Genomic DNA, 72089 nt, shown 5'->3' on the forward strand with positions numbered 1-72089 from the left:
CACGCTGTCAGTATAAAACCCCCACTATTGAAGGATCATTGGTCAGGCTGTGGGTCTGAAGGAAAAAAAGACAAAAGAGCATTCTACAGAAGTGAGAGATGAGGTAATACAAACACATAGATTAGGGAAAGGGTATGTGATGTTTCTGCTTATATTGTAAATATGGTAAGTGCTGTTTAAATAGAAGATATATGGTAAATAGAGTGAAAGAGGAGGGGGGAGTACATGAGCAGTAGAATGTTGGATGATTGGCTGAGAGTTTGAATGGCTGGGAGTATAAATGGATGACAGCTGAATCTGGGAGGTTGTGGTTGAGGTGGTGTCTTTGAGAGGTTGATAGAGAGGTTGGAGGTGGTGGTGTTGAGAGCGAGTCGGAGTTCTGAGGCAATTAGTAAGAAGTCAAGTACCTAATTATTTATTTATTTATTTTTAAAACTTATATACAGCCCGACTAGCAATAGCTCTCTGGGCGGTTAACATAAAATAAATAAAATTACAGAATCTGATTCAACAAGCATATAAAAACTACACAATCTAAAACCAAGTTACAAACATTTAACTAAGATTAAAATGCCTCAGAGAAGAGAAAGGTTTTAACTTGGCACCGAAAAGATGATAGTGTCGGCGCCAAGCGTACCTCCTCGGGGAGACTGTTCCACAATTCGGGGGCCGCCCCTGAGAATATAGATGAAACCATATGCTTGTGAAACATTCCTTCAGTAATCTTGTTATTTCTAATATTAAATAAATACTTATTTGGTTTACCAAAGGTCTGATCCTTGGCTGGGGGAATATACAGACTAGAAGGGAGGGCAAGGTAATTACCAAGGCTGAACAGAAACTGTATCTAATGGTGGCAGCGGTGAAGGGAGAGATTGTAACAAGGCAAGTATCCAGAGCAACCCAGAGTTGTATGCTTTAAATATAAAGATACAAGGGGGTTGGGAACAGCATAGGCACACAGTCACAAAGTAACAAGCTATAGAGAGACTTAGGCAAAGTGACTGGTGGTGCTGCCTAGCAGTGGGATCTAGTGAGATCTGTGCTAGAGCTGTAAAGGGTAAGAATAAACCTGACGTTCCTGTCTGCTGGTAGCCCCAAGTGAGAGCTTCACAGGTGGTGCTGGGGAAGGACGTCACATGGTACAAAATAATATCCAAGTGTTTGGATATCCCAGTGCACAGTTGGATCAATAAACATGAAGTAGAAGCTGCATCACATCACCCGGGCACTGCCAAGAAAAGTCTGCCCCTCAAAACTCAGCACTCGAACAAGACTTGTGAGAGAACCCACAGAGGAGCTACAGAGTTCAGTGGCTGGGAGTGGAGTAATGGTGCACCAGTCAACCATACCAAGAGTTCTGCATGACATGTATGGGAGGGTGGCAAGAAAGAAGTCATTACTCAAAAAGTACCATCTGAGGCATACTTCTGGAGTTTGCCAGAAAGCATGAGAGTGCCCTGTCAGGCCCCTTCCTGTCAGGATTACACCTCAGGTGCCACCTGCTAGGATCCCTCCTGTGGTCACCGCCTTGTCACGGTCCCACCTCAGAGTCCTGATCTTTAAACGGTTCTCACCGGCTCTAGCAAAGATCTCTCAAGACCCCACTGCTAGGCAGCACCACCAGTCACTCCCTGTAATTCAATATTGCCTTGAGACTGTGCCTTAGTCTCCTCCAGACCTATTTGTATCTGGGTGCACTTGCAGGCCACAACCCCCCTGTATCTTTCTGCCTATAAAGCTTACAGCCCTGGGTTGCTCTGGATACCTGATGATGTTACACTATCTTTTCACCGCTGCCACCATTGATACTGTTTCCCAACCTTGGTATATGCCCGGCTCACCCTTCTGGTCTGTGTAAACCCAGCCAAGGATTAGGCATTAGGTAAACCAAGAAATATTTATTTATATACACAGAAATAACAAGATTACTTAAAGGTATAGTTTTATAAGCATATGGTTTCATCAGATGCATTACTCTTTATGTTACTAGTCGTCAATAACCTGCCTCACTACCAGCCTAATCCAATCCAACCCACAAAACCAACCAACAGCCTCCCTCAGAACTCCCACCAACAGAACTCTCCTAATCACCCCCGTTCTCAACTGTCATCCTCACATTTATACCTTCAGACACTCAAACGCTCAGCCAATCATAATACAACATTCTCCAGCATTCCAGCCCATGTACTCCCCCCTCTCACTCAGTCACCATATATACTCTAATAAACCCACACTTACCATATTTACAGTATTATAAATACAGGGGCATCACATGCCCCAGCTGGGGAAAAAGGTTTTGTGGTTAGATGAGACCAAGATAGAGCTTTTTGGCCAAAACTCAAAATGCTGTGTTGCGCAAACCTAACACTACCCATGCCTCAAGACACACCATCCCTACAGTAAAGTATGGTGATGATTCTCATCAGCAGGGACTGAGCATCTTGTTAAAATTGAAGGAAGAATGGATGGGACAAATTACCGGGAAATACTGCAAAAGAACCTGCTTCAGTCCACTAAAAAATTTAAGCTTGGGAGGAAATTCACTTTTCAGCAGGACAATGATCCCAAGCACAAGAGTAAAGCAACACTGGAAAGGCTCAAGAACAAAAAGGTGAATGTCCTACAGTTAAAGTCCTGATCTGAATCCCTTTGAGAATCTGTGGTGCTCTTTGAAAATTGTGGCCCACAAGTGACATCCAATCAACCTGAATCACCTGGGGCAAATCTGCCAAGAATGGGCCTAAATCCCTCTGACACTGTTTGCAAAGCTGGTACATACCTATCCCGAAAGACCTAAATCTGTTATTGCAGTGTAAGGTGGCTCTACCAAATATTAATGTGTGGTTGAATACTTATGCAAACAACATGTTTCAGTTTTTTATGTTTCTTACAAACATTTCCAAACATAAAACCAATGTCACCTTACAATAATTGATTTTGAATTTCATTGTTTCAAACTAAAATATACAGAATGAAATTACAATGTACCATTTGTAATTCACTAATATGAGAGCCTTGGTCAGGGGTCGGATTTCTTTTGCAAGGCACTGTATAATCACTACTTCCTCATGAAAATGGCCGACACAACTAAAACTTTTGTCTTAAAAATATAAGAAATCTGGTAAATTGTGCAAGTGAATAGAAGAGTTATTCACCTTCCAAACACACAAAAACAGAATACTCCACTGATCGACCCCAACAAAGACAAACAAAGGTTCTTCACAGAGTTTATGCTACTCATTGACAGTTAATATGGTGAAAAGCCATTTGCCTAACATTTCTTTGAAAAGTTTAGATATAGAATTATACTACCAGTGATGGGGCAATATTAATCCAATAGAGAGTAGATAACTGAGTTAGAAAAATTATTATCCTGGTATAACTTGACAATTGTTATACTAGAAAATTTGGTAAGTTTCTGTAATGGAATGGAAATCTGTTGCCTGTTTTGAGACCCTTTCCTTAAGAAAATATTACGCATTTTTTTATTCCTATCCCAAGTTAATTCAGTATAGGTTGCATATGTTTTGGAAAAAAAACTTTTCCATGAAAAAATAAGGTTATGAAATATCATGTTTTACAACAAAAAGGCAAAAGCTGTGGTCTCATCTGCAAACCACACCATTAAAAACCTTTGATGTCAAATGCTGTTGTAATGTCACTGCAAGATCTTATCACATGAACTGGTGGAATTAAGGTTAATACTTTCTGATTAAATAGTTCCCCTATGCAACACAGATAAATATGCAGCAATTTAGGAATCTAAGTATCTCAAGTTCCTTCCCCATCTTCTGCTTTTTACCCGAGAATATATTTATGTCTGCTTTACATAAACTTTCCTCTTCAAAGATACATTTTTTATGGCTTCAAATCATAAATCAGTATCTTATACTGACTGGATAGCCTCCAGCTGTGCTGCTAGTCTTAAAACGTGTCAGGTAATATAGTACTAAAGCGCTCAGCACATTTCCCAGTCAAAGTCTGTAGACCTACTTACATATTTTAAGTGTTTTGGATAAAAATGGCCTTCACTCTGGAAGTCTTAATGGAAGCTACAACTTATTGCTGCTTTTTCACCAAGCATGAAAATGTGTATCATTTGAAAAAAACCTTTAAAAGTACACATTTACAACATGGCGTACTTGAAGTTTTCATTAAGGCTTGTACAGCTTTACAGATGGCAGGATAGTATGTATGCAATTCTCCCGGGTGCAATATGCAAGTCTCAGCTGGAACATTTCCAACAGGATGTAAACCATGGTCTTTTAGCCTGCCCTTTAAAAAACATATTACTTAGGCCAGTGCCAGCAAATGTCAATACAAAAACAGCGTGCAAGTCCAGGAACAACTTCAGCATATACACGGAGGTTATTTGCACAGAACATAATTCTGTAGTTATGTGAAAATTACATCAATGTCAAAGATATTACAAAATATTTATTTTCATAAATATGGATAGCTTTATATAATTTCAGTCATAAAAGAATCACAAAAAGATTAAAATAGCTCTAAAAATTTAAAGGTATACATAATTGCTTCCAGATATCTGGCTGTGCAGGACAGAATGCTCTTAAGAGGTGTTACTTGATGTCTTCAGCAACTCGGAAGTTTCTTCAATCCTAGATATTGTACAAAAAGGTTAAACAGGCCAAATTATTTTCTTACAAAATAGTAACATTAAATAAGCACCATTACATTTTTCTATCCATATTAAGAAAAAAATCAGACTGAAAAGACAAAATGGAAAACGTAGATTATGGAAAATACACATACCAATATATCAAACACATATTCTTAATTGTTCAGTTTAATCTAACATTTAATTTCTCAGTAGGAAATTTTTTGATCAAAACAAGTTGTGTAGTTTAAAAATAAAGCCTGAAAAGGGATTGCTGCTGAACTAGAATTATCCTAAAAAATGACAATGTAAAGTTTCAAAACCAGGCATTACTACTTCAAAATATAGTGCATTGGAAAGTGAAAACTATCATAAATTTGTAATCCAAAACTGGAAAAATTTGAACAAAAAAAAGTATCTCCTTCAGTAGAATGTTACAAAAAAAATAGTCTCAAAAATATATTTAGCTTTAATCTCTACCAACTAACACTAAATTCACTTAATGCTGGATTTTGGAAGCATAAGTAGTGACTCATCCCACAAACACAGAACTGTAGCTGGATTTATTCTCCAGTACAGTCTTAAGGAAATGCCACACCTGATGCAAAGGCCTTTGAGGTTTTGGAAAGTACATGTACTTGCTATATATGATTTAAGCCCAAACAATTCTCTGCTGAGAAATAAATTTGTTTTTTCCCCTATTACTTACATTTTACTTATTCTTTCCATTCTTTGTATTGTCGTCTCCTGCAATGTAAAAATAGGTTAAATGCATTCTTCAAAGTTTAAATATTCACAAGAGTAGCTTCATACAAACAGTTTATCAAAAGTGTTTTGAAGGAAAGTTTTGCTGTTACCACCAGCCCCTAAAATAATAAACATTAACAAACACACTATTCTACAAACTCTTTCAAAGCAAATCAGATAGCATTTGCCAGTTTTAACATACCTTTGAAACCTCTGACAGACCATGATTATTAACGACCATGGCTTTGGGAGATGGGTCTGCAGATAACAGTGAACTGTATCCAGACGACTGATGAAGACTCTCTGGCAGCTCAACCTTCTCTCTATCTGTGAATAAATATTCATTTTAAACATCACCTTTGCCTTTTTGCTCTCTCACATCAGGTCAGCCATCACAGTTTGATTTACAGAATATATTGACAAAGGAAATTGAGAGGGGGGGGAGGGAGGAACTAGCAAAACTCCAAGATATTTCTCTCACACTGTTTCAGTCATACATTATAATATAGAAACTACCTGCCAAGATTTTCCAGGAATGTCATGATTACTATCAATGCAAGCTGATGAAATGCCATTACTTGAAAAGATCATTGCTTCAGCAATAATGTTTTCCTGCTTATCCGGCACAAAACAGATTAATAACAACTTTCAAGGCAACAAAAATGGCATCAGGCTTACGCCCAGCTCTTTTAAAAAATCCACTCTGTTCATGTTAGGAAGACATTATCCGAAAGAGTTTTTACACGCTAGCAAAAAAATCCCTCTATTCAAAATGGCTGAAATTCCCACCTAGAACAGAGCAGCTAATTTTTGTTTTACAGAGAGAAAACATCATGTTATAGAAAGGATCTCGGAGCCAAAAGACAGCAGCTGTACAATAATATACGATAAATCAGTTCCAACTTGCAAAGAGTAGAATGAGTTTATTGACAAGCATTCATACAGCAAACCATATACATTTTAGATGAGAGAAGATGTAGGACATTTTCTGTTTCTTCTACAGTTTTAAGTGGTCTGACAAAATGTTTAAATGTGTCTTGTGCAATTACAGATTGGAAAACTGAATTTGTTGTATTTTTTATTTCATCTATTTGAAAAGTGGTCCATAATTTTTTAAAAACAAGTTGTTTACCAAAGAGGCTTACAAAAATATACACATACAGATAAACCATAATACAGTTTTAAAACCAAGTTAAAAATTGTCATTCCAAACAGGACAAAATATTATCAAAGCCAGCCTGAACATGACCATACAAAACAAAAAATGCAGAAATGGCCAAACACTAGCCTTTAAAAAGCAACACTAAAAAGACAGGTCCTTAAGGCTCATTTCAAGATGCTGAGGGATGCATCATGCCTGAAAAGGAAATGGACTGCCTTCAAGTCGATCCCGATTATGGCGACCCTATGAATAGGGATTTCATGGTAAGCAGTATTCAGAGGGGGTTTACTATTACCTCCCTCTGAGGCTAGTCCTCCCCAACTGGCTAGGATCTGCTCAGCTTGCCATAGCTGCACAAGCCAGCCCCTTCCTTGTCTGCAACTGCCAGCTGGGGGGCAACTGGGCTCCTTGGGACTATGCAGCTTGCCCACGGCTGCACAGGTGGCAGGGCACATAACCCTGAGCCACTCACTGTGGGGGTGATCTTTAGCTGCCCTTGACACCCAGGAGACACGAGCAGGGATTTGAACTCACAGACTCTGGACTCCCAGCCAGGCTCTCCTCCCCACTGTGCTATACTAGTTGTATAGCTGTAGAGCATGCCTAGTTTCAAGCAAAACTGAATTCTGTAACTAGAGGGCCACTGCTGAGAAGGCTCTGTTCTGTGTGCCCATTGGACTGATAAGCAACACAGGTCAGAGAAGAAGGGGCAAAGGGAATGGACTGTTTATTACTGATCCAGAGCCTTCAGCTAGGATTGGGCACATGTTAACTTTGAAATCCCACTCTTGAAAACAAAATTAACAAAACTAAAATAACTAAAAGCAATATTATAATAGACACAAGCCTGTAAAGGTTGTAGGTAGATGGAAATGTCCAGATAATTTTATCATGCAAAACAGAGCACATGTAAAGAGAGGACAAAGCAATACTCACAAAAGTGACTATCATTTACAGCAGGGGTGAGGAACCATTTTGATATGGATCTAAAAGTGTCCACCTCTCTGTGGTGAAGGTTCATTTACCTGTCTATCACCTACCATCATATGACATTAGGTGGATCCATGCCCACTGGAAAGCAATGGGGCTTGCATTTGGTGCTATTTAAATTTGGGGCAGAATGCAATCCCCACTGGGATTGGTTCCACTTGAAAGCTTCCAATCAGGTTAGGATTTGCAATTGGGCCCACATTTAAATAGTACAGAATGCAAGCCCTGATGCAATGGAATAATCAGGATTTGTTCTTTGGCAACTACAGCTTTACTTGTCCTATGCCTCATATCATAGGACATCAGGTGGGTGACTGGTGAGCACGGCTTGCCGGCTGCATGGGCCAAATTGGCTGACCTAGTGGGCCTAATTTGATTTGGTTCCCAGAGGTCCCCACCCTGCTGTACAAAAAATAAAATTTAAATCCACTAGATTTCAATTAGAAACAACACAATTAAACTGACCATTTTACTGCAGTTTTAAAATTAGACTGGAGAAAGCTACATCAAACACTCACCAGGAGAAACTGGAGTCATATTTCTGCTAGAGGTATTTTCTTCTCTCATGTTATTAAAATCTACAGGTAAGTCAGCCTGAAATCATAAGACATTTCCTCCTTTATAGCAGTGAGCAATAAAATAAAATAGTTAGGTGTCAAGAATACCTGGTTTGAAAGGTTAAAAACTAAAATGGTTCTCAGGCAAGGAATTGTGGGGGGAAACATCTTGCCTGAAATGGGGCCTCTGAGAGATTGCAGTTCTCACAGCTGAAGCTAGTTAAGCTACAAGCAAGGACACCTGCTTATCAGTTGAGACTGGTACTTCAAGGCCAATTGGCCTGGGAAAGTTGGTGGGTGTGTGACCGTTAGGCACAAAAGCTCCAGAAAATTTCATCATCAGAAAGCCCCCCTGACTGGCTAGTTAATTCCTGGTTGTTGCTGGGCATTTTCTCGTAAGAATAGGATTCAGACTGTAGCCTTTGTTCCCCAATGGTTTCTGGAGCTACCTGGTTGGGGTTCCATCTTCCATTGGCTATCCAAGCTTTCCATCTCTGGGGAGATATGGAACCATGATGTGGTTTGCTGTTTGCCTCTATTGTAAGTACAGATTAGGCTAGACAGTTTTGTTATTTTTTATTTGTGACTGTAACTCTCTCTGTATTTTACCTGACCCTCAGGGGTATGGGTTTTAAGGAATTATTTTATTGCCATATCTTTGTGCACGTGTTTTTATTCTAATAAAGCTACTTCTTATGTACCAGTGTGTGTTCATTGCAGGGGAGATTTGGCTCTGAGTCCAGCACCTTGGCCATTTAGCCACGAACTACTGTATATTTGGGTATTTTGTCTGAAGGCTCCTGTCTTTTGGAATCCTTGGCAGGTCTTTTTCTGGAACTTTGGGTTTCCCCTTGGCCCAAAGTGGGTGACCAGGATTAAGGGGTGGTGGCAGTCTACCTACCTTGCAGGGTTGTTGTTGGTTTACTCAGTTCTGGTAAGGGAGGCACAGGCTGTGCCTGGCCAGGATCAACTGAGTCCTGGGACTGAACTAGCAGCAGTTCATGACAGTTAGCATTTCTGAAATTTGGTTAGCAAATCCCTTTAGTACCTGTCAATGAATGGACTGTAATACACTCCTACAAAACTGTAACCATACAACAGCCCTTTTCAGATGTTACCTTTTAATCAGGAAGATACCAAGGGCTCATGTAGGCCAATTTCATCCTTCTGTTTCCTCCAATCAAAGCCTACCACAGCATGCAAATTTGGCAAACTATGTTTAGCATGAAGGATAATCTAAACTGTTTGTTGCAGATTACATTGGACCATATCCAATGCTGCAGTTCTGCCGGCATGACAGACTTCTATATGTGCAACAGAGCTTCCTCTTCCTGTCCTGTCCCCTCCACCACCACCACCCACGTGCCCTCAAAATCAGCTCGAGTGCTGGGAGAACCAATGGAGATTTTGGGTGGGTGCAGGGGAAGGAGAGGAAACTGAAGTTCTGTTGCACCAGCGGAACTACTACACACACGTAACATTGGCTACAACCCATTCTAGTTCTTTTCAATTACTCCAAGTAGTAACCACTAATTATTCTCTATTTATATCTCATGATTGGAAGTGTATGTCCTGTACAGTCTACATTAGATGGAATAAAATTCAAGTAGCTGTATCCAAAGATAAGGATAAATTAAATAAAAGGAAAAGGTAGCTGTGTCGGTCTATAAGTAAAAAGTCCAGAGTTGGATAATAATGTTATTAGAACCAAGCAAATAGATACACGAAGGATGAGAAAAACAATTAATGGAGATGACTTAGGTCAATTTCAATCGGTCTACTCTGAGTAGGACTAGCATTGAACACAACCCATAAAAAGTAGAAAAATAAGCTAGCTACAAAGTCTAGTCTACAAAGTCTATTTTTTGTGTGGGTTATTTACTTCATCACACTACCCCTTTGCTTTGTTTAAAATCTTGCCTGATGAAGAGTTCTGGAGAACTCAAAACCTTGCCACAATTTTGTGACTTTTTTGGTTGGTCCTAATAAAGATATTAAGAATAAATATCAGTTTGTTCAGTTTTGGTATGAGGGCAGATGTTACATATCCTCTTAAAATCAGAAAGTAATATTGAAGACTTTATACTCTGTAGTTTACTGGAGATGGATGGGGATAGTAAAAGCTTACCTTTTTGGACAGCAATAACAGTTGTGTTTCAAGGAGCAATACCCGGCTCAGTAAATTATTCCAGTCCTTTTCATCTATAACAACCTTTCCCTGTAGTTTATCTTCTAAAGCCTGTATTTTGTCTTCCACCCAGTTCAGTTTATTAAACTTCTCCTGCAGTTCAGCAAGTTGGCACTTTAATTCTTGCATTTCATTGTTACTATCCTCCAAGACCTGTAAATAAGATTTCATTCATCCAAGACATAATACAGTTTTAATTAACCTTTACTCATTACCAATCAACTGAAAAGGTGCCACACAATACCAGAAAGTGGGACTACCCCCTGGAAATCTATGTGTTGGAACCAAAAACTGCACTAAGGAGTACTACACCCAGGGGATGTACTTCACTCAGACTGTAGTTAAACTCTAGAATTTGCTCCCACGAGAGGTAGTGTTGGCCACCAACTTGGATAGCTTTAAAAGAGGATCTGATGAATTCATGGAGAAGGATATCAATGGCTACTAGCCATAGCGATGTTATACCTCCATTGCAGAAGGCAGTATGCCTCTGAATAGCAGTTGCTGGAAAGCACAGGAGGGGACAGTGCTATTGCTCAGGTTCTGCATGCAGGCTTCCCATAGGCATCTGGATGGCCACTAGGAGACAGAATGTTGGACTAGATGGGCCTTAGCCTGACTGAGCAGGGCTCTTCTTATGTTCTTATAGAATGGGGTGCATCTGCCATTATAATCATGTGGGGCCCCATTCTCATGATTAATGTATCAGGGGCTACTAACAGCATTACACAGAACTGTTTTCCAACTAGCTGCTTTTGCTATTTAATAATGTGTTACATTTATTAATGTTTCCTTTTCTATGAGTTACAAGTGAGTTTTGAACTTAACTTTGAGGAAGCCAGGTTAGTTCAATTGACAGGTCATTATATTTTAACCTAGATTCAAATCCACATTCAGCCATGGATCGAAATCATTACATGCTTTGTCTCTCAAAGTAGTCCTATACATGTCTATTTAGTTATGAGTACTACCAAGTTCAGTACAGCTTACTCCAGTTAAATTGACACAGAATTGCAATATCAGCCTCATTTTCTGACTGAACAAAATAAATTATGAGTAATCAGTTTTGTTTAGAAGTTTATTTATTTATTGCGAGTTGGATCCAAAGTGTCCTGTTCACAGAAGGAACAGCACTCCAGCAGAGGTTCCCAATGGAACTGTGGAGAGGAATCCATTTTTGCCAATTCCTCTCCTCCATTCCATTCCCCACACCAGACCCAGAGGGCCCTTCAACCCCATCAGGACTAGCCTTTTAGGGTGAAAATGAAAGGAGGAATTACAGAAGATTGCTCACAGGATGTCCCTGCTGGAGGGAGGCAGAGTTCTGTTCACAGCAATTCTGAACTGAACCCACTATTTTACAGTATACACTCTGTGCATTGGAATATAGTAATGCACATGAAATGTTACTTAAAAAGTTATGTTCATTTCAACAGGCAGAAAACAGGTAAAGAATCAATTGTCTTACCTGCTCACATACACTGTCTGAAGCATCGGCAGTACAGACGACTTCATCCTCCTCCTCCTCCAATGCTTCACTGATGTCTTCAGAGATATTCATGCTCAACATACTTTTATGACGATCTATCTGAGGTTTCTTTGCCATATAAAAGACCCCACACAAAGTGACACAGAGAGCATTAACAAGATCATGTAAGCCAAAGGCAAAACACTATTTAATTGAAACTAGCTATGGAACACACCTACTTGATAAGTAACTTGATGCATAAAATACTGACATTTAGCATAGTCTGAAAAGATAAAACAAAAACAAACAAAACAATATTCATTGCTAATATTGCCTGGATAAGGAATCTCAAGCCTAAAGGTCTTATCCTCCTATTGATTCAGCATTTCTATGGACTGTGATAACCAGGAAGTGAATTTACAAGATATGGATAGTGGCAGAAGCAAAAAAAATAAGTATCTTTATGGTAATTTTGTATTAATAACATTAAAATTTACTAATTATGCTTAGTAACAAGAGACATGCTACATTACTAGTTCAGGAATCCTCCCTAGCCAAGCTGCTTCAGCAGCAAGGACTCAGGATTCATAGCTCCATATTCAGAGCCTGGCAGGTACCAACAGGTGTGCCAGTCAAAAATCACTGATGCCAACTGCCAGTTCTTAAACAGCAATCCTTGCACTAAAATTTGGGTTCAGCGAGAGGGGATCCATGTATAGACTGCATGCATTGAATGTAAATTTAAACTTGGCTTACTTTTAATGCACCTAATCCAGGAATGAAGAACCCACAGCCCTCCAGATTGTTGCTGGACTCCAGCTCTGAGCAGCCCCAGCTCAATCAAGTCAGGAATGATGGGAGTTGTGGTCTAGCAACATCTGGAGCCACAGATTCCCAATTCTTAGTTTAATCAGTCCTAATTAGCTTGCCTTAGGTTCAGAATGATTATAAAGCAATATGAAATTCATCAACTCCTGATTTTAAGTCAATATATCCATGGGACATATCCAACACTGATGTCTTGCTAGCGCTGCAGACTTTTCAGTTGTGCAATGGAACTTTCCCTCCTCTTTCCTGCAACCCACCATGCACCCTCAAAATCTGCTCCAGAGCATTGGAGGATGCTCTGGAGCACATCTGAGTGCACATGGGGACAGGAGAGGAAGAGGTCCTCTTGTGTGAGGAGAACTCCACATGTGTAGTGCTGGATTCAACCACTTGTATTTATTCCCAGGCTATTATTCACAAAATAAATTTTTGTTTCCTATTTTTCCATCTCCACTTCCTGTGTTTCCTGTTTCACATTTTAGATTGCCAGCTCCAAGGGGCAAGGACCTGTCCTTTTGTACTTTATACAGTTAAAGAACCCTTTTCCAAAATTACTTTCATGCAATTTAAAACATATTGGCCCTAAAACCCAAGTATGTCTACCATCTTTCAGTTTGTCTAAAATAATTTTATAGTTTAGTTCCTCTTCCAAAATAATTTTGAGTGTTCTTGCCTGCTGAAAATCCATAGTAGAGATAGTTGCAGAATCAGGAACATTAGAGTAGTTTGCTTGTGACTGAGGTTTAACAGAATGGGTTCTCTTTCTTGTCTGGGATTTCACCTATAAAAACATAGAGGTCCCATTCATGTTGTTGCCAATGCAAATTTTCTCTTGTTTCTACACCATGAAATACATTTTAACAAGGCATCCTGGTGAAATAATAATGCAACTATATGAGCTCAAAATGAAAGATAAAAGCATATACAAGATATCATTTAAAGAGCAAATTTCAAGAATTGCAGCAAATTTACACCAATCCAAACATAATCTTGCATAACTTTTCAGGAAGTTCTAACTGAAACTAAGTCAAAGTATAACACTATGTAATTTTAACTACCAATAAATTAATGTGCAGGTGGGGAGCATTAGAAAAAAAATGAGTATTGTAATTCTGCCCCTATATTTAGCAACAGAATGGGTGGGGGACCCACAACCAACAATCATCGCCATTTCAGTAAGCCACCCCAAGAGATAAGCTGATAGAATTGGAATAAATTTTCTTAATAAAAAATGGAGCAAAGACACAGCTTCACACATAAGAAACTGTAATAATAAATACTGTTGGTCATTTTAGTTGGACCTTAAAAGACTTGAGCATTAATTATTCTTATTTTTATTTCTCAAAAGTACCAATTAAATTAATAATTTTATTAACACCTTATTCACATTACTTAATTCTTTATGCCTTTTATAGATGGAACTAATAATGTCGCAAACAATCTGTATTTTTCTCTCTGCAAAGCCATATTGAAGGAACTGCTGCTTTGACAGGACTGGCTTATACTGAAATTGATCTCGGAGAACCTGCAAGGTAGAGGGGAAAAAAATTAGCTTTCAGAGTCACTATAATTGTATATTACAACTAGAGTACAGTTTGTATTTCTGTAATCTTTAGCCCTGCCCAGAATCTGGGAGGAAAGGTGAGAACATTGCATAATCCTTTCATTTATAAGTTTAGTTCATTCTCTCTCTGAATAAACATGCCTAAGCTTTCAGGATTTTGTTTTATTTTAAGAAGGGAATGCAAAAACGATTTTATTTGGAAAAGAATTGAAAGACACAATTTATCATAATTTCTCCATGGCAGTTGGGTTTGTAATACAGAGGATGGATTTTCCCATTAGTAGCTTGCTACCATAAAACACAAAACTTTTATTTAGGAAATTTGTGATAGACATGAATTTTTAAAAAAATCTACTATGCCTCAGCCTATGCAGAGATCACTCACTAAGTGAAGTATGCCACCACCCTCTGGCAAGTGTGATGAACTCCAGTCTTCTTCCCACTCTTGGACATGCAGAGGAAGGCAAGGATTTCTACCTCCTTCCAAGCTCAAAGGTTGAGAATAAAGCTAAGGAGTTTTTTGCTACTACATTGTTGAGATTGAGTGCTGTAGTGGCCCCCTCCAAACTGTGGAGAATACGATGCTTCTGTGGTAGATCCAAACCTGGAGCAGGAGATTGCTGCTGCAGAGGGTGAGATCAGGGAAACCAGTACAGATGGAATCCTGGAAATATGTTGTAGCTTGGTTAGCAAGGCCAGCCCCCAAATTATGGATCCTTGAACCCATGTGTGAACATTCATTAAATGAGAGAGAAGGTGGGGGCATCTTATAAGTTAGAGTATTGCCTATAAAAGGTCACAATATAATTGATACTGAGCTGGTTCAGTCTTGTGAGAACAGTGTACCCATCTTTTTCAGGAGGCTTGTTCACCCAGAGTATTGCTCTGATTTTCTACTCTTTGATATTTTAATTTATGTTTTAACTTTTGTATATTGCATGTTTTTATTTTTGTAAACTGCTTTGAAACGTGGTGAAAGGCAGGGTATAATTATTTAAAAAACAAATGTATTGACTTTTCCATTACTCTACACAAGTAGTAGCATCATATCAGCACACTTGAACTATATACATATATATACACACCTTATAAATGGCATCAATAAAGCGTAAGTCACTCTTTGCTGTAAGTTCCACATCGGATTCCGCTAGAAGCTCTGCAATATATGTTGAAAAAGATGTGAAGCAATAGCTGATGATGGGCAAGAACACAGATGGATCCCCCTTTGCCAATCTGTAATAGTGGGGAAAAGTTACATAGTAAATTATAGAAGATTCAAGAAACTTGGATTCCACTGCACCAGTGGAAGTGCAGCTGTTCTATTTCTGTTCCTCTGGAAACACTATTCTAGTGACAGATTATCCCTAAATTCGGACACTACTTTACATTGACATTTAAGGGGTGCTTTTAAAAATGTACAAAGCGTGTCCCAGCTGTTATCTTGTTACCTGCAATAATCTTTGTGTGAGAAAATTGCTATCTATAAACATCCCTGTTTCCCATTTAAAGACACAGGAAGGGGAGGCAGGGTGCTTTTTTGCAGGTGTATTCTGCAACATGTCATTGAATAGTGCATTAGTGATGGTTTTATACAGGACTATCTGCACATCATTCCACTTTATCCGTTTTTCAGCAATGCTTCCCCAGTGTTACATTATTGCTGTCTGTAAGGGCACTTCAACTATAGCACAACAAAAGCAGGACACACACACACACACACCCTGGAACAATTGTGATAAAAGCAGTTACAGGATTTCAGCAGGAAGCTACAGGACATGCACCAATTGGAAATGAAGCAGTATGCCCACTCCAAACCTTCTGCAGGTATAAGCAGTTCAGAAAACAAGCTCAGGTATAAGCACCTTGATACACTCATGAGCTATTCACATTAGACTATTAATGATTGTTTGAGTTTCCAAACCAACTGTGTGTTATTTGGTTTTTTGTAATTTTTTAAAAAGTTTTACTTCACTTATTTATATATATTCCATTTATATTTTTTAAGATGAGGTAATATCTGTTTTTATCTGATGATTCAATAGTCTGTTGACTGAAATAAAATTTTATGATGATGATATAATCATGAGCACAAATTATCATGAATGCGCAACAAAAAGGAGGTCTGGAGGGGCTCTAAGACCTTTCCCCATGAAGCATTCAACATCAGTCCATATAAATTAGTATGGTGCAGATAGCTGTGTTTTTTTTCTAGCCAGATGGTGTAAACGCTATGATTTATGCTATTTTAATATTGATACTCCACCTTCCCATTTAAAAATGGCCAAAGTGGCTTACAGCTAATTTTTAAACAGTCACCATCACATACACACACTGAAAGAACTGAGATGCCTTTTTTAAAAAAACAATGTTTTAAACCTTTTTTTAAAGATGTCTTGAAAGCTTTTTAAAAAAATGTTTTTAAAGTTGTTTTGTTTTAATGTATTTTAAGGTCTGTTTGTATGATGTTTTACTGTGTTTTTAGTGCTTTTGTTTGCAGCCCTGGGCTCCTGCTGGGAGGAAGGGGGGATCTAAATCAAATAAATAAATAAATAAATAAATTGACTTATTTGATCAGTCAAATATTCTATAGACCAGAAATATTATGTACTGGTGGCAGCTTACCTCTTTTATTTCCATTTATTAACAAGAAATTATCCCCTTGCCCTGCAGTAGGCAAGGCAACCGTAGCAGCAGAATAAAGCATTCTTCTATTCATCTCCAAAACAGGAGCACAAGAAGTAATCAGTGGCAAAAGCCCCTGCCTGTGCTGCCTATGTAGCACAACTGCCTTTAAAACGTTATTCCTGTTTTTCAGTGATTTTTACTTTACTATCTTTGTTTTAATTTACTGAGTGCAGGAAGCTGATCCTGGTGTTCTAGGATAAAAACCAAGTAGGAGAATTGTCCTCTGGATCATTCACACTTATACAAACATCACCTATTGTTGTAAAGAGTTATACGAATTTTTCACAATTTTTAAAAAGTTAATTTATTTCACAACAGCTTAATTTGTTTTTATAATCAGCACAAATAATCAAACATGTTTGTGATTAATCCTAATCATGTTTACACAGATTTAAGTCCTACTGAATTCAATGAAGCTTACTCCCAGGTAGTGCTTTTTCGGTAAAAAATGAGGTTCCAGCACCCATATCTTGATAAAAATACCAGAACAAAATGGTTGCCATGGGCAGCAAAAAAAGAGGTGACAGAGTACTGGTGAGTACTGTGTACCCAGGTAAAGCAGGGTTAGGATTCAGCATAAATTATTTTTATTGTTCAAACAAAATTAATGCTCTAAAAAGACTTGCCTATTGTTTCACAAGTCAGTTTACTATATTCTTTTTTGATAGATCAAAGGCCCAAGCAGAAGCAACATTACAAGAGCACTGTTCTAAGAACCGTAGATACCATTCTCAACAAGTCACATGCTATGATTTTTCAGAAGTAAAGACACATCTCCACTTACCCAGCATAATCCACATCTCTGGGATAATTTAAAAGCCGAAGTCCTTGCTCTATTTTACGCAAGTTTCCTTTTAAATCTCCTGTAGCCATTTTATCATGTTATATTTCTTCTTTCAAATTCTAGGAAGTGCTTAATATAGACTAAAACATAGAAATGTTAAATTAGATTATGTTTTGTTTAGCTCTGTAATGTGAATACAAACACAACCAGTTTAAAGCCAAAACTGATTTAAGTTTCATTCTGTGAAAACACCTATTGTCTTTTAATGTTGCATTTAGAAAAATACATTTTAGTTTAATTTTATTTTTAGGGTTGTGAAAACAAAACAAAAAGGAATGGCTCTGCAAATGCTATGCTTTTGAGACATCTACCCAGCAAACTTATACACGCTTACCTGCCAGTAAGTCTCATTAAGCTCAGTAGTACTAGCTTCAGGAACTGACATACACAGAATTGTTCTGTGTAGGCTGTTAGCAAGTTCCATTAAACTCAGTGAGGCTTGTTTCTGGAGTAGACATATTATTATTGTTTGTGAGCAACATCTATGCAAATAGTGCTTTATAATGAACAGGTATGATAGACAGATCCGTATGATCTAAAGCAGACACAGAAAAACAGAGGAAGTTGGAAATGGAAACCTAGGTAGGCAGAAGAATATGCGATTATTTCAATTACACATACATAGGATTAGGCTGTCAGTTACGGTGTCCAGCATCTCAAGTCAGGCACAGACATTCTAATCGGAGACAGGAGGTCCCTTTCCCACCAAAGAGACCCCGCCACCTAACACACCTGAAACTGCAATCCTTCCTCTGAATTGTATTGCCTAGTACTTCTGTTCACCGCCGGGGCACTTTACCCTGAAATTTCAAGAAATTCAGAAGTGAAACTCAGTAAGGGTCACTGTTTGAGGTCGCTTCAAGCGGGACTTCCCTTGCCACTGAGGCCAGCCTAGTCTGTGAGATTACAGCCCTGCCCTCTCTCAGCGCTAGCCCTCTCTCAGCGCTAGCGCTCTCTCAGCGCTCTCTCGTTTTCGCTCTCCTCCCGCTCCTTGTGTCCGTTTCCCGCCCTCTTTGTAGCGGCTCTTTGAGCACTCCCGCGGGAACTCGCAACGGTCTTTTGTTTCTCTCCAACAAATTCCTCACTTTCAGCCCGCTTCGAGCACTGGTCCTTTAGCCCAAAGGTTCTCGAAGACGATGGTCCACTACGCAGAAGTCTCTTTTCTCTTCCCCACCCCCGAAAACTATTTCCCCCCGAGATCATTAAACCAGTTATGGTCGCGACCGAATCTGCCACTGGGCATCCGTCAGTAAGTATATGATCTAGGAGAACCGAAACGTCACTTCCGGTAACAACATAGGCAGCGACAGTGGTGGCGGCGGTAGCAGCTGCAAGTAACAGCAGCAAACTAGCGTCAATGTTCAGGGACATGTGGAAGAGGTGACGACTCATCGTCAATATTCAGAGGTGTGTGGAAGAGGTGACGACTCATGTTTTTGCGTAGGAACCCGGAAGCCCGTTGGAAAGCGTGTTTCTTCCACCGGCTGCACGAGGCTGCTTGATACCGTCCTACCCCGCTTATAAGGCTCGCGCACCCGATTTGAACTCGACTCGTCGCGGCGGCGGTTGGGACTGGAGCTCGCACAGGTAATGGGGGTTGGGACACTCCGAATTTAGGGGCGGGGGCTTGGACCAATTGTTGGCCTCGACTGGGGCGCAGTTCGTATTGGAGGCTAACCGCGAAGCGAGGGTGTTTCTTATTACACTCGCGCGCTCGCAAACCCAAAGGGCTGGGATTATAGTGCAATTGGGAACATCTCTTTTAAGAAGGCTTTCCTAATTGGGAAGCCTCCGACTGCTTATACCCCTTTGATTTAAGTTTCTGTAATGCCTCTCTATTGCACAGTCTCTTGAATTCTCCCTTGGAGTAGTTCAAATGTGGTAGATGCCACATATTCCTCCAATACTGTTTTATAATTTGCAGATCATGGAACTGGGGAAAGGGATATTGGATCACTTGTGGTTAAATTAACTTAAGCCACAGTCCTACCTGAGAGTACATCTCATTGGGTTTAGTTAGACTTTCTTCTGAATAGACATTAGTATAATTGCACCATCAGGTACATGCCTCCAGCTGTAAATATCTTCCTTATTGCAGTTTCACTTGTTTTATTTTTTTTTGCAAGCTGTCTTGAAATCATTGATAAAAGGTGGTTTATAGATGTTTAAGCAAAACAAATAATCAACTTTCTGGCTTCTAATAATCATGCATTATCATTAGATTTGTACTCTTCCATAATCATGCCCTTCACGTGGGGTGGTGATGCTGTGCACAAGTCTCTCATACTCTGCTTTTGACCTGACTTGCTCTTTACCTGAGTGGTATCTCTCCTCATGTGAACTTGGCAGGACTGCCAAACAGCAACAGCAACTCCCCTCATTGGAAGGATGTTTGCTGTTTGTCATCCAGTTCTGCTTGTAATGGCTAACAGTTCAGGTCTTCAGATCGCTAGTTCAGTCATTGTAGTTTCTAGTCAGCCTGGCCTATGACATGACACCTTTCTTGGTCTTCACCTCATTGGCTTCATACATCCTGGGACCCTGTGGCCCAGGATTGACTCTGTCATTAGGCAGAATGAGTCACTTGCCTCAGGCAGTACATACAGGTGTTTGTGCCTGTGTGCCTGTCATGCATCCCCTAAACTAATCTGCCTTCAAGTGCAGTGGAGGATGCTGTCCCATTGTCATTGTTGAAGTAAGACTCAACTGCCAGTCAGGTCAGCTTCTCAGCATAGAATGGAGAGCACCATTGTATTCTTGGTGTCAGGCAGCAAAATATCTTGGGCTGGTCTTGCCATGACCATGTACCCCATTATGGTGAGGGTTTAGGGAGAGGACACAACTCAGTGGGAGAGCACATGCTTTATGTGCCTAAAGTCATAAATTTAATCCTTGGCATTACTATTTTTTTAACTTTCTAGGTGCCAAGGATGGAAGAGACAACTTGTGAGATCCTGGATAGTTGCTGCCAGTCAGAGTAGTCTGAGATACCAGTACCGTGGAGCAAGGCTTTGTTTCTTTGCAAAGGCTTATTCATCATTCTGTTGTTCCCTCTAGTACTTATTGATGGAAACCTACCATTCACACATTGCTGCTTCTTCAATAACGTTGTTTGTTTTCTTTCTCTTTACACATCTGTGGAAGGTGGTTGTGGCATGGTTGCTGTTTGTCACTGGTGCTTGTTTGGTGTGGATTGTGTAGGCCGTTTGTCCCGTCAGGATGTGCATTGATTATAATCCTGCGTTAACATGCATCGTTTCGGTATTCAACGTTGTTGTACAATATGAGGTTATAGTCCTACTGTTTCATGAATAGGAGTGTGACTACCATCGCTGTTCTTTCAGCCCTCCTTTTGCAGCCTTTCTCTGCTCACATGTGAGACATCTGCGGTGCAGTTGAACTGATGTCCCATCTATGTCTCCTGTGTAGGTATGATGCTGGAACTGTGCAGTTGCATTTGTGCAGGTTGGCAGCAAGTGAGTTGCAATTGACAAGGGCACTTATTTATTTAATAATCTGTCCTTCTCAAAGGAATGGTAGATAGGAAGTGACACTGCAAATGGTTTGTTGTATTGTAGATCTGCAGCTTGCTAGTTATGCCTAGCTCTACATGGGATCAGGATGTTCATAAATTATACTTTGTAAATTCAGCTTCTGTGGTAGCTGTTGCTGGTTCAAAGTGTGGTGTTTTGGCACACTCCTGAACTGATTTAGGCACATGTCCATGTTTGCACTTCAAGAAATGTCATTTAGGCTTAAGTCATATTGTTCAGTTACTATTTAGTTTTAGCATTTATTTAGTTGCTTCTTAATTTTACTCAGAGTTAGACATCGAAATTAAGCATTAAAAATGAGCAACAAAGCTAAACAATAAAATCAGAATCAGCTATATGAATTAGAAATAGCTATATTTTAAATATATATATATAAAGAGAATAGCAGCATAAAAATTACATGTTACAAATGAGTACTATAGTGTTCTTTAATAAGACAGTCTAACTATCCTATAATTCGTGTGTGTAAATAGTGTGTCATTCCTTCAGATGAGCTGAATTTATTGTGGTATATATTCTTATATTTCAGGCTGCCTATACACACTGACCTAGGAGTGATTTTATTATTATTATTTATTATTATTTAGTTGCATTTCTAAACCGCCCTATAGCTAGCAGCTCCCAGGGCGGTGTACAACATGATAAAACCACAATATTTAAAATACAGCAAGTGTGTATTGCGCAGACAATATAAACATTATATAAACAAAGTGAAAGAAAACTAAAAAAAATAAGATTAAAAGCTTAAATACTTTAAAATGCCTGGGTGAAGAGGTGGGTTTTTACCTGGCGCCGAAAAGATGACAGAGAAGGCGCCAGGCGTATCTCATCTGGGAGGGCATTCCATAATTCGGGGGCCACCACCGAAAAGGCCCTAGATCTTGTTACTGTTCTCCGGGCCTCTGTATGGGTTGGGACCTGGAGAAGGGCCTTAGACGTCGAGCGGAGTGAACGGGTAGGAACATAGCGGGAGAGGCGTTCCATCAGATATTGCGGTCCAGTGCCGTTAAGGGCTTTATAGGTAAGGACCAAGGAGAACCAACAGAGTTACACTCCCTCTGTCTTTCTCCCGACAGAGGTCATCATACAGGGCGACCAAGGCTGTTTCTGTACCAAACCCCGGCCGAAAGCCGGATTGAAATGGATCCAGATAATCAGTTTCATCCAAGAGGGCCTGGAGTTGGCGAGCGACCACGCGCTCTAGAACCTTGCCCAGAAATGGAACATTTGCTACCGGCCTATAGTTGTTAAAGTTATCAGGGTCCAAGGAGGACTTTTTTAGGAGCGGTCGCACTACCGCCTGTTTCAGGCAAGGTGGGACCACTCCCTCTCGTAACGAGGCATTAATTACCTCCTTGGCCCAGCCGGCCGTTCCATTTCTGCTGGCTTTTATTAGCCACGAGGGGCAAGGGTCCAGAGCGGAAGTAGTCACCTGTATCTGTCCAAGCACCTTGTCCACATCCTCGAGCTGTACCAACTGAAACTCATCCAATAAAACAGGACAAGACTGTGTTCTGGACACCTCATTAGATTCAACTGTTACAATATTGGAGTCAATTGACTGTGCTCAGAGTAAACATGCATAGGACTGCAGTGTCAGTAAAGCAAATAAATATATTTAGGGATATTAACTACACATGCCTTTGCATGTGTGAAGTGGTTGTCTATTGTTTACAACAGAGGCGGGGAACCTTTTTGGTTCCATGGGCGAAACCATTATCAGAAATAGCCTCGTGGGCCAAATTTGATAGGTGGACAGTGCCTAATTGAAGGGCCGAAGGGTCCCCACCCCCTGGTGTACAGTGTCTGGAAGGTGTTCCTGCTTTCCCCATACAAACGTTAGATCAACCCATAATGTTGTAATAAGAGAGATGGGCAGAGCAATCCTGTGGAGGTGGCGCTTCCTAAGCTCTGTGGCTAGGGTGAATATTTGGGGGGGGGAAGGGAGATGTTTGTTCTATTTTTCTTGCCATAGTTAAGGGTTTTCTTTATTTCCTTGCATTTCCCTCACATTGACTGCATTGAGAGAAGGAAATAACTGCCAGTTCCAGGACTAGCTTAGTTTATAGCTAGCTTGGGGGTGGGCATGTTAGGAGAACAGAAAGGCTTTAAATCCTGTGGAGCCAAGGTCTGCTCCCCCCAGCCATCCTAACAATTCCCCTTTTCATCCCTTACTGATAGATGTGATGGTGAAGAGGCCTCTGGCAGTAGACCTCCTTCGCCACCTGCAGACCTCTCTTTTTCTCTATCTCCAGCCATGGAGGGGAGGATTATGGCACTCTACAGCCCCTCAGCAACTCTCCTAGGGAGCTTAGGGATTGCTTAGGGGGGAATGTTATATTGCGTTTGCTGATGCATCTATCTGAGAGAGAAGTGTTGAAAGCCACCTTGCACAAAAGCCTGTGCTTTTTTGTTACTTACATTATACTTTTTTTTCTATTTATTCATTCTGATGGGTAGTGTTTATAACAGGATATGGTGTCTTAGTGGTGAGTTTCTGGAATGTCTATCTCAGGATTATTGCAAAGCTAAAAATTGCTTGGTAGGAAAAAAGCAGAGATAAATCCTTGGAAAAGCTACAGACAGTCTTAAGCTTATAGTTTCACAGCAGTCATTGGTTGGCTAGCAGTTATATATGTCACTCTGTTTTATTTCTGCAGCCTGTTCAGTTGGTACTTAATATAAAGAAGAACACAGCCCTTTTTTTTAGAAATAATTCATATGTTTCAGTACTTAAAACTACTTGTTTATTAGGACTTCTTTTCATAGACAACATAGAAGTATTTTAGAGATCTTCATTTTAAAAAAATGTTTATTACCATTTTAGAGTCTGATCCTATGCATTATCATTAAGGATTGCTCTTAAGTAGCTATGCATAGGCTTTCAGTCTTGTATTGTTACTTTCCTTGCAAAAGATATATATGATAGTGTTGTGACTGTCAGATGTAGACTCCCTTCAGTTTTGATAGCTGCTTCCCAGTTTGGATTTCATTGAAGCCTAACCCTAAGTGCTTCACCAAGGCAATCCACCATCTTTTATTTAAGCAGGCTTGTGGGGGAGATGTATGTGGCATTAATCTTTGGTATGTTTTTTTCTTATGCGCTTATCACCTATATTGAACCTAAGAGCAGGTTAATTTATAAATAAAAATATTTTTTCTTCAAAGGGGGAAAGGAGATTATAAAATTGTACTGAATGCTACTGATTGTTTGAGTGCAAATAACTATTTGTTCTGGAAAAGGAAAGTTTTTGTTCCACTGGTAGTCATTACAAATATATCTGTTGTTCCAAGACTATACATAGCATGTGATCTGGTTCTGCAGAGGATCAGAATGCTATGTCACAAAAATAAGTCAAAACACTGATTCGATTTATTTTCAGTTGATTTAAGTACTATAAATACTAAATAGCGTTACCTCCTGCTGAAGTACAGTTTAGTTCTACTGTACTATCCAGTGCTTATTTAATGCCAGCAGTGTGCTGTACATTCTACTGAAGTGATAGACAACTGTTCTGGATGTAATGATGTTTTATTTGATTTATGTATTATTTGATTTATATCCCACCCTTTTCCCCAGGAGGAACCCAGGGCTGCAAACAAAAGCACCAAAAACACTTTAAAAAATCATAAAAACAGACTTTAAAACACATTAAAATGAAACGTATGTAAAAACCTTTTTTTAAAAAAGCTTTAAAAAACTTTTTTTAGAAAAGGGTTAAAAACATATTAAAAAGCAATTCCAACACATGTTGCAGAGGGACCAAGTGATCCAAGTGTTTCATGTAGTCTATTCCTCTACATCTGCGCCTGAAACAGACATTTTTCCTGTGAGGTATACAGCTGTCTCTGTATTCAGTTTTGCATCAAGTTTGATTTTTTTAAATATATATTCAGGGTTAAATTATGTATGCTGTGTTAATAGCAATTAGTATTTAATCTATAAAGCCCAATATAGTTTAGGATTTGTTTATCTACATGTGTGTTTGCTGCTGTGTTGATGCAAATTGCACATGTTGATGCAAATTGCTAGAACAGTGTTGAGATGCTGGATCATTGTGTCCTAGCTCATGAGAACTTTGATTTGTTGGCCTTCTAAAAACTCTGCAAGACTCTTTTTTTTAAAAAATCTGACTTTGCTTGTTCCTATGTTTGATCAGGTATGGGCAAGATAAGGCTGTTGGCCTTATCAAGGCCTCAAGCCTTCACTCTCTCCTGTCCTGACACATGTAGCCTACGCTAGTGCTGTAGATTGTTTGCTGGTGGACTATTCATTCAGGATACATGGTCCATGTATGTAGCTTGTGAACCCTCTTCTGATTACTCCTGTGCTAGATTGTTGGGGTCCTTACTTTTTCTTTGTGGATCACTTTTTAAATATTATTTATTTATTTATTATTTTATTTATATCCCGCCCTTCCTTCCAGCGAGGAGCCCAGAGTGGCATATATCTAAATAAAGTTGACAGAGGTGGTTTACAGCAAGTGATTTGACAAGTTGTATTTTGTCGTCATAACATCAATACATTTTTAAAAGCTTTTATCTATTTGTCCTGATGTTGCAAGTTAGAGTGGGTCACTGCTTTGGAGTTTTGGGACTGAACTCAGAAAACCTGCTCTGCCTGCACAAGCCTCACTAAAATGAGGGAGGTTTATGAGGAGGAACTCTGAGCTTACATAGCTTTCCTTCACCTTTTTAGTAAATACAGGCCAATATTAAAAATAAACTCTAGGTGCTTAATTTACAAGGTGACTGAACTAGACTTCTGGGAGGACTTTTTAATTGCCATCTACAACAGAAGTCACCAGTGAGAGTTAGCAAAATAAGTCATGCGTTTTTTATCTGGACTCTTGGTTTTAAAATCATTTTATAAAAAACAAAAAGTTGAGTTTGGAAGTTTTATGAAGTGTTTGTTCTGCAAAAATGACTTCTAGTTTCTGATTTCTCTTCTAATTGATAACCAGCAGTGCAAAAAATAAAATAAAATTGGTTTTCATCCAACAATTCTGGAAATAGATATTTAGGATGCTATTCTTTGCACAGCTCAGCTAATATTATGTTCTATTGAAATCAACAGGATTTAAGCAACCTAATTGTACAGAATGCAGCTTAGCATGTTTTACCATGACTTCTTTCCCAGTGTGGTTTGTTTATAAAGGCAGTGTCATTGCTCCCTTACTTACATCTTAATGCTGGAGAGAAGCAAAAGAAATTCAAAGTTCTAAACCAGCTGTTCTGAAGTAGCCTTCAAAGCTGGAACTCATAAAATAATTTATATTTACTTTGGCAAATAGTTGTGGAGAACATTTGCCATGATTCATTCCCCCAGCCCCAGGAGAAACCACTTCCAAGCATGCATAGAGAAGGCGCTGATGTTTCTTTCAGTCAGCAGTCTCTTCCAGCTTAAGAGGTGCTGTTCCACCTGATCTGAGTGGAAGGCTGCTGCTTGAAGGGAGAACTGAAAAACACCCATAAATGTGGCATTTTAAAGCTGGCCCATAGTAGAGGATGGGGCAGAGGGATTGAACTGAAGTAAATATGAGGATATAGATATGCCTGCATGAAATCCAATTTGTTATGATCAAGAGCAAAAGAATAGCTCTTGGTGTGTAAGATATTCCACTAAGTAATTTCAAGAAATCTTTTCCAGTTTTCTCAAACACCTGATATACTGGTTAGAAGTATGTGTGCTTTCTTTTAACACACAAAATAACAAAAAGGCTTGTGATTTTATATATGTATTAGGAGTTCAAAAACATAAAATACCATGATCTCATAATAAACTTGGAAAAGAGAAACCTATTTGATGAAAGATACAGAGGTGTTCTTCGGGTCTGTTGGTTCTCTCCCTCTAGGCTCACAAGCATGCAAGCCTGAATGCTTTGTTGAAGAATTATAAGACTTGTGGTGGTTTGCATTGACACTTTAATGGCTTTCAGATGTGTCAAGTAAAAATACCAGATCCATTTTTTTAACCATGATCCCTATGAAGAGAGAAGGGGAAACTATTTCAAATTTATTTCAGTTTATTCATTCATTTGCAGTGCCTTGCCAAAATAATCAGATCCCTGATTATTGATCCCTGATCAATGCTCTCATATTACTGAATTACAAATGGTACATTGTAATTTCATTCTGTATGATGTTTTATTTTGAAACACTGAAACTCAAAATCAATTATTGCAAGGTGCCATTGGTTTTATGTTGGGAAATGTTTGTAAGAAACAAAAAATTGAAACATGTTGCTTGCATAAGTATTCAATCCCTGTGCTGTGGAAACTCCCCGTTTACACAGATGAAAGAAATTGCCCTATTGAGAACACAATTACCTTACCATTGGCTTCCACCTGTGAACCATTAAAGTTGCTGTCACTTTGTCAGGATAAAACCCCCACTGTTGAAGGCCCATTGGTCAGGCTTTGGATCTGAAGTATAATGAAGACCAAAGAGCATTTTCCAGAAGTGGGAGATAATGTAATACAAATGCATAGATTAGGAAAAGGGTACAGAATAATATCCAAGTGTTTGGATATCCTAGTGAGCACAGTTGGATCAATAATCAGGAAGTGGAAGCTGCATCACATCACCCAGGCATTGCCAATAAAAGGCAGTCCCGCAAAACTCCATGCTCGAACAAGGAGAAGACTTGTGAGAGAAGCCACAGAGAGGCCAACAATCACTTTGAAGGAGTTACAGAGTTCAGTGGCTGGGAGTGGAGTAATGGTGCACCTGTCAACCATATCAAGAGTTCTGCGTAACACTGGCCTGTATGGGAGGGTGGTAAGAAAGAAGCTGTTACCCAAAAAGTACCATCTGAAGCGCAAGCCTAACACATCATCCCTACAGTGAAGTATGGTGATGGCAGCATCATGCTGTGGAGATGCTTCTCATCAGCAGGGACTGGGCATCTTGTTTAAATTGAAGGAAGAATGGATGGAGCAAAATACAGGGAAATACTGCAAGAAAACCTGCTTCAGTCCACTAAAAAACTGAAGCTTGGAAGAAAATTCACTTTTCAGCAGGACAGTGATCCCAAGCATAAGGCCAAAGCAACATTGGAGTGGCTCAAGAACAAAAAGGTGAATGTCTTACAGTGGCCCAGTCAAAGTCCTGATCTCAATCCCATTGAGAATCTGTGGTGCTCTTTGAAAATTGCAGCCCACAAGTGACATCCAATCAACCTGAACGACCTGGAGCAAAGTTGCCAAGAATGGGCCAAAATCCTTCTGACACTGTATGCAAAGCTGGTATATACCTACCCCAGAAGAGTTAAAGCTGTCATTGCAGCGAAAGGTGGCTCTACCAATATCAATGTGGGTGGTGGGTGGGGGTTGAATACTTATGTAAGCAACATATTTCAGTTTTTTGTTTCTTACAAACATTTCCCAACATAAAACCATCTTGCAGTAATTGGTTTTGAATTTCAGTGTTTCAAAATAAAATATCATACTGAACAAAATTACAGCGTACCATTTGTAATTCAGTAATATGAGAGCGAGAGCCAGTGTGGTGTAGTGGTTAAGGTGTTGAACTACAACCTGGGAGACCAGGGTTCGAATCTCCACACAGCCATGAAGCTCACTGGGTGATCTTGGGCCAGTCACAGCCTCTCAGCCTCAGAGGAAGGCAATGGTAAACCACCTCTGAATACCGTTTACCATGAAGACCCTAGGGTCGCCGTAAGTCGGGATTGACTTGAAGGCAGTCCATTTTCTTTTGTTTCAATATGGGAGCATTGGTCAGGGGTCTGATTACTTTTGCAAGGCAGTATATTTCTAATTTCTAGAAAGCACCACGTGGTGCTTTGGATTTGTACAGCTTTACTGCCCACCTTTTAGCAACACAATTTCCTTTCAGAACAAATTGCTTAGGAAAATACTCCCCAGCTTTTAAAGCAGTTATGGGATCTGCTAGGTTCCACCCCACCAGCAATGGGGATACTTCTTAGTTTGTCTTCTGGCACCTTAAAGACAACTTTTTTGTGGCATAAATGAAAGCTGTGGATTCTGTGGAAGCTTATGCTGTAATAGATGTATTAGTATTCGGACTAAAGCTAGATATATTGTTGTTTGGGCTAGTTAAACATCTCTGGGGCCTGTCAAGCTAACATTTGAAGACAAATAGGTTATCACACCTTCTGTAGACAAAGTTCTATTCATACTAGACTTTGAAGTTTTAGATCAGGAGTAATTTTTTGAAACCAGGATGCCTCTTGGATGCAAACCTTTTTTTGTTGATGTTACTTAGATGAGATTTTGTTTAGTTTGTTTAGATTAGCAACATTTGTGCCTTTGTGATCTGAATTTTATTAGGACCTTTTTTTAAAAAAACCCAAAAGGAGCTTTTCACACGGTCTCATTTGATACAGTTCTCAGATCAGTGGCACTCTGCAGAACTAGCTCTGCAGCTGTGTGGAGTGGGACACAATTATCAGCGAACAGTGGCTTGAGTTTTGAAAAAAGTAAAAATAGTTATAATATCCAACCCTGCGTTTTGAGACCACTATTCTCTCTCTCACCCACCCCTATCCTCACCCTTGGAAGTTTTGCATCCCATGTCTGACAGATGGTTTTGTCACTATTTCATGCCATGAAAAGTTACTTTTGTTGTGTCTTCAGTTGTATCATAGCAATAAATGAGGTACTGAAGGTGTATTTGCTTGCTGGGGAATATTAGGAGTGATAGCCCTCATTGCTTCCTAAAAACTCCCCCTACCTCAGATCAGGAGGTGATTGTAGCTAGAAAACAATGAATTGAAAGAAACAGGCAGCACTGTCTCTGTCCAGTATCAGTAAATATTACAATCAGTTGCCAGGGTCTATTCTTGGATGTTATATGCTATATAATGTTTGAGTTCTGTGGAAATTATGTAAATATTATTTTTAAAATATTTTCTGAAGAGCTCTGTACCAATCAAATTTGTAACTTCAACTTGGTAACTCTGTCTGAAACAAGGATGGGGAACCTGTGGCCCTCCAGATGTTGCTGAACTATGATTCACATCAACCACATCAGAAATTCAGTAACATCTGGAGAGCCCTACATAGGTTCTCCACCTGTGATGTAAAACTAGGACAGTATATAACAAAAAATCCTTCTAGAGCAGTCTTCTCCAACCTTGAGTTTTCCAGGTGTTTTTGACTACAGCTCCCATCAGTCACAGTCAGAAACATGATTTATGCTTCTCATTACTTTCTTTAGTTCTGTAATGCTTTGTGTGAAAATCATTTTAATGCTGTGCACTGTTAAACCTATTTAATAGTATTTAAGCATAATTGGATGTTATGACCGCATCCTTTATTTTCTTGCTCATATAAATATGATTGTGAAGCTGTTGTTTGTTATTTAATGAACTAATCTGGATGTATGTTGTTTGCTTTGTTTTTGTTTTGTATACAACCTGCAGGCTTGCAGATGGGTCAGGGGCTGTGGAGAGTGGCCAGGAACCAGCAGCTGCAACACCAGGTTTATACAGAACAAAGCTATCTTTCCAGAGAGCATGGTAGAAGGATAACTGCTAATAATGTTTCAAACACAAACCATCGGAAACATGCCCAAGGAGGCATTGACATTTACCATCTCTTGAAAACTCGAAAATCAAAAGAACAAGAAGGGTTCATCAACCTAGAAATGTTGCCCCCTGAACTTAGCTTTACCATTTTGTCATACCTGAATGCAACAGACCTCTGCCTGGCTTCATGTGTTTGGCAGGATCTTGCTAATGATGAGCTACTTTGGCAAGGGTAAGTTAATGAGAGGTCATGAGCACAACTTACAACAGGCAATTACGTCCAGGATTTTTTGTCCAAACAACTTGCTTGGAAAAACTACTGTTTAATTGCAATTAGCAGTAATTAATGGAATTTCAAGAGCAATTAAATTAAGATTTTAAAGGTGGTGGTAAGCCACAAAAGGAGTGTGCCCTGAGGCACACCAGAAATGGTTAGAGTTCTTGCAGGTGGTTTTTCATTTTGTGGAAGCTGTTAAAGCTCTGTTACAAAGCTGGGTATGTAATGGTCTACATAAGACTCTGAATAGTGGTCCATTATGGCTACTACCAGAACTGATAGCATAACGATCATGAATATCATTCATTTGCTCAAGAAAAGTCAGTTCCTACCCTGTTCCTACTTAAGGCTTGCTGAATTTTGCTAGTGCAAGTGTTTTGAAGATCAGCACTTCAGGCTAAATGGTACTGATCAGTAATGTTTCTGGGAACATCTCATAATACAAACAGCTGCCTGCGTGACTAGAATTTGACTAGTTCTTCACAAAAAGAGGGAGGGTGGAGGGAATGACTTTTGCATGCACAGCTTCCAGACATGTGGGTATGCGTTATTAAAAATTTGCAGAGGGCAAAGGTGAGGCATGAAACAGCCTTTGTAGGAAAAAAGGAAGGTATTCACCCATACAACTGAAGATGTTTCTTGTCTTTCTCCAGGAGATGTATTTTTTTAAGCTCACAGGACATATGGGAAAGTAATAATTTTAAAAATGAATGTAATAGTTCAGTTGTTTAATACCTACTGCATGCTTTTTTCACCAAAGATATAAATTGCTTTGTTCAATATATAAGTGACTATTAGCTTCATACCTGGCATTGCTTGGGAATTTGAAGACACCAAAAAATCAGTGCAGTTTTGAAAGCTTCAGCATGCCATCTTGATTCAGAATGGCATCCAGTTGTATCCAAACATAACGAAAATCTGCTCCTTGATCTCTTGAACTATCACACAAAATTTAGTTACAATATTATTACCGTTAAAGTTATTACCCGCCCTTCACCAGAAGGTCCCAGAGCACATCCTAACAATATAAAAATACAATAATAAAAACAGTTTATAACAGATTACATTCACAACTAGAGAGGGTCCAAAAAAACTTCAAATGTCAAAGGCTAGGGTGAAGAGATATGTCTTCAACATAGAACAGATGCTGTATATTATTATTATTATTATTATTATTTATTAAATTTATATACCGCCCGACTAGCGATAGCTCTCTGTATAATGAAGGTACCAATATCTTAAGAGGTGTCCAATGCATAGCCAGCAGATGGACTGATGGAGAATTTTTCTCCATTGGGATCTTTTGCTGGGGGTCCTTAAAAAAAATATTTGAGGACACAGGCTTGAAGCAAAAAGGTAAGCCTTTATTCTTTACAAGCATATGCAGGGTCAGCCTCCCAGAAACATCCAGGAGAGACTGCACTGAGGCACTGTGTGCAAGCTCTTTTATATAGTTACAGCATGTGACTGTGATTCACCAATCTCATGAGTTCCTGCCCACCCAACATTACTGTTCCTCCTCTCTACAATCGTTCCAAACCAATCAGAAACTCCAGTGCTGATTCCAAGATTCTGTCCATCTCGTTAATGTCTCCATTGTCCTACTGTCTCTCATGACTAATGCTTTTTCAGGCCAGTACATTGAAGGTGCCTTCAAGCATACCCAGTACATTCCATATGCCATTGTTCCTGATCAGTCAGGCTGACCCAAGTACACTTGGAGATATTTGGACAAATTCCCTGAGTTAAGTTTGCCTCAACTTAGGGTGTTTGGGAATGTATGAGCACCCCCAGTTCTATTCCTTTGCCATAAGGGTTCTTGTGTCCTTATACTTTCTCAGAAATCCCATTTCCTTACCCATAAAATACTTAGCTAAGGAGAGGGGATTATATTTAAGACATTTGAGCTTCATTTTGAAGCCACACAGACCAAGGAAAAGACTGGGTGATTCTGGCTAACTAGTATCTTTCAGCCTCAGAGATATAGAGGAGGCAGGCCATCCCAGAGTACCTTTTTCTTAACGAAAACACACTTATAAAGTTGTAAATATAATATAACACACTGGGTTATTTTTAAATCTCACTATTTCTCTTCATTAAACATTTAATACTTATTACAGACTTTTCCTCTAGAGGGCATTATTGCTTTACTCAAGAATCAAGTATTAACTATTTCTACTTATTACATCAATCACAACTTTTGTCACAGATTAAACGCTCCTTGATTCCAAACAATAGGGTAATCAATATCTGTCAGTCATGCATTGGCCCAGTCTTGGCAAAGAAACAGAAGGTCCCTGTGACTGCTGCCGTTGCAACAGGTTTTGCTTACAGATCTGACCGAGGCCTATGGAAATTTAGGGTGCTCTGTGAGCCTGAATCTCAGGTCTTCACAGGCCTACAAGCCTATGCTTAACTCCTTATGATTATAAAACATATACCTTCTTAATAGCTAAGATCATATATGTATGGATATATAAAATTCCCCATTAGGACAAACAATCTTCCAAAATATATAGTAGATTCAATCAAAGATTACTTGGCTTACTTACAGCAATAATGAATGTGCTGATATATTATCATTGTTGAAAGATGCAGCTCTTGGGAGACATCCTAGTATGCTATAACGCAAGAGTTATTTTAGAAACTATGGTGCAGGTGGGTGGTTTCCTTGAGTGTTCTCTTTAGCTCTTCCTAATATGGGTTTTTATTCTATTGTTTTAGTCTGTTGAATCTGTGATACAGTGCCATGGCTAAAGTATGTTGCATAAATTTTTTGCAACTTGCACCTTAATTTAATTATAACGTTGCAGTGGAAACTTCCAGGGGGTCCCAGTGCTTAGTTTCCTTGGAATGAAAAGAGACTGCGGTGTCTTTATGATACATGGTTTTATATACACATATATACAACCTGAATGTAAGATGGAGGGGTTTCACAGCATTAACTGTCCAATAGATCACCTGAAAGCCATAGCTTGAGATTCAGACTCAGAGAGCAAGCAGACCTCTCAGTGTCTTTTCCAGCTTTCCTTCTTCACCTAGCCTCGCTCTAAAACACAGACCACTTCTTAATTCTTCCAGCCAGGTGAGGAGTGCCTCCCTCCTGAAAGAGTTCCTATGGCACACATTGCCCTCCTAGCAAAATCCTTACGCATGTTAATGGAACAATTGACAGACTTGGCTAACCTATTAGCTTGACAAAGAAAAGAACTAGTTTGACAAGTGGTGCATCTCTAATAAAAACTGGGAGAAGACTCACAATTATCTATCTCAACCCCCTAATCCTATAACAATAAATTTAAAATTGGTTTATTATAAAGGATGAGAGCCAGTGTGGTATAATGGTTAAAGTGTTGGACTACAACCTGGGAGACCAGGGTTCGAATCCCCGCATAGTGTCGGAAGGCAGAGCTGGGGTCCCAATCCCGGGGAGCTGGATCCCAGAGAGTTGGGAGAAGAGTATTCGGATGGATGGCAGAGGGAAGGGGGAGGAACTTCCCCCCTTTGGAGCGAAGACGAAACAGAGGAACTGCCAGTGATAAGGTCGCTTAGCAACGGGGAGCCTGAGCCCTCCCTGGACATTCTCACGCCTCCCCCTCTTTCAGGCTCAGAGCAAGAGGGGAAAGAGGGAGGGCTGCTCACAGCCGAAAAGCAGGGAGACAGTTTACCATCAGCCCCTCCCCTATCCCCCATCCTGGAATCGGAAACTTCAGAAGAGGAGGGGGTGATGCTTCCCCCCTCACCGCGCACACGCAGACAGCTGAAAAGACAGGAGAGAAGGTGGGGGAAGGCGGGCAGTACCTGAGGGGCAGTTAAGGAGGAGCGAAAGATTGCGCGCCCGTTTGGCCCCTTCTTAAATAACAGGCGGGAAGAAGTCCCTTGCTCTGTCAACTTTCTCCCAATGCCGCAGGACCTGTATCCCTGTATTGCTTCATGAGAAAACGCAGTCTTTGTTTGGACATTACCCTAATAAAACACGAATTAACTACAGCCGTTGGTCTGGTTCCTGAGTCACATCCTGGGCCTGACAGCTTGACAGAGCCACCTAAATCACCCTCAGCGCTCTCTTCACTTGACTGGGACAAGATGTCAAAGGGAGCAGCGGGGGGGACGAACCCCACTTCTGAGACGGAAGAAGTGGAACTCTTGAGGACTAAGGTAGCTGATTTGCAGACGGATGTTCAAGCCCTGCTAGCAGCAGTCAAGGCGCTGAAGACGGATAATCAAACCTTGAAGGCCACGATAGACCAGATGCGAACAGCCCCTCCAGCTGCCGTAGTAAAGGTTCCCATTGGATTGCCCCCAAAATACGCGGGACAAAGTGATCAGTTGGCAACCTTCGTGGCTCAATGTGAGTTATATCTGGATGTCAGGCACACGGAATTTCCAGACGATGGGGCTAAAGTAGCTTTCGTGATTAGCCTCCTGGAGGGAGAAGCTGCAAAATGGGTGACTCCGTATCTCGTGAGAAAGGATACTGTCTTAGGAAGGTACAGAGGATTTATACAGGAGATGACCGAGATGTTTCAAGACCCGGAAAGGGCTGAAACAGTAGCGCGGCAACTAGGCGCTCTGAAGCAAGCTAAAGGGACTGTTTCCGAGTACACTAACGCTTTTAAAATTCTGTCCCAGGAAACTGGTTACAATGACGCCGCCCTGATGTTTATGTACCGGAGTGGATTAAATGCTGAAATCCTGGATGAGTTGGCCAGGACCTCCCCCCCCCTGCTGACCTACCAGGGCTCATCCGGCTATGCCTACAGATAGATCACCGGATGGAAGGAAGGCGCCTGGAAAGGAAGCAGGAGGTCCCGAGATACTCAGCCTCAGCATCCCGCAACAAGACCCTTCCCACTGCAGGGATGGCAGGTAATGCAACTGAGGGACAGGGAGGGGCTAGGCCAAGACTGTCGGAAGAAGAAAAGGAAAGACGACGCCGGGAACGTTTATGCTTTTATTGTTCAAAGCCGGGCCATGTGGCCAGAGACTGTGGACTGAAAGGGGGGAAAGCCGAGGCGGCGGGAAACTAGAACACCCAGTCCACGTGCAGGCCGGTGGACTGGGGGCAGCGTTGTATAAAGGCCCCCCAACGATCCAACCTCCCTCAAAGGGGGTGTTGGTCTTGCCTATTCGGATTACAACTTCCAGAGGAGTGGTGTTTAATTCCACTGCCTTAATTGACAGTGGAGCCTCCACAAATTTTATTGATGCAAAGTTAGTCAAGCGTCATGGAATTTCCCGGTGGAAACTGGACGCTCCCCTAGCTGTGGAGACTATCGATGGGAGACCCCTGAAGTCAGGAGGGGTGACACAAGCCACGGAGGAAGTGAAACTTCAAATCCCTGGGCACGAAGAGTTCATTTCGCTATACGTGTCAGATCTCTCGAACTTTGAGGTGATTCTGGGAATGTCCTGGCTAGCAAAGTATGAACCCAAAATAAGTTGGAAGGAGGCGGTGGTGTGGTTCACCTCACAGTATTGCCAGGAGAACTGTCAACCTGAAGGAATCAAGAACACCTTAGCGGGGGCAGTGCAAGAGATCGAGCAAGTGACCCTGCCGCCAAAGTATGAAGAATTCAAAGATGTATTTGATGAAAAAGAGGCAGAGACTTTACCCCCCCACCGCCCTTACAACTGTGCGATTGATCTAGTGCCAGGAGCCAGCATCCCATCAGGGAGAATCTACTCTCTCACAGAGAATGAGAGGGAGGCCCTGAAGGAATTCCTGGATAAAAACCTGAGGCGAGGATTCATACGCCCCTCACAATCCCCTGCTGGAGCGCCACTATTGTTTGTGAAAAAGAAGGGGGGGAACTCAGACCCTGGAACGACTATCACGCATTGAACCAGATCACCATCCCCAACAGCTACCCGCTGCCCCTGATCTCAGAGTTGCTGGACCGACTGCGCTCTGCAAAAATCTTCACGAAGTTGGATTTGAGAGGAGCGTACAATCTGATCAGAATGAAGGAGGGAGATGAATGGAAAACAGGATTCTTGACCGCTTACGGACAGTATGAATACCTGGTCATGCTGTTCGGGCTTTGTGGAAGACCAGGAATTTTTCAAAAATTCATGAACGACATGTTTAGAGACTTGTTGGACACGTATGTAATCTGTTACTTAGATGATATCCTGGTGTTCTCAAAGAACCAGGAAGACCACGACCAGCATGTGAAGACGGTGTTGAAGAGACTGAGAGAAAATCACCTGTATGCTAAATTAGAGAAATGTGGATTTGACCTCAAGTCTCTAGACTTCCTTGGATATCGAATCTCAGCGGAAGGCGTGGAGATGGACCCAGGGAAAGAAGCTGCATATTGGACTGGGGCCAACCTGTCACCAAAAAGGATGTACAACCGTTTTTGGGGTTTGCCAATTATTACAGAAAGTTCATTCCAGGGTTTTCCAAATTAACAGCTCCTCTGACTGACTGTTTAAGGGGGAAGAAGAAGTTTCAATGGACAGAGAACGCCACCGAGGCCTTTGAGGAGCTGAAGAGAAGGTTTGCTACTGAGCCCATTCTGCGCTTTGCTGATCCGAACCGCCCTTTCGTAGTGGAAACAGATGCTTCAGATTTTGCCATCGGGGGGGTCCTGCTACAATTAGACCAAGAAGGGAAGGAGCTGCACCCCTGTGCGTACTTCTCTCGGAAGTTAAAGCCTGCAGAGAAGAACTACACAGTTTGGGAGAAGGAGCTGCTGGCCATCAAGGACTCTCTTGAAAACTGGAGACAATACCTAGAGGGGACCTCTCATCGAATTGAAGTGCGCTCCGACCACAAGAATCTTGAAAGCCTCCAAAGCGCCAGAAAGCTGAACCAGAGACAGATAAGATGGTCCCAGTTCTTCACTAGGTTTAACTTCCAGATTACTTACCATGCCCAAGCCAAAAACCAGAGAGCGGATGCCTTATCCAGACAGCCACAATACAAAGAAAGTGAATCTGAGGACCAGCCTCAGTACGTAATCCCGCCAGAGAAATTAATGTTGGGAGTATGCCAGCCTTCATGGGATGAGGAACTCAAAAAGGCACAACAAGAAGATGCAGACATGCTAAAATATCAGCAGGAGACGGGACAAGGTCAAGACTCAGAAGTAACCTTTCACTGGAGAAATGGACTGTTATGGTTCAAAACCGCCAGATATGTGCCAGAAGGGGAATTAAGGCTCAGAATCCTATGCCAGTGTCATGATTCCATCACAGCGGGACACTTTGGGATTTACAAGACCATTCAGAACGTGGCCAAGGACTTCTGGTGGCCTAAAATGCGTCGGGATATTGAGAGTTATGTAAAGTCCTGCTCTGTCTGTCTGCGGACAAAAACACAAACAGGGACACCAGCAGGACTCTTACAACCGTTGCCTGTCCCACACGAACCCTGGAAGGACCTCTCCATGGATTTTATAACTGATCTACCCAAGTCCCAAGGAATGACAGCCATCTTAGTAGTGGTGGATCTACTTACCAAAATGGCACACTTTCTTCCTTGTGCAGGGGCCTTAAAGGCTATAGAAACGGCCAAGTTATTCATAAAAGAAGTCTACCGGCTGCATGGATTGCCAAACAGCGTAGTCTCAGACCGAGGAACTCAGTTCACAGCCAAATTTTGGAGAGCAATGTGGAAACAGTTGCAGACGGAATTAAAACTCTCCTCCGCCCATCACCCCCAGACAGATGGGCAGACGGAACGCTTGAACGCCGTTTTGGAAAGATATTTACGAAGTTATGTGTCCTATCAACAGACTGACTGGGTATCATATTTGCATTTTGCAGAGTTCGCCTACAACAATTCTCTGCACTCCAGCACTCAACAAACCCCGTTCTTTGCTAATTATGGATTCCATCCTAAAGTCTTTCCAAGCAGCTCAGAAGGAATGCTGGTACCGGCAGCTGAGAACTTCCTTAAGGAATTGCAAGCGGCGCAACAGACACTGAAACAGCAGTTAAACGAAGCCAAAACGGAGTACAAGCGAGTTGCTGACCTGCACAGGAAGGAGCCACCCCCCCTTCAACCGGGAGACCAGGTATGGCTGTCCACCCGCTTCCTCCAGATGCCGGGCAAATGTAGAAAATTACAAGACAAGAGGGTGGGTCCTTTCGAAATAGAAACTCAAATCAATCCCGTGGTGTACCGACTGAAGCTGCCTGACACGTTTAAAATACATCCTGTGTTCCATCGATCCCTCTTAACGAAAGCCGCCCCTCCCAGTGAGTTACGGCCGGAGGAACCTCCCGGAGCTCCACTCCTGGTAAATGAGCAGCTTGAGTTTGAAGTTGAGGAGATCTTAGATTCCAGGATCAGACGCCACAAGCTGCAGTACTTGATTCACTGGAAAGGCTATGGGGTGGCTGACAGATCATGGGAAGATGCAGCTGATGTGCATGCTCCAGAATTGGTAAAACTTTTCCATCAACGTTTTCCCCACCGTCCCAAGCCAGACAAGGGGAGGGGGGCACAGCCTGGGAGGGGGGCACAGCCTGGGAGGGGGGATGGTGTCAGAAGGCAGACCTGGGGTCCCAATCCCAGGGAGCTGGATCCCGGAGAGTTGGGAGAAGAGTATTCGGATGGATGGCAGAGGGAAGGGGGAGGAACTTCCCCCCTTTGGAGCGAAGACGAAACAGAGGAACTGCCAGTGATAAGGTCGCTTAGCAACGGGGAGCCTGAGCCCTCCCTGGACATTCTCACGCCTCCCCCTCTTTCAGGCTCAGAGCAAGAGGGGAAAGAGGGAGGGCTGCTCACAGCCGAAAAGCAGGGAGGCAGTTTACCATCAGCCCTTCCCCTATCCCCCATCCTGGAATCGGAAACTTCAGAAGAGGAGGGGGTGATGCTTCCCCCCTCTCCGCGCACACGCAGACAGCTGAAAAGACAGGAGAGAAGGGGGGAAAGGCGGGCAGTACCTGAGGGGCAGTTAAGGAGGAGCGAAAGATTGCGCGCCCGTTTGGCCCCTTCTTAAATAACAGGCGGGAAGAAGTCCCTTGCTCTGTCAACTTTCTCCCAATGCCGCAGGACCTGTATCCCTGTATTGCTTCATGAGAAAACGCAGTCTTTGTTTGGACATTACCCTAATAAAACACGAATTAACTACAGCCGTTGGTCTGGTTCCTGAGTCACATCCTGGGCCTGACACATAGCCATGAAGCTCACTGGGTGACCTTGGGCCAGTCACTGCCTCTCGGCCTCAGAGGAAGGCAATGGTAAACCCCCTCTGAATACCGCTTACCATGAAAACCCTATTCATAGGGTCGCCATAAGACAGAATCAACTTGAAGGCAGTCCATTTTCCCCCCATAAAGCATCATTTTAAATGTGTCCCTCCCCATCAGTTATAGTTTCCTGCAGATTAAATTTCTGCAGTGTGTAGAAAGCTAGTATAGGAAATGGGGGAAATCATATTGTCAGCAATTTGATCTGAAGAAACCCCTCAGGTCTGAGTGGAAATGCACAGGAATATCTTGCACAACTCACATTTAGTTCAGCAGGGTTTATGCTTTATAGAATTCTGTCACAGATGCATAAGAAATGTAATCCAAAGTATGCTGGTAATTAACAGTGTAATCATATGAGTTGTATCCAAAGCTGCAAAAGCAGAGTTCTTTTCACACAGTGCAACTTCCTCTTCCTCTCTTACCCCTCCCCCCACACTCTGAATCCTCTGGAACAGATTTTGAGGATGCACGGGAGTGCAGGAAGAAGGAGATGAAGTTCTGTTGCACAAGCAGAAGTCTGTTCTGCTCATGCAATGGTAGCATTGGATTAAACACTGTCTTTACTCAGAAGAAAGCCCCATTGAGTTAATTCGGACTTCATCCCAGATGAGTGTGTTTAGGATTGCAGGCTAAAACACCAAATTCCTGATTTAAATGCTCTACTGATTATGGATACTGTTTGGCTAAAGGATATATAGCACTGGGTTGTAATTCTGCATGAAGCTCCCCCAGTGTGATTTGTGCACGAAACCACACACTGAATCACATTCCCTCTCCATGGAACGGTTAATTCCCTTTTTAAAAAAAGAAGCATCTCTCTCTTAGTCCCTGGGAGGTTTATTATTTTTCAAATTCAAGGTTAGGGTCAGCTGATGTTTACATTTACTTACTCCGTTAATCTCTGAAATATTAATGATACTGTTAGGATGAGAAGCCAAGTACTGGATAGCACCATTCATTAAGCCCCTCACCCTTCAGAGGCTTACATGTACTTATCTTTATCTGTTGGACTACTTCCATATGAAAATGTAGGCATATATATATATGTTTGGGAACTTTTTCCCTGATGTTACTTCTGTGGTTATGCAATGAGTGCAGAATATCGGAAATCAGTTTTTCAGTTGTTAAATTAGCTTACTCATGTTTGTTTGTCAAGAGAAAAGCATGTTTCAAACTACTTGGAGTACGCCCATTAACATATATGTAGTAAGTTATTTAACTTAAGCATTGAGCAATACTTTTAAAATACTACTGCAGTATTTGGTGTGTTCTTGAAATCATGTAACTTGAAAATGAAATAGAGTATGACATATTTTTACATTGAACACACTTGTTCCATTTTTGTAGATTGTGCAAGTCCACTTGGGGTCACTGTTCCATATACAATAAGAATCCACCTCTTGGATTTTCTTTTAGAAAACTGTATATGCAGTTGGATGAAGGCAGCCTCACTTTTAATGCCAATCCAGAAGAGGTAAGTAGAGTGCTGATGACATTAGTAAGTGTTGGCAATAGTTCTGATGCGCTTGTTAATTTTTCAAGTGCCAGGCAGGTCCCAAGTTATAGGAGCATAGAAGTGCCCACTTGATGGACAATTGGAGAAAATCAGTCATCAGAAGAACTAAAGTGGTGACCTAAGCATACTTTTTGGATGTGCATTTTGTTGAAATCCATTTGTACTTGCTTCAAGCAAATGTTTCAGGATTAATGTTTAACAGAGAAATCCAAGTGAGGGAAAGCCGTCGTAAGTTGTGCTGGAGCAAGAGAAGCTGGCATAAAGTTCTGCCACATCTAGTTGCCAATCAAGACCCTTGAGTTTGCTGAATGCCTGCTCAGCTGGGAGCTGCGCACAGGGACCAGAAAATAAAAGCTTGCTTTCTCAAGTACCCCTACTGGGGTGTAAGCTCTCTCCACTGACTTCTATTGCAATTATTTTCTTAAACCTTTTTTCCAGCATAACTTTTGCCTGGATTGGGACTGCAGGAGTGCTCCGAACATGAGTTGGATGTGGCCCAAGGCTCCTCACCTTGGCCTCTCCTCCTACATGCCCCTTTCTTGGGCCTTATGCCGGCTCCAGTTGTGCCAGTCTCAGCTGAGCTGGCTGGTTTCCAGCTGTGTTGGGCTGATGGGCTTATGCTGGCCTAGCCTGGTTGAGCCAGGACCCAGCTGGCTCATCTAAAAATCCACCACATCCAAGTCCCCCTCAGCCTGGAGTAAATGCAAGTTGGATTGCACCTTAGGAGAGAGAAACTGCTTTATTTTCACTTTGTCTCCTAGTTCAAAGTTGTGAATAAATGATTAAATTTTGTAGAATAACTGGGAAAGTAAATATGTGCAGTTCTGATACAAAATGCGAACCCAGTCCAGTATAGTAAAGCCATTCTTTAACTGGAACCTTAGTTTCATTTGATTTTGGCAGGTGTGGGAAACCTTTGGCCCTCCAGATGTTGCTGATCTAGAACTCTCATCAGCCCTAGCAGGCATGCCCAGTGGACAGGAATGATGGGAGTTGTAATTCAGCAACATCTGGAGGACCGAAGGATTTCCACACCTCGATTATGGGTTTAAGAAACAAATTTGACTCATAAATATTGTTTTATTTTAACAAAGGACAAAGCTGTCCTTTGTAATACTGAAGCAAATTTTGAATCTGAAGTAGGGGTTTGATAACCGAGAACTTTTGATTAGTAGATGGATTAGAATATTTCAATAAATGTTTATTCCTTTCATGTGTGTTTAGATCCCTTAATTTTTGGATTATGTGCATTTTCTATTTTTTTTTTTTTGCTTTTTTCTGTCTTGTAAAACCGTTTTGTTGCAATAAAGGACATCTAGGTTTAAAAGACTATATCAGCAAGCATTTCTGGATCAATAGGAAGTGTGCCTCTCTCATTAGGGCCAGATTGGTATCTATATCTTCACAGATATAAATGGAGCTGTGAACTATTGCTGATATATTAAAATACAATATATTTGTAGTGAAAACAATATAGAGCAGCTAGGTTTGAAAGATGTATACTAAACTTGAATAATAAATAGAGATTCATAATAAGTGCAGACTCAGGAATTTGGGGCTAATATGGTGAGAAAAAGGAGCGGGGCTGCATCAAAAGGACTGGAAGCCTAATGGAATGGGAGGCAAAGCTGCAAAATGATGCTTGAAGAATTTGTATGCATATTACTGCACCGTATATTACTGATACTGCACTTAGGCATCTAGATATAAATCAGATTGAAATTATAATAAAGTGGCAAGAATGCATATTGGAGCTTGGTAGCGGATAGATTAGACACTAATAGAAAAAAGATTAGTCAGGCTATTCAATTCTACTTAAGCTGCCACATCACACACATGATGTGCTGTCATAATAAAAACTAGGGTCGTATGCTTGAGAAATGGAAAAGAACCACTGAGATCTTCACTAGCTGTGTTGAACCCCTTACTACTAAGAAAAAAGTGTACAGGGCTGTATGGACAATCCTGGGTTATTAAATGGCTAGTTAGATGTCCCACTATAGCAGGGGTGGGGAACTTCTGGCCCATGGGTCAAATTTGGCCTGCCAAGCCATTTTCCAAAAACCATGCTACGCCCCACACCTGACATCATATGTTACGTCAGGGGTGGGGGAAGATAGAGACGTGGCTGAATTGGCTGCTTGCACAGAAAACAGAAAATTGAACTTGATGCATGAGAAGTTCAATCCAGGTTGGTCACTATCTTCCCTGCCCCCTACAGACCATCCAACTGTCAATCACCTGACATAATTATGACATCTGAAGACTGATAAATGGGAGTTCCCATCCACTTGTCAAAATTGGCCCATGGGTGGGGGAAAGATATAAATGTCTGGCCCACTGGATCCAAAAGATTCCCTTCCCTGCACTATAAGGCCACAAAAAATCCTGTTATTTACAGTACCTCACAAGTTATGGCTGCCTGGCTCTTTTTCGTAGGGACAAATACCATTGCTGCAGCACTAGCTACTGTTGGGACTAGGTACAGTTTCCAGTGTGAGAACAGTATGAGATGTTCCTTGTGCTGGGCCTAGCCGATCTGGTAGCAAAACACCAGATGATAACATTCAAATGTTATGTTTCACCATTAGTTTTAGATGGGAAAAGCCTTTATCTTTTCCATTTAACATGCATGTATATGCACGTTGGCAATGAAGTTCATTACAATTTACAGAACAATCGAACTTGGGAAGACAGAGCAAGTTGTGCTAGAACAAGAGAAGCTGGCATAAGTTGTCCTGGAGCAAGAGAAGCTGCCGTAAAGTTCTGCCGCATCCAGTTTCCATTCAGGAGCCTTGGGTTGGTTGAACGCTGGCTCAGCTGGCAGCTGTGCACAGGGACCAGAAAGTAAAAACCTGCTCTCCCAAATACTCCTATCGGGGAGTAAGCCCTCTCCATTGACTTTTATTGCAATTATTTTCTTAAGACAGACCTTTTTCTTGGTGTAACTTTTGCCTGGATTGGGACCTGCAGGAGCGTTCCAAACATGAGTTGGATGTGGCCTAAATCTCCTCACCTTGGCCCCTCCCTGACACGCTCCTTTCTCGGTCCTTATGCAGGCTTATGCCAACTCCAGTTGTGTCAGTCGTGAATGAGCCACGCAGGCCTGGCTGAGTCCTGACTGAGCCGGGAAGAGGACTTACATCAGTGTAGCCCAACTGAGCCAGGACCCAGCTGGCTCAGCTGAAGATCCGCCGCATCCAATTCCTCTCAGCCTGGCATAAATGCAAGTTGGATTGCACCCTTAGGCTTCAGTCTTATGCATCTTTGCATGGAAGTAAGCACCATTGAGTTCACTGGGATTTACTTCTGAGTATAATTGCTGTATGGGATTTTTTAAAATCTCTAAATCATCATGTGGGTGGTATTTAGAGGAGGAAAAGCCTAGAAAGTTTAATAAATATTTCTGTAATTTGATAATAAAAATTGCCCAAATACCATGTGTTATGACGTATGCTGGTCTATGGACTTCCTAAAGTATTTTTTTAACATTTAGAATGAGTGGCTTCAAGATACGCACAAGATAGACATGTGTACATATGAACATATAAATGCAAAGCCATGCATTTTTAATGTGATCTTCTACACAGCAGGAGATGAAAATGGCTGTTTTAAAATAAAATGAAAGCTAAATAATAATAATCAACCTAAATTTGAGCATGAGGCCAAGATAGGAAATGAAATATGGTTCCACAGCAATCTTAAATTTCAACATAGTGTGACCAAAAAAAAAAGATAGTGAGAGGGTGTGCACTGAAGGAAGCATGTTTCCTACATATAAAATCTCAATCATAATGACGCTAATGCATGTTTTATTTGCATATGAATTAGAAGGAGCATATTGAAATGTAGTTTTGAAGATTGAATTACTTCATAATTGTTAAGTTAGGATTTGTTCCATACTAAATATTCCAGTTGAGCACAAAAAGCTAATCTTGCATATATAAAACATCTCTTTGTCCCAGGGAGTCAACTACTTCATGTCCAAGGGAATACTGGATGATTCACCAAAGGAAATAGCTAAGTTTATCTTCTGTACAAGAACACTAAATTGGAAGAAACTGAGAATCTATCTTGATGAAAGGTAACTTGATTATGAAATGGGAAACATATTCCCTTTTATTAAATAGAGTTGTATTTCCTATTAAAACACTGGAAGAATGGGATGTTAGTAATGGTAAAGTAGCACTTTAGCAATGGCAATCAAGAAATCTGCCTGTTGTGGGCTCTTTACCAATTAAATTTACTCAGTAGTGCAAAAATGTGTGAATAACAAGTAGAAGTCTAACATTAATTGGACTAGTTCACTGATGCTGCTACACTGTTCTGCATCAAACACTTCAAATTCTGCAAAGTAACCATTCACAGTCTTATTCAAGTTGCCTTTGACACTTGCCCCAATTGTATCAACATTCTTTTCTTTAGCCATGTTAGGTTCAAGCTAGTGAGCACTACCTGTTGATTCTTTGCTACAGCGCTTGGGCAAATTCAGATCAGTTTGATATTTTTTAAAATATACTATCCATATATGGTATGCTGAATTTCCTAGGAATAATTGTATATGTGCTCATGACCATCTCAGCCCTGGGACAGCTGTCTAGTCTGCATAAGGAATTCCTGGGCTGCTTCCTTGAACTTTGGTCTTTAATAGCACACTGTCTATCTTTGGAATCGTGGTCTGTTCTGATAACAATAAAAAATAACAGTTCTGCTAGTGTTTACATTTATCACATATCTTGGGACAAAAGGAAAAGTGAGAGGCCATTACTTCTGTCCAGTCCATGCAAGTCCACAAAAATGAATGCCACAATAAATCTATGTCATTGCAATACCACAACATCATGTTGTGTTTTGATTTGAAGCATTTTTCTGTACGCTGTGAAGAAAATGTAAGCTAATGAAAGGTTATAAGGTACCAAGAGGGTGGTGGTGCAGGAAAATGGAACATGTAAACAGGCCCTTAGAAATTGCAAAAGTGAAATATACAACAGAAAATATAAAATTGTTCTATGTTAGAAAACATGTTTAGGTAGATGTTATAGAAAAAGAATATCAAAGTGATATCAGGATGAAATGAGTATGTTTCAGAGATTACTGATTTTGGGAGAGCTTGGACTTTTGGAGACTGTAACTAACATATAGCAGTGATGCTTGCTCTGACTTGCTTACTGTATACCTCTTCCATGATGTGATCTTTCTTTATTCTGCTTCTTTGTTTTGTTCATTTGATGTTGTTCGGTTTTTATCCAGCATTCTCCTCTGTTGATGTGTTTATATGAAATGTGTTGTTATTGTTTAATAGTATCTGTAGTTGGCTTTGTTTATTAGCCCATTCATTTGTCAGTTGATGGTGCAGGTATTTGAGAGATGCATAACTTGGGAGTAAGCCCCTTGGAACTGACTTTCATAGGATCAGGTTGTAAATTGTGTTGTAAATGTTTTGAAAATATTCATGTAATCTTGATTGGCATTTACTGAGAGCTGTTGGGGCCTGAAAAGTTTTGAAAAGTATTTAAGGATACATAGTCCCAAAGCCAGTATTGGCTACTCAGATTCTTGAGCTTGGGAGCAATAAGAACTGAACACACTTCACACCTTTTACAAGACGGTATTTCCATCTATACGGTGGGGGAAAATTACTTTGTGAGGAGAAGAAGCAATCAAGAAATCTGCCTCATATCTCATTTTTACGCCAACTCGCTTTGCCAGCTTATGCCAAAATCTTACAGAAGCTGCAATGAGTTGGGACCTGTTCTCATGTAATGTTTTGCCCCTTTGGAGTGGCTCTTTATTTTATTTATTTATTTAGATGAGTTATATGCCACTTAACTACAATAGTCTCTAAGCTGAATACATGGAATACAATACTGTAAAATCAGACTTCAATTAAAATGCCTACTGGAATAAAGAAGTCTTCAGTAAGTGCTGAAGTTCAGCATGGAGGGGGCTTGTCTGACCTCAGCTGGATGGAAGTTCCATTAAATTGGGCCCACAATCCTGACATGACTCTTGGTGATTACGAGCCATGCATCTGAGTCATGGGGGACCACTAACAGTGGTTCTCCAAAGACCTCAGTGATTGGGCGGGGATATAAGGGATCAGGCAGTCCTCTTAGAAAAATCTCTGCAGGTGTATACAGGTAAAAGTGTATAATCAAAATGTATTACCTTTTGTATTGGACTCTCCAGGAATCCAACTTCACTGTTAGGTACCCTCTTGGCAAGCTGTGCTTATGACCTGTACCAGGAAAAAAATGTGTGTGAGATCATTCATAGAGCCATCTTAAAAATAGCAATCTCAGAACTGGTGCTCAGATAGCTTTATTTACCCATTAGAGTTATGAGCCTTTTCTCACTCTAGTAGCTGTCAATGAACCAGTGTTAAAGACTGCGCTACATGCATATATTACTAAAATTACTATTGCATTTTACCCTTTTCAGATGTTTCTTTGAGCTTATCTGGTTGCACTGCAGTTCTGCCTTTGTTTCAAAAATTTAAAAGAACCATCTTAGTCTTACGAGCATTATATCTTTGCCTAGTGTAGAAAAGTTTTTTCTATTTGAATATCTTAATCAATCATGATATCTATTTTTATACAGTATGCTGTTAATACATACAGACTGGCAGTGTGTTTTTGCTATTCTCTGCATAGAAAGAAAATCATTGTATGTATCGGAACACCCTTTAACAGGCTCTTCATTCTCAGATTAGATGCCCATTTGACAGGGACTTATGGGTTCTTATGAGTTCTTTACAATACCAGTCACACCTCCAGTGTTAAATACACAATAAGTTGAAGGTTGAACTGTATAGTGCTTGTTCTGGTCGGTTGCACTTCTTTGGTTGAAGAAAGCAAGCTTTCAAAAAGGAAAAAACAACACCCAACAGTCCTTATAGATACAGTCCTATACCCACTTACCTGGGAGTAAGTTCCATTGAATTTACTGGGATTTGCCTCTGAGTAGATGTGCATAGGATTCACTGGTTTGTTTCCAAAATGTGTGTCTTGCATAAATGTTTATAAATCAGTCACTTGTCTTAACAGGCTTTTTTCCCCTTTTACTTAAATTAGGCGAGATGTTTTAGATGACCTTGTGACGCTACACAACTTCAGAAATCAGTTTTTACCAAATGCACTAAGAGAGTTTTTCAAACACATTCATGCCCCTGAGGAGCGTGGTGAATATCTTGAGACTCTTATTACAAAATTCTCACACAGATTTTGTGCTTGTAACCCTGATTTGATGAGAGAGCTTGGCCTTAGCCCAGGTAAGAGGAAAGGGCATACATCCATTTTATAGATGGTGTGGAATGTTGTTTTGTATTGTTTAAGACCTGGCTGAATATTCACAAATGTGCAGTTTTATTTTTAGATCTTGCACAAGAATCTACATATCCTAATATGTACATTCATAGTAATATATTAATGGACTTTACTTCCCATTAAATGGATTTACTGCAGTCCAACACAGGCTTCTGTTCCTCTTACGTTTCCGTTGATTTTAATGTGAGTTGAGCACAAGTAACTACACAGTGGATTGTTAGAACAAGATAGGCACTTCTAGTAAACTGTGTGCGTGTGTTTGTGTGTGCGGACAGCATATCTGCCATTCTTTTGTCTGTGATTGTTTCTTCTTTAATTCAAGAATGATGATCTAGATAGAACTGTACCACCTCTGTAGGAGGAGAGGTGTGGTAGAATAAGAGAGAGGGATTTTTTTGGTACTGGCAGCCCAGTTACAGAACACTCTCCCCAGGAAGAAACACGTGGTACCAATTTTGCTGTCTTTAAGGTACCAGGCAAAAAACTCTCTTTTCACCCAGACATTTTAAAACACTTTGGATAAGAAAAATGTTTAAAGCACTCTTAAATTCAATCCATATAGTCGTTCTTGGAGCAGAGCCATTGAAATCAATTGGATTTATGGTCATAACTTCAGTATTTATTTCAGTAGATCTAATCTAAGTGTGACTAACAGAGCAACCCAACTGAGGGGAAGCCTGTGTAAGTTGTGCTGGAGCAAGAGAAGCCAACATAAAGTTCTGCCACATCTAGTTGCTATTCAGGAGCCTTGGGTTGGTCGAATGTTGGCTCAGCTGGGAGGCTGTGCACAGGGACCAGAAAGTAAAAGCCTGCTCTCCCAAGTATCCCTACTGGGGAGTAAGCCCTCTCCATTGACTTCTATTACAGTATTTTCTTAGACTGACCTTTTTCCCGGCGTAACTTTTGCCTGGATTGGGACCTGCAGGAGCACTCTAAACATAAGTTTGATGTGGCTTAAGTTCCCTCACCTTGGCTCATCCCTGACATATCACTTTTTTGGGCCTTATGCCAGTCTCAGCTGAGCTGGTTGGGGGCCCAGTCACATCCGCTGGCAATGCGCCACATCCAACTCCCCTCAGCCCAGCGTAAATGCGAGTGTGTTTGCGCCCCAAGTCTGGATCCATCATTGACTCGCACTCTGCAGGGTGTTTTGTATGCATTTATTGTTTTGCTTCCTGTAAACTATCTTCACGTCGTTGATGAAAGGTATTTTAAATAAATATTTAAAAGTTTTAAATAAAAGCCTCAAGTTCCTCAAAGTATTAAATACCAGCAGTTTTAGCTGCTGTTTTCTGTCCTGTAGATGCAAGTCCCCTTACATGTGCAGATAAATCACCATCTCTTCTAGTCAGATACTTACTGCAGATAAGAGAGGACAGGTTTATCAGTGTCCATTAGCCATAGCTAAAAGTGGAGCTTCATTGAACAGGAAGAGTGTACTTTGTATGACCAGATTCTGGGGAAGAACAGGGAATAGCTGTCCCCCATTATACCCTGTGTGTAAGCTTTAGAGCTGATCCAACAAACCAATTCTTACATTTACCAACTTAAGTAAAAAAAAAGAAATTTACAGGGTTATACCCCCACCCCAAAAAAACTTTAATGTAAAAACTTGTTCAGGTTTCTTGAAATGTTATTTAAGTCACGACTTTGTCTCCCTTTTTTCTTAGATGCTGTCTATGTTCTATGCTACTCTTTGATCCTGCTTTCCATTGATCTTACTAGTCCTCATGTGAAGAATAAAATGTCAAAGAGAGAATTTATCCGAAACACGCGCCGTGCTGCTCAGAACATTAGTGAAGATTTTGTTGGGCACCTTTATGACAATATCTACCTTATAGGCCACGTGGCTGCCTAAAAAGCACAGTTTGCTTGGACTTAAAATTTATAGTTTAAAAGAAATTAGTTATCCAAGGAGGTTTTTTTGTGTAGTAGATATGGGGGTTATATTAGTGCTGGTCATTCTAACCTCTGTCTGCAATCAAAAATGTACGCAAGCAACTTTTTTAGCAATTTACCATGGGAACCGAAGAATTTTTGCAATTTGTTTTTTTAAATTTTGCTTACGGTTTGCACAAAAATTACCATTAGTCTGACACGTTACAATTTTTGAATGTTAAACTGACATTATGTTTTTAAACTGACAAGATGGTGGACTTGTGCAGTTGATTTGCTTGAACACTTTAACCAGTTTATTTGTTTTTTAAATACCATGTAATGTGTACATATTTAAAGAGATTTATAACCATAATTATTTTATTGTAAGATATTTTAACTAAAAGTTTTTTCCTGTTTCTGTCTAGACTAGACAATGTCTTGTATTTATTTCATTACTTTGTGAGGCTGCTCTGATTCACTTTGTTGTTGCCTTTTATAAGACAATTTGGTGTGTACATTCTTCAAAAGCTAATTTCCAGGCACAACCCATCTTAGATTGTAAACTACCATTTACAGCCACCAGCATTAATATGACTGGATATCTGGTTGTCTTTGTGCCTCAGTGCTTAGTGCCTTAAAACATGAAACACTTTTTCCAGCCAGGACTCAACAGGGTTGGGTGCCTTCATAGTTGTTGCTGCTGCCCAGAAATTAAAAAAACAACTATATCACTGAAATTAATGGAGATTATGCAAGAACAGACTGCACAGTTTCATAAAGCTCATCCATTTCACTTGGGCTTAGACAGAAGACATTATTGGTTGGTTTTACCTAGAACTAGTGGCTGGGATCCAAAGAGTCCTTTGCATGAGCAGACAGTGCTTCCATTTTCAGAAGGTCTCCCTCCTCCAGTTTCCACCAATTTCTTTGGCTGAACTCCAGCCCAGCTATTCAGAAATGTTCCCGACTCTCAGGAATGACTTGGGAGGGAGAAAGCCCTATTGTAATTGTGGAATTCCACTTGTGCAGTGCTACGTTAAATCTCCCTTGAATATCCCATGTGTACATTTTAGCTGGAAATCTCTCCTTTCTTAGTTATTTTCCGCTCCTGTTGCTATAGTGCCTGTGAATGGGTAGTGAGAGCTACTTGAACGATATAGTTCGCCATAGCAGCACAAGAAATAACTTGAGCTAGCACAGGCAGAACACAGTCATCTGACTCACAAATGGGAAAATTCTTGTTTCTCTGTCGATCATAGTTGGTGTCCATTTGTCCACATTAATTCACACACAAGGGCTATAGAAGCTTATGGAAATATGCAGTATGGAAGCTCAGGATCCCAGCTAGGATAATGAAATGCCAGGGAGGATCTTTAATAGCAGTGGAAGATGGAATTTAAGCAGTTCAATCCCTTTGATTCCTCCATTGTTAGCTGAACCTGCTGTTATTTGCTCTTCACAGATAGAAAAGATACAGGAGCCTTTCTTCTGTTGTACGTGGTCAACCCCAGTATGTGGAACTAGGCTACTTTCTTTTTGGGGTGGGTGGAGAGATACGGTTTTCTATAAAAAGCTTGTAGGAATAGCAGTTAATCTCTGCCCCATTGCTTAATACAGGCATAAGTAAAGCAAGTCACAATTTTGAATATAATACATACTGTAATGTAGATAGACCTCAGTGATGGGAAAAGTTTGAGTCCCAATATAAAAACTTATCAAAGGCCTTAAAATTTCTGTAGAAAACCATGACAACCAAAAGTAAAGAGATGTGTTCAACTTATGGATTTCAGTTCCATATTTTGTAGATGTTAAGTACATCACTTTCATTCTAGTTTATTTTACATACATAAAAAATCATGTAAAGATTCTTTGTTTTCAGGGCTAGGCTGTCTTTTGCAAAGTAAGTTAAACCCATCCTGTAGTTGGGTAAAGATACATTTAACATATCTAAACATACAAGCTAGGACATTTCTCATTGCTTCAAGTAAAGAACAAATTTGAAGAAAAATCTGCTGATGGAAAGGCCCTCAACTGAAAATGGTTGAGAGCCTTTAAAAAAACAAAAACAATTTGAAGTAACATGTTGACAGTGCTTGATAACACTATTTAATTCGTTATAATCTGTTTTTCCCAATTGCTAGTATTCATGATTTGTATTTATCTTGTGAACTTCGTTCATTTTTTGTTGGTGCCTTGACAAGTCTGAAATCATTTCAGCCAATATAAGTGAATAGTTACACCAATTAGAAGAAACTCAAAATTACACTACAGATTTTGGGGTGTATTTTTTTAAGCATGTTTCCCAGTGAATTGAAAATGAAGACTTGGAATGCAGATTGGTGAATTTGTGTTTCCCTATGCTTTTATGGTTGTTATAAATAAATATCTCACTCAATAAGGTTTATAGTTGATTACCAGCTTTTTTTTTACTGCGTTTAGAAATCGTCTAATCTCTAAAGCACTATTAAAATGGACAGACTTGAAGGATTTTCTATTTCCCCTGCCTTGCATGTTTTGGTTTATTTAAAGAGTAATGATACAAACTTCAAAATATGCATGCAGATCTGTCCTACTGTGCTAAAAGGCTTTGAATAGTACTGCAGTTCAGTCCTTTGGATGCCTACTCAGATGTAAATATAAAGTTCAGTAGCATTTCAACCATAGCTAGATTATGATTAAGCTGATGAAAATAGATTTAAAAGAATCCTCATCAAATAGTATGCATTTATTGTGTGTGTGTGTGTGTGTGTGTGTTTTAAAAAAGGTTTGTCTGCAGTGCACACTTGTGATAAAATAATGACCCAATGCTTCACTATGCTTCACCTTATGCGGCTCTGTGAGCCACATTTTCAACCACCAGTTTGGTTGTGAAATGGGCCTTTATAAAATTTTACAATGGAACAAGTCATTTGCAGCTTCACTCAGAAGCAAGACACAAGTATTGGATTGATGAAGAGCTGCAACTCTGAGGTTTAAAATGAGCAACTCACAGTGCCACTTGAGCGGTGCAGGACTTTAATGCAGGTCCTCCTAACTTTTATGAAAAGGGGTGAACCAAGCCTTGTCCCAGGCAGCAAACATGATCTGCTTCCAGGCAGGCTGACCACACCTTTGGTGTTAAGGGAGGTGCTCCTCAATCATTACAGCCTAAGGTCACAACTTAGCATGTATGCTCCAGGCAAGCTTCAAAGGGGTTTCATGCACTGCCCAATGTGTTCCAAAGCCATCATGGGCACGTCTTGGGTATAATATATCACAATAAAGCTGCCTTACTGATTTGCTTTGCTGCACTGCCCTGCTAAGTGTTGTGACTGACTGATTTAATAGAAAGCCCTCTCATGCCAATATTCCCCTTGGTGCAGCATAGAGTAGGTTAAAATGTTTCCCACAGCCCATGAGGTTCCCAGGCAAAAAAATCCTACTTCCCCCTGAAGTTACAAATCTTAATCGTAATTGCTACGCTGAGTCCAAAGACGGCCAGCAAGATGCAGAGCTGGTTTGGTTAACATGCTACCAGCTTGACTGATTTTTAATCAATTTAAGAAATTTTGCAATGAACTGAATGATAGTGTCAGGCATGCTCAGTAAGAACCAACTGCCAGTGTTGTAAAAGCCAGACTCACAGCTGCTGGGCTTGGCTAATCGGGGGGCCACACCCACACCAGACTTGGATTTCACTTGAGACAGTCATGGCTTCCCCCAAAGAATCCTGGGAAGTGTAGTTTGTGAAGGGTGCTGAGAGGAGACTTCTATTCCTCTGACACAGCTCCAGTGGCCAGACTGGTTTAACAGTCAGCCACTCAGCACCCTTCACTAACTACATTTCCCAGGATTCTTTGAGAGAAGCCATGACTGTCCAAAGTGAAATAAAGGCCTGGTGTGGATGTGGCCAGGGACAGCTTTGCTTTAAATTTGGGTGAGAGGCTACGTGTGCCTGCTGTAGAATAAAAAGATGGGGGAAACACTGAAAAGCAAAGATACTGTTCACAATGTTTCCTTTTGGAAAGGAAAGGGTCTTCCCCTCTTCCCCTCCCTGCCCTCCCCCAGGTCAGTGTTGAACTATGACCTGGGAGACCAGGGTTCGACTCTCCATACAGCCATGAAGCTCACTGGGTGACCTTGGGCCAGTCACTGCCTCTCAGCCTCAGAGGAAGGCAATAGTAAAACCACCTCTGAATACCATTTACCATGAAAACCCTATTCATAGGGTCGCCATAGGTCAGGAGCGACTTGAAGGCAGTCCATTTCCATTTTCAAGCATGATTCCACAGAAATAAATCCCATTGAACTCAAAATGTAAATGATCATACTCACCCTCCCTTCTCCTCCCCCCTGTCCTTTCTCTCTTGCCCCGCCCCTCCCCTCCTCCTTTCCCCTTCTGTCCCCATCCCCTACTTCCCCCTCCTTTCCTCTTCCCCATGGTCAGTTTTACCTATTTTAAGCATGATTGCACAGAGTAAATACCACTGAGCCCTATAAGCATGCAAATTATCCAACCTCACCTCCCCCTTCCTTTGTCCCCCTTCAATCCGCTCCTCCCCCTACTCCTCCCCCATGGTCAGTTTTACCTATCCTAACCATGATTGCATAGGAGTAAATCTCATTGAACTCAAGCATGCAAACAATCAGACCTGCCTTTCCCCTCCTTCCCTCTCATCTCCCTTCCTCCTCCCCTCCCCTATTCCTTCTTCCTCCCCTGCCCACTCCAGCCCTCCCTTCCTCCCCCTCTGATCAGTTTTACCTATCCGAAGCATGATTGCACAGGAGTAAACCCCACTGAACTCAGTAAACATGCAAATGATCAAACCTGTCCTCCTTCCCTCCCCCTCCTGCCTGTTCCCATCCCCTTCCTCCCCTCTGCCTTTCCTCTCCTCTCCTCCCCATGCCCTGTGGTCCGTTTCACCTATCCTAAGCATGATTGCAGGGCTGTAAATCCCACTGAACCCAATAAGCATGCAAATGATCAGTCCATTCTCAGCAAATTTGCACAGGACCCCATTTCTTACCTCCCGGATTAAAAAGCAGAGAAATTCACTAATAGGCAAAAAACCTTGTGGTTTAAGAATACACCTATACAGAGCTTGGAAGTAACTCGTTAGAAATAACGAGTTACTTGTAATTCGTTTCTTTTTTAACTAACGAGGGGGTAATTCCATTACATTTTGCAAGTAATAGAACTACTAGTAATTTCCCTACTTTTCAGCCGCGACTTTAACATTTCCAGTGTTAGGTTTGGATGTTACTTGGGGGTGGGAGGGAGTGGGAGCAAGTGGAAGTCTTTAGCTCCTGTGACTGGTGGACACAAGACTTATGCCTCACTCACACTGCACTTCTGCGCAGCGTCACTCTTCCCTCGTGCTCTGTGTTAGGAGGCACGAGGAAGGAGGTGAAGAGTCGGGGTTGTGGAGCTCCGGAGAGAAAAAAATGGATGGTGGAGAAGGCAGCAGCAGAATGCGATGCAGAGCTGTGGAGGTAAGTGACAATTGTGTGTGTGTGTGTGTGCGTGCCCTCCCTGCACCTTCTGCCATCCCCCTGCGAGTCCTGCTTTCCCCACCGCGTGTTCTATTTCCTGCCGCCACCGATTGCCACCATTGCCTATCCCCCCGACTGGCGCCAATCGCTGCCCCCACCCCCCCACCAGTCGTCCCCCCACCAGTTGTCCCTCCACCAGTCGTCCCTCCGCCAGTCGTCCCCCCCAAGTTTTACCTGAAAATCTCTCTCATACACACAGACAGACACACACACAAAACACAAGCAGAAGTCTTCTGCTTCTGTGTTTGGTGAACAGAAGACATGTGCCTCACTCCAGTGGCGTGCCAAGGGCGGCGCGGTGGGTGCAGACTGCCCCGGGTGTACTATACAGCCACAAGAGTGGCTGTATACTATAGCCAGCATGGATTTTTCACATTCCGCAATGTTAAATGGAAAATACCCCCGCATTCCATTCTAATGCTTCCCATAAGCTCATTTCAAAACAAAACCTTACAAAACTTATAGTTCTGAACTCAGAAACACTTGCTTAACAACCCTGTCAATTTCCATGGTGATACACAAAACAGTCAGAGAGAATTGAGAGTTCAAAGTCTAAAAAGAGAGAAAAACCTTGAGCCATTTTGGACTTTTTTCTGCCAGAGTTCTCATAATCTGTTGAAATTCATTAAAAATCAGCCATGTTCACAGAGTACCTGTAGTCCTAATATTGACCTTGCCCCATATTCTGACCTTCATCTACTGCAGTTTAAAAGTTAAAAAAATGCCTGGTTGATTTTTAATTAATTTCAGAAATTTTGGCTGGAAGCCTATTATAACGTGGGGCATGCTCAGTGAGGACCAACTGTCAGTGTTCTAAAAGCCTCACAGCTGCTGGGCTTAGCTAATAAGAGGGCCACACCCACACCAGACTTGATTTCACTTGAGACAGTCATGGCTTCCCTCAAAGAATCCTGGGAAGTGTCATTTGTGAAGGGTGCTGAGAGGAGACTCCTATTCCCCTGAGAGAATGGTTAACAGCCACTCTGATTGAAGGTCTGTGAGAGGAACAGGGCGTCTCCTAGCAACTCTCAGCACCCTTCACTAACTACACTTCCCAGGATTCTTTGAGAGAAGCCATGATAAATTGTTTTAAATTGTTTTTTAAAGATGTGTTTTTAAATTTGTATATTTGTTTTTAATGTTTTTAGTTATTGTAAACCGCTCAGAGAGCTTTGGCTATGGGGCGGTATATAAATACACTAAATAAATAGATAAATAAATAATGATTGTCCAAAGTGTAAAAGAGGCCTGGTGTGGATGTGGCCAGGGACAGCTTTGTTTTAAATTTGGGTGGGAGGTAGGGTTGCCAGGTTCAGGGCCTGAGACTGATCCTGTATCTTTAGTAGAAGAGAAAGTCAGCCATGTGCAGGTGTTCTTGCAACACTGTAATGGAAAAAACCACAAGGTAGAATTCTCCCTTCCCCCAGCACAACTTTGAAAGATACAGAAGACATCTTGGTTGCTAGGCCCAGCCTGGTCAGTTTTACATATCCTAATCATGATTGCATAGGAGTATATCCAATTCAACCCAATAATCATACAAATGATCAGACCTACCTTTTCCCTCCTTCCCCTTTCCTCTCCCTTTCTCCTGCCCTGCCCTCTTCCTTCTGCCTCCTCCCCTGTCCACTTCAGGCGTCCCTCCCCATGTCCTTCTCCCCTCCCCCTCCTGCCCGCTCCCTTCCCACCCCTCCCTCCTCTCCCTTCCCCATCCCCTCCCTCCTCTCCCCCATCCCCTCCCTCCTCTCCCTTCCCCATCCCCTCCCTCCTCTCCCTTCCCCATCCCCAGTGGTCAGTTTCACCTATCCTAAGCATGATTGCCGTGTGTGTGTGTGTGTGTGTGTGTGTGTCCCTTAAAAAGCAAGGAAATTCACTAATACGTAATAAACCTTGCGGTTTAAGAATGTACCTATAGCCCACAGATATTTCTACCAAACTTTAAAAATCTGGATCCATTTCAGTCGGGTTTCAGGCCTGGTTTTGGCACGGAGACAGCCTTGGTCACCCTGTATGATGACCTTTGTCGGGAGAAAGACAGGGGGAGTGTGACTCTGCTGATTCTCCTTGACCTCTCAGCGGCTTTTGATACCATCGACCATGGTATCCTTCTGGGGAGACTCGCTGATCTGGGAGTAGGAGGCACTGCTTGGCGGTGGTTCTGCTCCTACTTGGCGGGTCGCCTCCAGAAGGTAGTGCTTGGGGAACATTGTTTGGCACCCTGGGTTCTCCAGTATTGAGTGCTGCAGGGGTCAGTTCTGTCCCCCATGCTTTTTAACATCTACATGAAGCCGTTGGGTACGGTCATCAGGAGCTTTGGAGTGCGTTGCCATCAGTATGCTGATGACACGCAGCTCTATTTCTCCTTTTCATCTTCTTCAGGTGAGGCTGTCAATGTGCTGAACCGTTGCCTGGCTGCGACAATGGACTGGATGAGAGCTAATAAACTGAGGCTTAATCCAGACAAGACTGAGATGCTGCTAGTAGGAGGTTCTTCTGACCGGATGGTGGATGTTCAACCTGTTCTGGATGGGGTCGCACTCCCCCTGAAGGAGCAGGTTCGCAGCCTGGGAGTTGTTCTTGATTCATCCCTGTCACTTGAGGCTCAGGTAGCCTCGGTGGCCCGGAATGCTTTCTACCAACTTCGGTTGGTGGTCCAGCTGCGCCCCTATCTGGACAGGGAAAATCTCGCTGCAGTTGTCCATGCTCTGGTAACCTCCAAATTAGATTACTGCAATGCGCTCTACGTGGGGCTGCCTTTGAAGACGGTTCGGAAATTGCAGCTCATGCAAAATGCAGCAGCCAGACTATTGACACGGACAAGGCGGTCTGAACACATAACACCGATTCTGGCCCGCTTGCATTGGCTGCCTATATGTTTCCGGGGTCGATTCAAAGTGCTGGTTTTAACCTATAAAGCCTTACACGGCATGGGACCACACTACCTGATGGAACGCCTCTCCCGATATGAACCTACCCGTACACTGCGCTCAACATCGAAGGCCCTCCTCCGGGTGCCTCCTCAGAGGGAGGCTTGGAGGATGACAACAAGAAAGAGGGCCTTCTCAGTGGTGGCCCCCGAATTGTGGAATGATCTTCCTGACGAGGCACGCCTGGCGCCAACATTACTATCCTTTCGGCACCAGGTTAAAACTTTCCTCTTCTCCCAGGCATTTTAGCATTTTATTATTTTAGTATTTAGTATTTTAATATGTGTTTTTGTCTGTCTTAAAATGTTAACAATTTTGAAATTTGGATGTAGTTTTAAAATTGTTTAAATATGTGTTTTAATTGTAGATGGAAGTTTTAGTTTGTACACCGCCCAGAGAGCTTCGGCTATGGGGCGGTATAGAAATTTAATAAAATAAATAAATAAATAAATTTAAAAAGCAGGGAAATTGGGCAGCTATAGTGAATGCACCAGGGGAGCAGGAGACCTGAACTCCTCTCTGAGATATTGTACTGCCCTACAAAGTTGTCAAAATGCAAACACAATTTGGGTTGGTCTTTCACAGTCCAATCCACTTGCTGTGTAGCTTGGAAGAATTTGGTAACATGTGCCTCTGAGCATATGGTGAGTGGTGGCAACACCTGTAATCAGTCCCAAATAATAGAAAGAAGATATGTCCTGTGCTGATCTTGTTTTAGCCGGGAGGAAGCAACATTATTAAGACAGTTGATATAGTTCAGATGGTCACTTTAAATATGTCTGATTTACTTTGCAATTTTAGTGAAGTTTCCTATAGGAAATTATTTTCTTTTGCTTTTGTTTCTATGAATATGTGAAGTACAGCAACACTTTGCAAAATTTATACTAAAAAAACTCCAAACATAATTGTGGAATAATGGCACTGACTTCTGCAAAATAGTCTCCAGTGGACCTCAGAAGTATCTCAATTTGCACAAGATAAGACAGTGGAAGGTGAAGTATATTCTAGCAAAATTCTAGATGTGCTCTATGTTTTTAATTGATCGTGAACACCTTGCCTTATATAAAGTGGTTTAAACATAGCAGGCTGAAAACATGCATCCTCTTTTTTCCAACAGCTAGAGTCATTCCTGAAGTAGCAACATATTGTGATCAGTCTGATTTTACATCAAACTGCAGTTTCAGATTCAACTGTTAATGCACCCAAAATAGAAATAGAACATAACCTCCAATATAAAACACAAAAGGCTGTCTTCACCATCACATGACAATGACCAATAAAAAGGCTTTGAAATTAATAAAAATACATTTGACACAGATTTCTAGGATGAATAAGGAGGGGGAAATTTTCTGGTTTAGATTCTCTGTAGAAACATTAGTAACACAGGAAAGAAGCAAAGTAAGACGAACACCAACAAACATACAAAAATATAATTCTCCATCTTTGGAGATGGCAGGTGTTGCCACCACTCACCATATGCTCAGAGGCATATGTTACCAAATTCTTCCAAGCTACACAGCAAGTGGATTGGACTGTGTTAAGTATAAAATCAGAGGCACTTGTGAGGCTCTGTGAGCCAAAGTTGCAAAGCAGGATGGAACTCTGATGGAACAGGAGGGGGAGCACAGCTGCTCTAAGTTTCGTTTCCTTTCCTGGGAATTTAGCCCTGGAGGTGCCTGCAAGTCGGCAATAATGTTTCCAGAAGATAACAAACTGAGCTGTCCTTGAGTGTTTTATTCTCGCAGCACTCGATGTGTACTTACACCCATGTATCTTCTTTTGTAATTGAGGTTTAGTATTTCTCTTTAAATTCCTTTTGGGTACTCCTTCGGAGGTTTAGTAATAGAACTTCGTAGTTTCATTGATATGAGGCCTCCTCAGAGCCATATGTGTTTTCTTGTGTATATGTTCCTATGTTTATGACCCCCAGAGGTGTCAGTTACTCGCCTCATCCCTACCCTTATCTCACAATGTATGACTCAGGGCCCCAAAGATTCAAGGGAGGAACGTCCTGTCTTTTTGAAATGTAGCAGGGTCCTGTTACTCATCTCTGACGTTGTCACTGATGTTGTGGTACATTTTGTTTGTTGCTCTTTTACTCCTGAAACCTATATATTGATTCTGCTTGCAATAAAGAGGGGCCTTCACTCTTGCCTGGCTGACGTGCCTGTGTAAGACTGAGGTCGCTTTTGATCAAGAGCTGTGTGTGTGTCTTTACTTGATACTTGGCCGAAAGCACAGGGGCCCATCTGGCTCTCCTCCGCCCTCACTCACACTCGGGGTATTGAGGTGAGCTTCACACTGCCTTTGGCAGGTGCCAAAAATCACCTTAACAATTGGGGGCTCGTCCGGGATCAAGTGCACTCCCGCGGTTCCGTGCCAGGTTTTCCATAATACCGACAGGCACCAGGAGAGATTTCTCTCAGCCGGTATTTGGAGACAGAGAGCGGAACCGCTGGGGTAAGGTGTTGCAGAGGTATTTCTGCCAGGTATCATGGGACAGAAACAGAGTAAGTCTTGTACTGTCTGTGTTGTAACCCCCTTAAGTGTTATGCGCAGGTGCTGGGACGAAGCACATCATCCAATCTAAGCAGGTATGAAAAAAACCATGGTAAGATTATGTGTTAAGGAATGGACACAGGTGATCGCGGTCAGGGGCCACGGATCAGAGATGGCCTCGGGTTGGGTCCTTTGATGCTGCGCGCTTAGCTGGGGTAAGGGCGCGGCTAGACAAGGATAGCCCACAGCAGTTGGATTTCTGGCTCTTGTGGACAAGCAGGAGCGCAGAAATGTGCTTAAATGTGATGGTAGGGAGAACTATAACTGGCAATGACCCTCCTCCCAAGTAGCCGACGACCCCCCCAGACAGCAGCCTATTGGCTGCACCATAAAGTCGTCTGCACCACCACCTTCACCTCAGGGCGGTGGTTTCCCATCGGGGCAGGCGCCCGACCCACATCCAAAGGTCGGAGGTGCGCTGTCTGAGACTGATCCCGTTCAAGGACCCAAGCCTCTCGCACAAGACAGAGGCAGAGATCCGAAAACGTGGAGGGGTTGGGAGACGGAACCTGAGGGCCGGTTAACGCGCTTGCGAAAACCCTCTCCACAAAAGGGGGGATGCCCCCATCCAGCTCCCATGCCCTTTCTGCCTTCTTTCAACAAGCAACGCCTCAACAGCAACAGCAACAAGTCCTGGCAGAATGGAAAAGAAAAAGGGGGAGGGGAAATTGGGATGCTCCGCTGTTGTCTTTGGCGAGCACGTTTCTTTCGCGTTGAGCACAAGATGTGGTTGGAATGGAATCTTAAGGAATGGAGTCAGTTGTCAGGCTCCCAGGTGTGTAGTATTTTCCCGGGAAATAAGAGTGGTATTAGGAATGATTTTGTTTAAATAAACGTGTATGAATTTAGTACTCAAGTGTGAATTGGTTATATGTGAGAAGGTGTGAAGGTTTCTTTGAGTGTCTGTGTGGAGGTTTTCTGTGGGAATGTTATAAGGGAACTTTCCTCCCTTTACTGCCACTTCCTAACTACGCTCTCAAGGAACGCATCAAGGACTGCAGGGACAGGACCGGTGAGACTCTGGGTCTCAGTGTAAAACCTTGAGACCAAGAGATTCCTTCCTGGTTTTGGATCAGAGCTCTTCCACATAGCTTCAGCTGTATTCAACCGCCCATTCCGGGCATAGGATAGGTAATCTCTCCTACCTTTCACCTCTTATAGTAATAGGGTCCTTTGATTCCTTAACTTTAAAGTTATGAATGGGTTAGGATATTAATGATTAATGCTGCCATGCACCCAAGTAATTCTGTAATGCTTTCCTACTCTTTCTCTCAATAAAAGATAGTTTTGCTTTATCTTGGTTTGGGCCTGCATTTCTTGGGTTAAATATACACAATTTAAGCACATTTCAGGGCAAAGCGCTTGTTTTATCCCTAGCAAAAGATCCCCTCCTCTCAAGGAGGTGTGCTTCACGGGACATGAGGGTGGCAAACACACACACTCAGGTTCCCAAGAGCACTTGTCGTAACAAACTGGTGGAGAATCAAGCGGGCAGCAAGGGTTGCAGGAACAAAGTACAGTCCTGCAATCCAGGGAAACAAGTAGCCACGTTCTGAATGTAACTGGAATGAGTGTAATTTCCTTTTATTTCTTATTATGTTTTGCTGTCTCTTGTTTTAAAGTGAGTGGGGAAATGTCCTTTAAATGCTGCGGTAAATCCAGAAGTTAAGGTATAGAAATTCCCTGGCATATTGTTATCCCCCTCCCCTTCTGTCCTTGGCAAAAGCCCTTGATAACACTTATGTCTCCCTCCCCTTTCACAAAGTCCTGGGGAATGAAGCCTTGCAAGTATTTTGAGCCGGTGGGACTAGGTACTTGGAAAAGGTGGAAACAGAATTTGCACTGGGAATGTTCAGTGCTCTGGCTGGCAGAGACTCCTATCTGGTTCCTATCCCTTTAGATACCCCCCTCTGTTTTTTTTTTTGAGAGTCAATCTGGGAGAAAAAGCTGGTGACAACAGCTTTACTCATGAGTGACTTGATTTGGGAATGTGGCATTTGAAGGTGGCTCATCCCTGTTGATTGTTTTGTGTGTGCACGGCTTCATTCTTTGCATTTGGCTTTTGGTGTTGGAGATTTCTAAGCTATGGCAAAAGTGGCAGCCATGGAGGGAATAAAACGCTTTATGAGTTCAGTAGAGTGCCTATCGAAAATAGAGAAATGGTTGATTAAGAAAGGAAGGTGTATGTGGGATGATGATTGCTTTAAGACAGAAGGTTCGAGTTACGTAGACAGTGAAAAGGTTAAGGAGCCAGTCGTGATGGGTAAGAAATGTGATTGTTTTAGGGAGAAGAAAAGAGAATAATTTCTGTTCTAGAATGTCAGAGTCCCTTTTCTTTGGGTTTAGTTTCATTATTGCAGCTTGCTTTCTGTGTATGTGCATGTTTAAAATTACAACCCCTCCTTCCTTTCCCCCACTTGACAGGTAAACAGCCAAAGGAGCTACACAGCCACTGCCCCTTGCAGCCCGGTATAATTCTATTATATCCTTCGGTTTATTGTATGGTTGCATTTGTTTCTGAGCATATATAAATTATAATTTAATTACAGGAATCAGTTCTCGACTGACCCAAGATCTTCTACTGGCACCATGCTATGTTTAACTCATGGTTTTATCACATTTAACTTTTCGATCATAGGAAGAGACAGAAGTCATAACAGAAGTCATAATTCCAAATTCTTTCCTCCAATTATCTGATATGAATCTGTTGTTATTAAGGGTTCTTCATTTGTCCATCTTGTTTGTTATACATTTACACATTAACAATGCCTGTTTTGTTTTTGTTTTTGTTTTTTTAAACCGGTGTGGAGGGAAATTTCCTCCTTTTTCCTCCTTTTGGCACTTTGAAAAGGAGGCATATTTTTTGAAGTATTTAGTTTTTGCTGATTTGTCCTTGTTTATCTTTTTAATTTTTGTGTATAAACTTTTTGGAGCTCCTTTTTGTCACTCTGGTATAATGTTAGGAATTTAAGAAGTTTTCTACTGTCTGATTTAAAGCATAAGTATATTTTGGTAATTTAGGAATGCAGCTGCAAATTGTTTTTCTCTCTCTTTCCTTGTATTCCTCTGTGCAAGGTTTATTTCCTCCGGAGCTCCCTTCTCTCATTAAGTTTCTTAAAGTTGTTTTTTCCAGTCTGTGTAGAAGCTGCAAAGTAGCCCCCTTCTTCCTAAAGGCTGCTTTTAACTCGAAGTTTTTTAGAATGTGTAGTCCTGTTGTGTGTTTGTCCGTCTGAAACCTTTTTTTTAATTGTATCTTTTTTTATTACTAATGGGAATATTCAGTGCAAGCTACAAAGCTGCTAAATTGTTAGTTGCAACACAATATTTTGGTTGTTCAGAAGTCCCATCTGTGACCATGAATACATTTTATTTTTATATTTTCTTTCCTGCGCTGAAGCATTTTCTCCTCAAGGATCATTTTCTTTTTGCGTGTGTGTCACAGGAGATTTATTGCAGGCATTTTTGACTGGAGCCTCACAAGATCACTTACATGAAACCGGTACCAACGCCTTGGGCCAGGACATAGCTATGCAACTGGCGTGCCATTCTCCAGCATGTGCTAAACAACATAGGGGTCTGCTTCATTCTTTCCCAACTACAGAAATTGACAGGTCTACTCTGGCCATCGACCTGAAACGGACGCCACTATTTCCTCGGGCAAGATGTCCCACGTTGTGCAAGCTTGCAATCTTTCATACAGTCACTCAGGGGGAGGGGGAATTAATATTCTTTTCATTATTCCAGTGTTTTTGCCTAGCATTGGCAAACCACACACAGTTCAGATATAGCTTTCACTGAACATGACCAGCTGGTTTCCTGAGGATGAACTCTGTACAAGCCACCCTGCAGTATGACTCAAGACCCTGACACTTGTTTTATTTCCATTGTAATATTGACTGTGTTGACCATTGTTGTTTTCCTTTCATAATTTATATGTAATGGCTGTTTTGCTCCTAGGATGTTTTTGCTTTGGGGTTTTTTCAGAATTTGGCTATTTCAGATGTGGGGTTCATCAGTGTAGAGTTTTGGCCCATTTGTTTACTTTCCCATTCTGTCATAACAATGTTTAGGAGTGCAAGTCACTCATATCACAGATAAGCTCTCACAGATAGAGGCACATGGATGGTGGAATTCCCTGTTTGGCTGGAGTGAGGACGCCAAAGGAGGTTTAACCCTTATAATGCACCCCATTGTGGTGATTTTGATGTTTCAAATAATTCTGGTCTTTGTCTTAATGGCCCTTGTGATATGGATCCAGTCTCAAATGGCACAGTTACACCGATCGGAAGTCAGCATTAGAGCCCGGGGGCAAGACCGTGACTGAGGTGTGAAAGGACATCTGTATAAGTATGCCCTTCAACGGGGGGAGTGTTATGGCTTGGCTAACCCCATTTTGGTTCAAGTGGAATCCAGGAGGTGCAAGGCCAAGAGCTATAACTCCCACCCCCACTCTCACACACCCCCACCTGATGGTATGGCTGGTGATGCATTCCAGAGGTTTTGTGCAAAGGAAAACAAGGGCAGAGTTAAAACGCTGTTGCATAAATGCTATCTTATTCCTTGGCGTATACACCCCCACCCACAGTGAATCCCATTGTTCTTTAGAAAGAGCCTTAGTGTTTTAGTGTCGATTAGAAGCACACATGCAGATATACACACACACCATTTACCCTACAAGCCAGAGCAATACCTGGCCCCCTTTCTCTTTAACCTTAAGTTCAAGTAAACTCCCTTAAGACCACAAGTAGTTAAATGCAGCTTACTGATTGATCCATGGGCTCAATCAGTGCTGAAATGGGGGAATTGTTAGGTATAAAATCAGAGGCACTTGTGAGGCTCTGTGAGCCAAAGTTGCAAAGCAGGATGGAACTCTGATGGAACAGGAGGGGGAGCACAGCTGCTCTAAGTTTCGTTTCCTTTCCTGGGAATTTAGCCCTGGAGGTGCCTGCAAGTCGGCAATAATGTTTCCAGAAGATAACAAACTGAGCTGTCCTTGAGTGTTTTATTCTCGCAGCACTCGATGTGTACTTACACCCGTGTATCTTCTTTTGTAATTGAGGTTTAGTATTTCTCTCTAAATTCCTTTTGGGTACTCCTTCGGAGGTTTAGTAATAGAACTTCGTAGTTTCATTGATATGAGGCCTCCTCAGAGCCATATGTGTTTTCTTGTGTATATGTTCCTATGTTTATGACCCCCAGAGGTGTCAGTTACTCGCCTCATCCCTACCCTTATCTCACAATGTATGACTCAGGGCCCCAAAGATTCAAGGGAGGAACGTCCTGTCTTTTTGAAATGTAGCAGGGTCCTGTTACTCATCTCTGACGTTGTCACTGATGTTGTGGTACATTTTGTTTGTTGCTCTTTTACTCCTGAAACCTATATATTGATTCTGCTTACAATAAAGAGGGGCCTTCACTCTTGCCTGGCTGACGTGCCTGTCTAAGACTGAGGTCGCTTTTGATCAAAAGCTGTGTGTGTGTCTTTACTTGATACTTGGCCGAAAGCACAGGGGCCCATCTGGCTCTCCTCCGCCCGCACTCACACCTGGGGTATTGAGGTGAGCTTCACACTGCCTTTGGCAGGTGCCAAAAGTCACCCTAACAACTGTGAAAGACCAACCCAAATTGTGTTTGAATTTTGACAACTTTGTAGGGCAGTCCAATATCTCAGAGAGGAGGTGAGGTCTCCTGCTACCCTGGTGCATTCTCTACAGCTGCCCAATTTCCCTGCTTTTTAAAGTTTGGTAGAAATATTTGTGGGCTATAGGTATATTCTTAAACCGCAAGGTTTTTTGGGTATTAGTGAATAGGCAATAAGGGGGTGCATTGTCTGTTATAAACAATTTCTGCGGTCACTGTTCCTATAAAAAAAAATTATTCTTTTTAAAAATCTTTTAACTTGCATACAGAGGAATGCCTGAGTTACAACAGAAACCGCTGTTTTTAGTGCTGTTTTGGGGTGGTGAAGACGTGCTGCTGTTCAATCATGGTCATGTTAAAATCCAAACGTTCTCCTCTGTTATCTATGGACACATTCCACTTCCGCCCAGGCGGCCAAAGTAAACCCACAAGTTAATCTTCTGTACAGGTCTACATCAAGTATAGATTTTTTTAAAAAATTCCGTTCTCCTTCCATCCTTTCCATCCGTCCCTCCCGCCTTTTTGTGATAAGCCTCACAAAAGACACCTGGCCAATGAACAGCCTTCCCTACTGGTGTGCGTGTGCCGTGGGATAAAGTGATGTTTTCAAATATGGGAGAAGGGCCTTAGTCTCGCGCGTCTGTAGTTTTTGTTGGTCGACTCCGCCTCCGGCTTGAGGAATAGCTCTATGGACTCTGTGGTAAGAAAAAGAGGGGAGAGGGGGCTTCCCAGTGCCTCCTCAAGAACGCTGTAAGATGGGGGAGAAGAGAAAGTTTTTTTAGCCCTAGTCCGTAGTTATATCTTCTCCTTCCTATGAGGCAAGGCGTATTGGCTTCCGTGACACTTATATCAAAGTCAAAACATGATTAGGATTGGGCCTGCTAAGCTAAAGAGAGGAGGGGTTTTTTTTCTACCTGAGGGTTGCATCTGGGCAACCTAGAGGGGAGGGGTACATGCCAGTGGTTGGTGGGGCCAGAAGCAAAAGTGGACAGAATATATTTTACCTTGGTATAGTAGGCTACTTCCTATAGGCTCCCACACATCGCTCTCTATCCTCCATCCAGGAGAGGCAGTTCTCTGATATTTGGTGTTAGTTATTGTGCATTTACATTCATATGCACTAGATTCAAGTTGTATCTCTTCCTGTGCCACCTTGCCGCACCTCACAGTTCAACTTCTAGATGCTGGGAAGGGGCTGGAAACTGGACTTTTGGTATGTGTTCACACACTAACATTTTTTTTTAAGGCAAACTAGGGAAAGTGATTATAACAGACAGGAATTAGAAATGTCTGTGGTAAATAGGAATAGCCTAAATGTTTGCAGTTAGCCTGTTTACAGTTAGGTCTGCCTGTTACTTGCCTTCCATATTGCAGATAGTATAATCATGCTCACTATTGATAGGACATGCTGTGATCACAGTACAGTCATGTGATTTATCCACATAACTTTCATTGCTTTAATGAGGATTGGGAAAGCAGATCCATGTTGTGCTTTCTTTCAATTTATCTTCTGGCATTTTCAAATGTTAAAATGGATTTGATATGCAGTATGCACTGTATCAGGGTGACAACACCAGGAGAGTTTATTTTGTTGTTGCTGTTATCAAAAGAACTGGTACATCTTACATGGTGAGAGCTCAGAGATAACTTGTTAAATTTCCTGCTGTCCTGCTCTTACTGGCATAAGCATCTTTGTCAGGGGAAAAGAAGCATTGGGACTTGGTGTACTGAAGCTCTTGCCCCTGAGGAAATGAGGCAGACTGATATAAAGACATAGGGAAATGTCAGACACAAAGAACTGATAACCTTTGCCTGGGGTTAGGCAAACCTTAAATAAATTTATACTGAGAAGCCAGATCCTGCAAGCTTAACTGTTTACTTACTTTGATTCGGTAAAATCTACAGGGAGGGGCAATTTGATTGTTTTATGATGGGGTTCTTTAATGTAATAACCATGACTTGTGCTTTCTGTCTGTGCTGGTTCAGGCTGATGGGAGTTGTAGTCCAAATTCCAAACATCTGGAGGACACCAGGTTGGGAAAGGCTGATTTAAGTCATGGGTAGAGAATCTGTTCCCCTGGTGATGTTGATGGACTCCATTTCCTATCACCCCTAGCAGCATGGCTAATGGTCAGGGAAGATGGGTGCTGTTGTCCAGCAGTCTCTGAAGGGCCACAGCTTCCCCAGTGAAGGCCTAGTTCTCACTAATGTGATTTTTATTTATTTATTTATTATTTACTTATTAGATTTATATCCCGCCCTTTCTCCCAGTAGGAGCCCATTGATAAACCTGTTGCATCATTTCAGGTGGTGGTGGAGTTCCACAGGCTGAATGTTCCACCTTACAAAATTATTATTTATTTGTTCTAAATATTTATAGGCCACTTTTATGGGCAAAGCCTGTCCAAAGTGTCTTAGAAGAATACAAACTACAAATATAAAAATCAATATTTATATATAAATATCTGTGAACGTTTGGATTTTATTTAACTATTTAGTTTGCATCCATTATTTAATGCCACATGAGAGAAACTCTTGCAAACCGAATGGGTGCTGTGGCATATATAGCAACCACTGCAGATTGTTGGACCAATGGCAAGAACAGTTATTTTGGGGTAACAGCCCACTGGATCAACCCAACTACACTGAAACGTGAGGTCGGGGCCTTGGCTTGTAAGCGTCTGAAGGGGTGCCATACATACGATGTCATTGCAAAAGCACTGCATGATGTGCAAGTTCAGTACAGGTTTCACAACAAGGTTATGTGCACTACTACAGACAATGGCTCAAACTTTGTAAAAGTGTTCAGAGTTTTCATGGCCAAAGAACCAGCAGAAGCTGCAGACACCAGTGCAAATGATGATGGTGGTGATGACCAGGAGGAGGCTGAGGTGGAGTTTTTGCCTATCTGCGAGATCCTGGATGCAGTAGAACGCCTGTTCAGTACTGGTGGCAACGTAACGACTGTAAAAAGACATTCCTTGTCTGATGTGATCTTTGAGCATCTTGTTCTTTTGAGACATAACAGAAGCGTATTATAAAAGCATTTCAAGTGTAAAATTTGATTTCAAGTGTTGGGGTATCATCATTGCTTGGGGGGATGTGAGATTCTGTTATGCTGTTATGTTAATCTTATGGATAAAAAAATATATTCTACTACTCCCTGTGTGTGTGTGTTTATTTTTAATATAGGCTTCTTAGATGTGCAGCAGCCAAGGCCAGTACCTTGTAGGAGTTTTTATAAAAAGTAACTGGAATGTAATTGTAGTGATTACTTTTGAGGAAAAGTAAAGTAATCAGTTACTTTCAGAGCAATTGTAATTGTAACTGTAATTTATTACTTTTTAGAAGTAATCTTCCAAGCTCTGCTCACACCCAGGATCTGTCATGCCTAGCCCTGACCTGGTACCAGACATGGAGTCCTCAGAGGATGAACCAGACACTCCATAGATTGAGGACCTTGGGGAGCAGGCAGCCCCACCCTGAATCCAACGCTGATGGCCCCCTTGAGGGCCCCTTTGGGTTGATACCTGATGATGAACCCATGGAACTGTCAGAGGGGTGGGTGGTTGGCTACGCTCTGCCTCCATGGCCAGAGGTGGTATGCTTCCAAATACCAGTTGCTGGAAACTACAGGAGGGGGAATGTGCTCTTGCGCTCAGGTCCTGCTTGTGGGCTTCCTATTGGGGCACCTGGTTGGCCACTGTGAGAACATGAGGCTGGACTAGATGGGTCCTTTTGGCCTGATCCGGCAGGCTCTTCTTACATTCTTATGGAATTGCCTCCTGCATCCTCTAGAGCAGCCTTTCCCAACCTTTGGGTCCCCAGATGTTGCTGAACTACAGTCCCCATCATTCCTGACCATTGGCCATGCTGGATGGGGCTGATGGGAGTTGTTGTCCAGCAACATCTGGGGGCCCAAAGGTTGGGAAAGGCTGCTGTAGAGTGATGGTGCAAGAACCTTCAGGTCCAGGCTGAAGAGTGATGGCAAGGTATGTGTCCATGAAACCTGACTCATTGGTCTACTCATGAGTAAGGAGTGAGTAAGTAATGATTGATACTCCTCCACTATCTGCAGCTGTGGTTAGGGTGTGGTTTAGAATGCCAGAGGATATAAGGCCTCCCCTTTGAACATTCCAGCTTTTGGAAGCAACACAGATTTCTGGTCTCTACCTTGTGATTAGTCTTTCTGCCTTGTTGAATTGTGTCTTGCCTGAATATCCTGTGTTATTGACCTTGCAGTGTTGCCTCGCTTTGTCTCTGGATCACATTTGGACCTAAACTGTTTCTCTGGGCTGTGCTTGACCTTGGTTTGTTTGGCCTGTGCTACATCTGCAGCCCTGCTCTCCTTGGGTGAATACTTTGGTGAAACTTTGTATCTTCTGTAACTGGGACCCCAGCCCCTGAAGGCATCCCTTGGAGTTTTACTGGCAACCCAAAGGTCACTGCTGAAAGAATGTTTTTTGGTGTTTTTTTAGGAACAGTGTTTTAGAATCTTTTTAACTG

General features: G+C 41.5%; 2 protein-coding genes across 10 annotated transcripts; one reads left to right on the forward strand and one right to left on the reverse strand.

Annotated features, from left to right (window-relative positions):
- Positions 1 to 4420: 4420 nt before the first annotated feature.
- Positions 4421 to 18957, reverse strand: CEP44 (centrosomal protein 44). Of its 8 annotated transcripts, XM_061583869.1 has the most exons (13): positions 18740 to 18951; positions 18387 to 18454; positions 17989 to 18189; positions 17595 to 17734; positions 15211 to 15358; positions 13940 to 14086; positions 13235 to 13342; positions 11734 to 11862; positions 10206 to 10418; positions 8039 to 8114; positions 5571 to 5695; positions 5331 to 5368; positions 4421 to 4622 (listed from the first exon to the last, which is right to left on the reverse strand). In XM_061583869.1, exons 4-13 carry the CDS (start codon positions 17681 to 17683, stop codon positions 4574 to 4576), a joined length of 1122 nt encoding a protein of 373 aa, XP_061439853.1. In that variant the 5' UTR covers positions 17684 to 17734; positions 17989 to 18189; positions 18387 to 18454; positions 18740 to 18951; the 3' UTR covers positions 4421 to 4573. The 8 variants fall into 8 exon arrangements, with proteins under 8 accessions (XP_061439853.1, XP_061439858.1, XP_061439856.1 ...); XM_061583874.1 differs by having other exon boundaries at positions 13949 to 14086; positions 18387 to 18957; XM_061583872.1 differs by lacking the exon at positions 18387 to 18454.
- On the forward strand, positions 18927 to 53327 carry FBXO8 (F-box protein 8). 2 transcript variants are annotated; one of them, XM_061583876.1, is made up of 6 exons: positions 18927 to 19241; positions 30615 to 30951; positions 41554 to 41680; positions 45688 to 45806; positions 48796 to 48992; positions 50718 to 53327. In XM_061583876.1, exons 2-6 carry the CDS (start codon positions 30623 to 30625, stop codon positions 50903 to 50905), a joined length of 960 nt encoding a protein of 319 aa, XP_061439860.1. In that variant the 5' UTR covers positions 18927 to 19241; positions 30615 to 30622; the 3' UTR covers positions 50906 to 53327. The 2 variants fall into 2 exon arrangements, with proteins under 2 accessions (XP_061439860.1, XP_061439862.1); XM_061583878.1 differs by having other exon boundaries at positions 41623 to 41680.
- Positions 53328 to 72089: the final 18762 nt, after the last annotated feature.

The sequence above is a fragment of the Rhineura floridana genome, chromosome 9 (assembly GCF_030035675.1).
Source record: "Rhineura floridana isolate rRhiFlo1 chromosome 9, rRhiFlo1.hap2, whole genome shotgun sequence".
NCBI lineage: Eukaryota > Metazoa > Chordata > Lepidosauria > Squamata > Rhineuridae > Rhineura > Rhineura floridana.

Excerpts from the sequence above, each read along its gene's own strand:
- FBXO8 (XM_061583876.1), top strand. The coding sequence starts at position 30,623 with ATGGGTCAGGGGCTGTGGAGAGTGGCCAGGAACCAGCAGCTGCAACAC. Across the intron at positions 41,681-45,687 it reads TTAATGCCAATCCAGAAGAG|GGAGTCAACTACTTCATGTC; the intron begins GTAAGTAGAGTG and ends TCTTTGTCCCAG. Across the intron at positions 45,807-48,795 it reads AGAATCTATCTTGATGAAAG|GCGAGATGTTTTAGATGACC; the intron begins GTAACTTGATTA and ends TACTTAAATTAG.
- CEP44 (XM_061583872.1), bottom strand. The coding sequence starts at position 17,683 with ATGGCTACAGGAGATTTAAAAGGAAACTTGCGTAAAATAGAGCAAGGA. Across the intron at positions 15,359-17,594 it reads AGAGATGTGGATTATGCTGG|ATTGGCAAAGGGGGATCCAT; the intron begins GTAAGTGGAGAT and ends CCACTATTACAG. Across the intron at positions 8,115-10,205 it reads TGTTATTGCTGTCCAAAAAG|GCTGACTTACCTGTAGATTT; the intron begins GTAAGCTTTTAC and ends TTATGATTTCAG.